This window comes from Diadema antillarum, unplaced genomic scaffold (genome assembly GCF_040938485.1).
Source record: "Diadema antillarum isolate AM-2024a unplaced genomic scaffold, OU_Dant_1.0 seq00000821_RagTag, whole genome shotgun sequence".
In the NCBI taxonomy this organism is placed as follows: domain Eukaryota; kingdom Metazoa; phylum Echinodermata; class Echinoidea; order Diadematoida; family Diadematidae; genus Diadema; species Diadema antillarum.
The window spans coordinates 627,481-692,712 of NW_027271698.1; the positions used below are offsets into that span (position 1 = coordinate 627,481).

Here is a 65,232-nt window from a genome sequence, read left to right on the forward strand (position 1 = left end):
AAAAGATATGACCCACTATACTTTACTTTGAAAGGCTGGGAAAGACTAGATGGCAATGTCTCACTTCAACATGCTCAACCATAATGATTCATTATGAATAAAACTTTAAACACACGGGAAATTTTGTCAAGGAGAAACACGAAGCGTCTTGTACAAGAGTAACGACGCCGTTGCGGAAACTTTTGACGATACTACGGCGCATGCGTAAAGTTCGCGAAACTGAATGGGCTGGATCTTGTCGATTGTGAGTACCTGTACTTCAATTCAGCAGTCTCCAGCAAGAGCATCAGTGGAATCGGAGGTACTGGAAAGAACTCGTCATCATCTTCAACATTGTACAGTCATCTATTAGTCATACAACCATGGGTTTTTCTTCTGAAGCAACATGCGTAATTTTATTAGTCACGATTATGACCAATGCCGTCGTTTCTGCCGTTTTTAGCGACCACTTGGCAGAAGAAGTCCAGAGAACTCAGAAAGAGCCCATTCCAGACTACTTGAGATCAGTCGTTGATTGTCACCTAGGCCGACCGCACCGGCGATTTCCCGAGTGTCGGTGCGGTGAATATGCCGTGGTCGTGCCCAAGTCTGAGATCCCGCTCGAAAACCTGAACGAGTACCACGTTATGACTGTCACAAGGCACAGGACCGTAAAACTAAGGTAAGTTTCGTTTGTTTATCATACCAATTTCTGCAAACTTCCACCCGAACTCGCTCTCCTCCTTTACCCTCGCGACAAGCTCTGGGAACTTTATACGCAAGCCATTATTTGAAAATAATATCGTTTTATTATGGCGAGCATTATCTGTGAGCGCTAATTAGCGATTTGACATGATCTTGCAAGAATAGCAGCGACAGCTACCTCAACGAAAATGCGAAACAAAACAAAGCAAAACAATAGATAAGATAACAAAGCAAACATATAGTTTATGGTATTGATTTCTTAATGTTTGTTTCATTCGGATTATAAACTTTGCGAATAAGATATATAGGCCCATGATTAGCCTGACAAAACCATTGCTTCGTATAGTTATCAAATATATATATATTTTTTCATTCAATGACCATGTGTTGTGGAATTGAAACATGTTATCTGCACAAGTAAATCTCACATTTTCATGTATTGACTTAATATACTGGTCGATTAGTAGGCCCCTAGATATGATACTCTTAAATAGATACGCAATGTGCTAAATATCTCCCATTACAGAATGTTCTAAACTTATAACCGCTATATATCATCGCACGATTTGTTTGATGTACTTGACGTCAATTGACGTCAATGTTGGTATCCTCGATCGTTCTTTTAGCCCCTCGCACTATCATAACAATAGAACTTCTCCCAAAAGAAGTTGCCTAAATCATGCCATGCTGTGTGAATAGTGTACAATGTATTTGCACTCTGATAAACCCCTCTTGTTAATGTGCATGACTGTCGCGGGCAAAGTTCATGTATATAGCACTGATTTGTGTGAACTGTAGTGAGTGTGCAGAGTAGAATATAGCTCCTGGTGACCGAGGAGTGTCTATGCGCACGTGAAAGGAAGGAAATGCGATATGAAATTATACTACTAAACAAAATCAAATAAAGCAACAGAGTCACAAAGTATTCACAGTGAATGTTGTGCCCATATACAAAGTACTGTAACGTGTGATCGTGTGAATCGTTATTTATCACTGTGTCATGCATTCATATGCCCATATGCCGTTGACTTCCAAAACTTTATATCAAACGAATTAAATGTCTATTCAAAGAAGGTCAAAAGGGCATCAAGTAAAATGACGCTGGATATTTAAAGGGATGGTTTAGTATTGGTGGAGATGAGAATTTGGCTTTTAACCTTTTCCAAATACCAGAGGAAACCACTTATGAAATAGTACAGAGGATATCATTCTAGGAGGAATTCAAAGTTTATTTGATGAAAATAGCTTTTGGTATGGCTGAGGCACCCAAAAACAAAGTACAACAAAGCGATCGTAACAAAAGCTGGGTCCCACCTTTTATTAGGATCGCTCTTTTTTGGATATCTCAGCCATTTCAAAACCAATTTTCATCAAATAAACGCTGAATTCCTCTTAAAAATACATGTTCTTTCATATTTCATAAAAAGTTTCTCATTACCTCACAAAAAAAAACATAACATAACTTTACTATTCTTTTTGTATGTATCTACTCTATCTCACGAATCATGTTAGAAAATGTAAACCTGGTGACAAAAAAGACTGAACAGTTCCTCGTCGATGTAGGGGCCTGCTGCAGATTGACAACATAATTTTTTTTTTTTTTTTGGAATGGTTGAGAGACCACATTGTGACGCGATTCTATTGGGACTCCACATATCACGCTCCCATGAATGGAAAAGTTTGAGGTGTTTTCCATTTGTTTTTTCCCACCAACCCTCCAAAACACTCTGACAAAACATATAGTACGGACCGATGAGCACCAAGTTAGCAAAATGCGCCAGAAGCCATTGTGCTGAAGACGTCATCAGTCATTGTGCCCAAGTTTTTGTTTTGTTTTTTTCATGGTCCACCCATGAATGAATAACGCCCTTCAGAGATTCGATAGCAGAATACATCAGTGACGTCAGAAAGTTTTGGTCGTGCGTAAACTCTTGCATTGATATCTAATATTCTGCATACAGTTTCAGCACTTCAGCCGGATGTTCCTTAGAAAATGCATGCGTGTGTGTGTGTGTGTGTGTTTATGTGTATAGGAAAGTTGTTACTTTTTACAACTTGAGTTTTCTTGTTGTTGCTGAGGCATACAGAGTTGCTATAGGGAATGATAATGTTTTATCACTGCCAGCAAACTTTATCTTATCTAATCTACTGCGTGCTTAGAGATGCGTCTTTCCCATTTTGATTTTGATTTTAAGCAATAGCTTCAGAAAGCAGAAACTTTTATTCGTGCAATTCACACTTGAAGTGTAAGTTAAAAGAAATTCAACTGTTTAAGTTAAGGTAAGAGAAAGATTATTTAGATAATAGCAAGTTTTTACATGGCGCATTTCAGACTTGAAAAGAATTTCAATGCGCTTTACAGAACAAATTATACCATGATACAAAACATACCAACAAACATTACACTCCCAAGTACAATATTTTACTCTGCAATGATCATCATATATAAAAGTACATAATAGATCAAAGTTGCTAATACATCTGGCATAATTGCATAAATAGATTCAAATTTAACAAACATATGCTATCTTATACAATTAATAAGTTTTGAAGTTTTGTTTGAAATTGTCGATAGGACCACTTTAAGAGGGGGGGGGGGAGAGTTGCGTATCCTTGGGAACCCAAGAATGATAACGCTCCTCCTGCCTGAAAGTATATAATCATTCCTATAAACTGCATAAAAGCTGTATATCATTTGTATCAATGTCAATATTTGGATTGCGCTGCTATAGGAATCATGCCTATATTTAAAAAGTAGTTTCCCACCCCGCCACCTCTCTTTCCACCCGCCTGTTCACCGACGATAATAGGGAGCTATGAGCACAGACAAATATTAGACTACCCTCAAAGACTCCTGAATGCTGGTGACGTCATTTCTCATTGTTAGAGTCGATGAATGAACTTGCATGCTCCAAAGATTCTCGTCAGAGTATTTTTAACAAAGATTGCTTTCTGTTTGTTTGAAATTGACGCACATTCGGCTGTCGTCACGGAAATCAGGTTGCTATGCAAATGAAAGTCTAAATCTTGCATCTGAGCACATGAGGCTAAAGAAATGTATGATTCGTTTTTTGTTGTTTATCACTGAGTATTTGTATGTTCCTTTGTTTTGTTCTTCTATTCCGTATATCGGACCCGTCCTAGTATGATATTGAAATACTGCAAGACCACATCCCTCGGCAGAAGCGATAGGTGGCGCCATTCCATTGATTGCTGAAGGGCAAACTGATCTTTGCTGATCTTGTTGCGTTTATTTATAACACGTCACAAGAGTATATTGTTCTTGATATTGGTGTTTTACATTTCTTTTTAAGGCGTTGTTTTTCGGTGCTTTCTACCCCTGCAGGTACTACTTCTGCAATTTTTGCAGCATGTGCCCCGATGGTATCGCCACAAAGACGAACTGTTCTCAAGTTCAGGACACACAGTGCTCGTCGCGTTGCAGCAACCCCCGACACATCTTTGACATGGGCCGAAAGGCCTGCATCGACCCAAATGCAGGCTCGGCCACTTCATCCCGACCAGCGACAGCTGAACGAAGTAAGTCTTCCTCTTTGATTATCTGACACACACACAAAAAAAATTGTTGCATCATAGCCAAATGTTGAAACGTCTTGTTTGGAGGATTAAATCTGACCCACGTCAAAGGTCAGAAGTCATTGACCTTTCACATAAAAACACTACTTGATAAATAACATTTATCTTTAATTAAGACTGTAATGATTATGTAAGATCACGATTAACTATTACACCCATTCATAAGCACATACATATATAATGTAATCACGCACCATTTTGTGTTTATTACTGTTGTGTGTGTGTGTGTGTGTGTGTGCAACATAATAAAGTATATTTGTCAAACTACTTTATACAAGAACATGGGACCAAAGTATAATGTGGGCGTATCATTTCATTTCCCATCGACCTCCTCATAGGTATTGTTTCTGCTGCCTGATTTCGCTCGTAGCAAAACTATTGTATGATGTTAATACGATAATACAAGGCCTATTCCATCCACTTTTGACTATGCAGATGGCGCTTCAGTGATTTCCAATGGCATGTCCCCGACGGAAAGGATACATGGGCGGCCATCAAAAGGTAAGCCATCTTCTGATACGGAGGCTTTCTGCATCTTTTGCGAGCATTGCCAACATTTGACCCATTTATGCCAATATGACCCCCCTCAAAATGTAAGCAAACGTATTGGAATTTTCGAAGGCGGATACCCAAGCTACGTCTATTTAGAATCCCTATTGACAACCTCACGCCAATTTCAAACTTAATCTTTATGCTGTTTTATAGTGATCTAGATAAAGTTTTGGGAGTTTTGGGTGTGAAGCAACTCCCGATCTCTTTCTTGTTGCTTGTTTGCATGTCTGTAAGTTTTTCTGATGTATTAGAATAAGGTACGAAAAGGGGGTCCTCTCCAAAGAAAAAAAACTGTATCGAGGATAATAATGGGTGAAATGTAGACAACACTGAACAATGATTTCATATTCATGTTTTCATGAAATTTGAAGCATTTGAAAGTTGTACAAGCGGAAGTCTCAAGGTGGTCCCCATTGTGGAATGGCTGCCGCACAAAAAAAAAAGAGAGTTGATTTTTACCTTGAATTGTGTTTATGAATGCATACTCAAACTCAAACGCAAGCTCAAAATCAGACTCAGACTGAGCTTCACACCAAAACTCAAAGTGCGAGAGTAAACCCAGATTCTCAGCGTCAGCTTCAATCTCAAAATCAGCCTACGACCAAGATTTAGACCCAAAATGAACATTAAATTCAAGCTCGGACTCAAAATCAGACTCAGACTCAAACTTAATCTAACACTAAGACTCATGCTCAGACCCAACTTCAAACGAAATCCCAAAGTCAGACTCAGACGTATAGGCATATACCTCAACGCTTGCCAAAACTAAGTTGGCGTTCATGTGAGGACATAATGTCTTGGACAATATTGAACAGAGCCGCAGAAGCAGTGCTTATGACAGGAGCGATGTGAGATAATGAATGCAATTTTTACAGATTGAATTAAAGACGACGAAATTCACGTCACAGACATAATTATCTGGTTGACAAAAAATCCTTTTTCATTCTACCGGTATGCCGGAAGAACACAGACGATGATACGAGACCCAATTATACTGATGTGTTGCAATTCTTTCAGTAAAAATTGTTGAGTGTCTTTACCCTTTTCATGACATGAATGTGACTATGATCATTACTCATAATATGTATTTTTCCCTTCTTCTTCTTTTTATCGGCTTCTAGAACCCGCCGTCGCCCAAACCGTGTTTCAACTCGAAACACTCATTATCATCCTGGCGGCCGTCCTCATCGTTGCTATGGTGATAGTCATTGTGATCAACCTAGTGGTCTGTTTCAAAATCCGATCGAGGGAATCGGCGGAGGAGGATCGGCTGAAACTATCGCAATCGCAGTCATCGTCACAGGCATCGATAACACAAGTGTGAAAAAAAAAAAGTATGTGCGCGTTTCCCGCGCCACATACAAGCACGGCAGGGACGAAAATAAGAACAAAAACAACAACAACATTTCTTGTGTGAGGACGGCAGCTGCCCATCCCAAGTGTCACCGTTCACCTTGGGATCTCCAAACACCAGTCGTGCAACTGACAAACGAAAGTGTCGTAATGGCTGCTTTTTGTTGTTGATTTGTGACATAAACTTGTTCATGACAATGACAAGACCTACGAAATATTGCTTGTGCCTTGCCTATCGGAGAGGTAGAACTATTCTTTGAACGAGTGTGGGGTGAATACATTATATTTTAACTACATTCTGGTAATACACTCGCCAGTTGTATTCAATGATGAATTGATTCCAAAGCGGAAACGAATCCGTTTCAACTTTTTTTTTAAGGAAAAACAGGTAAAGATATTATTTTCTTGTCGATTGCGTATTTTGATAAAGGAATATGACATAAACAGTACTAAGAGTAATTGCTGAAAGGTATTCTTGAGTAATATTCAACATTGTTAGGAGACTCACGTACGTGCTCCTATTCGAGTGATGCATTGCCAAAAAATCACGTTGGCAGGAAGCATGGTCTTAAAAGATTTACAGTACTAGATTATGTACAGTCTTAAAGGGATCGTATAGATTTGGTTGAGACCTTACTTCATGTTTCTAATATTTTTGGTGAGACAATGATAAACTTTTTATGAAATCTGAAAGAACATGTAATTCCAAGAGGAAATCAGCGTTTATTTAATGAAAATAGGTTTTGAAATGGCTGAGATATCCAAAACAGAGCAATCCTAATAAAAGGTGAGACCCACTTTTTATTACAATCACTTTGTTTTACTTTCTTTTTGGATGTCTCAGCCATCCCAAAACTGATTTCATCAAATAAAGTTTGAATTCCTCTTAAAATGGTATGCTTTGTACTATTTCAAAAATGGTTTCTTGGTATCTCACAAAAAGTTAAAAGCCCAATCCTCATCTCCACCAATACTATACCATCCAAGCTTGATACCATCCCTTTAAGATGACTCATGACAATGTAAAAACAGTAGTATAGACAGAAATGTACATGTAAAGAATGCAAACAATGGTGTGATATTAATCATAATTGATGCCGTGCTCTTTTGTCAAAGGAAATCAGAGAAACAAAGTCAAGTTGAACGCGGGAATCCTTGAATAGCTTAATTCAATCTAAAATGTCTGGTGTTGCTCACCGTTCGAAGCTGCTCATCTTCATATAATTATTATACCACGAGATGTCTTTGAACGCAGAGCTGTATTAGTTAACACAGGCGGGTTTCCAGATCGTGTTTAAAGGACTTAGAATCGAACTGTTGCTCATTTTCACATCATAGTTGTCGCACCTTTTACAACACTTCAAAGGTACAGTTTCAGATATTTACTGAACTAGTTATTGTACTAGTAATTTATATACAACCAAAAACTCTAAAACCACTCCTGTGTCTTCCTGAAATGAAAGGAATCGATACGTCGTGTCATATTCTGACCTGGAGTAACGAATCAAACGTAAATTATATGGAGTTGCTTTCGTGAAATATACGATTATATGAAATTATTAACATTAAATTAGCGGTAAATCGCTCCTACGAGAAAAACAAAATATCACCCTATATGAGATTAACCTTTAACCATTATAATGAATGCAGATTTCAGGGGGAAAAAAGTTATAATTTGCGAAATATAATCACCTGATCTTTCAGAAGTAGGCCTATAGGTAAATATATCATAATTGCCTACACATCGCCTTACGTTTTCAGTTTCAGTTTCAGTTTATCACCTTTAGTAACGATAAAACCGTGTTAACATACAACTACAATGTTGAGATTGTCCATTTTCAAGATAGAGCTACACATATTATGACCTCACATAATGGGTATTTAAATCAGGATTAACTGCTGCATTTATTTAGGTTATACAGGGTGGCCCAAAAAGAACGGAACGCCTAAGATTTTTAATTCTAGCAATATTGTTCCTCATTTGTCATTATTTTGTATACTATTGGAAAGGCCATTCTTTTTCCAAAAGAATGACACCAAGTTCTTTAATCTTGGTTAATGCATCATGGTTTTAGGACTATTTTTGTCAACCCTTGCAATTTTCAAAATGTTATCATTTTGCACTCTCAGAGACAACGAAATCAGCGAGAATTCGGCTTGCCATAGAAGCAGTAACGTTCACAATGTGTGGAATGTGGCTGTCATTGTCCGTTACCATTGTGAATGAGACGACCTGACGACAATAACACTGTCCGCCCCACATTCCGCACATCGCGAACGCTACTGGTTCTACGGTAAGCCGAATTCTCAATGGTTTCTGTATCTCTGAGAATGCAAAATGATCACATTTTGAAAATTGCAAGGGTTGACAAAAATGGGCCTAAAATCATAATGCATTAACTGAAATTAAAGAACTTGGTGTCATTCTATTGGAAAAAGAATGGCCTTTCTAATATTATGCAACATGATGACATATTTGAAACGATATTGCTGAAATGAAAGATCTTAGGCGTTCCGTTCTTTTTGGGCCACCCTGTATAATGTGTCCAAAACATGATTCCAGCCACACACTTTTTTTGTGTGTATTTTTGCATACAAATGTAGACTCCGAAAAGTTTATTGTGAATCTGCAGGCAGGTAACATTTTTTTTTTCATTACTGAAATATATTTAAAGTACACTTGTTCCTACTTTACCGTAAGGACCCTAAGTTTGCATTATAACGTAACACAATTTGTGTCTTAATTGAACCACTGATGCATTAACATCAGATGGTAAACTTTGCGTCTATATTGTACAGCACTAAGTGCATGTAAATATCTATAATTTAAATGTAAATACTTTCGTCAGAGTAACTGCCTATGTTATGTGTACATAATATATGTATATTTGATAATTTATAGTGCAATGCCGGTCATTGAACATGTACAGTAAAAAAAAAAGTAATATAAAAATGTAACACTATATCAGAATAAAGTCAACAAGGAAATGTGAAGAAATAAATTCAAAAAGTATGTGCTGCTTAATGATAACTACAGTTTTGCTTGAATATAAAGTTGAATGAGGTAAAGATATTGAGACTAGAGAAAATCGTCAGTCAAAATGAAGCAAATATGCAAATCATTGGTAAATACGATAATGTCACGTGGCCTTCAAAAGTTTTCCTTTAATTTACACTCAAATATTCACTGATACTTTAAGTTGTTCTTAATTATAAAGTTATAAACAGTGATGAAGTTTGCATAAAACAGCAGCCTTTAGAATGCTTAAATTATTTATGAACATCGCCATTTTCAAATCATTTAAGAAAGCAATGTGAGACAGATATAGATTTGCTTGAATTACTCACGTGCTTAGAACCGATACAGGCAACATTGTTTTGGGAGGAAATGCGCAACTTCTCTTTTTTCTGCAACTTTTTTTGTTACTTACAATGCGATTTATATGGATTTTTTATTGTTGCGTTTGTTAAGTCTTATACTTTTCATTGAAATCAAACTTAAATATTGAATTGCCACTATTTCGTCGTGTCACAGAGTTAGCGTTAAAGGACGAAGGAAGTAGAAAGAAATCTTAAGGCTTTTTACTTCGTTTTCCCAAGATTGCCATCTAAATCAGGCGACTGGGGGTCTCCTGTATTTTCAGTTATCATTTCCAAGAGATCAATATCACGATTTCATCAAAACGTTCTTGATTTTGTATCGGTATGTTATTTCGTCATTGTACTTTGCGTTCAGTTATGTGTCCAGTGAGTGTCATGTGTAATTTTGTTTGTATGTTTGTGTTGAAAAAAAAAAGCAGAATGAAAAAATAAACCAAACAAATCTTGTCTGACCAATCTGGTTCTGATTACCTTACGTTCATTTTTCTTTGTGAGGATTTATTAAATGCGACCACATCTGCCTTGTATACTGATAGTAGTCTGGAAAAGAAATAAATATAATGCATACACACCACTATATTGATAACATTTACACATTATGATATATAATTATACACGTATATACATATAATCATATGTACACACATAATATATATATATATATATATATATATATATATATATATATATATCTATATAATATTCATATAATGTATCAAAAACAGAATAGGACTCAAGCTCATGCTGTCAATACCAACAACTTATTTCTTGACACAAATTTTCGCGCTCCTCGCCCTTTATCATGTCGAGGAGCAAGAAAATTTGTGTGTCTATTTTTGTATTATTTTACCAACACGTAGACTACAAATTACCATATATATATATATGTATATATATATATATATATATATACATTAAACACATTTGTATATTATATACATACAGCCATCTGCATAATTGTAAAATGAATATTTTTGTTTTATTCAGTCATATATATTTAGGCCCCATTTATTGTTTCTACAAAGTAGAGCGACTCAAACGTTTTTTGACAAAGCAGCATAAGTTGTACTTGCAACGTATTTTGGTATTCACTTTATCGAAGTGTAGCAATGTTGTGCCTGGTGAACTTCAGCAAAAGATGTTGCAATTATTATCTGCAAGTGCTCCCTCTACGCTGAGGTACTAATACTGTTTCTTTTTCTTTTCCAATCCATTGCTGATCCTCAGAGGAAGTAGAGATCAGTTGTAAACAAGCTTTTAGCACTTTTAGCATTTTGGAATGCCGAGCCATTTAAGATGTACCGTGTGTAAAGATCCTCTTGCGGTAGACGGCACACAGAATCTTGGCGGCCGATGTACACCGTTGCAAACTGAACAGGATAATTATGCTTGTCGCATTGATCACTCAGTGCCTATGGTGAGAGGGCAATAATGTTGATAATGGTAATAATAATAATAATAATAATAATTATGATTATTATTGTTATTATCATATCACTACATTATCCTTATTATTATTATTATTATTATTATTATTATTATTATTATTATTATTATTATCATTATTACTACTACTACTACTATTAGGCCTACTATTATTACTTTTATTTTCATTAATATCATCATCATCATCATTATCATCCCCATCAGAAAATGCGCGCGCAAAGATGTTGTTCGAGTCTTGCTAGTCGTCACTTTCTTTGTTAAATTTTTCTACCTTTATGTCTTTTTGACTGCTATTTTCACACCATCCCTTGTGATTAATACATCACCAAACTAAAATACAAAACAAAGCAAATGTATATTGATACTCACTAGAGAAAATGAATGGTAGCAAGATACTACAGGAAGGCAATATTATGCCTGAATGCTGACGGCTTGAATGAAATAAATGCGAAATTAATGAAATCGAGACACTCCAAGTTGATATAGCTCTTCAACAGACCACTAGCAGGAATATCTGATGGTACAGTTCTGGTTGAAATGGGGGGTTCAGATTTTAACTTTTTGCGAGATAATTAGAAACCACTTATGAAATATTATGAAAGATCATACAATTCTAAGCGGTATTCCAAGTCTATGTGATGAAAATTGGCTTTGAAATGACTGAGATGAAAATAAACAAAACAAAACAAAGTGATCCTAATAAAAAGTAGCTCTCACCTTTTATCAGGACCTCTTTGGTTTTGTATGCTCTTTCATATTTCATAAGATGTTTCTCACTATCTCACAAAACAGTTGGACACTTGAAGTCCCATCTCCACCAAAACTACACCATTCCTTTAGTATGGATATTCTTACATAAGACAAACTCTGAGGTAGCCATTTTCCATGTTCCTTCTTCAGCAATCTTGAACGTCGACTGAGTATTGGAACGTTCCCTTTGCGATTCTCCGATTAGCAAAACAGAGTACGGAGAGATCAAAGTTCGTACAATTCGGTTGAGTTTAATTTGTGTGTCTGCGTGATATTTGAGCTGCGCACACGATTTGGAGTCGAGGGTGAGTACTTTGACCGTAAGCAGGCTTCCTAAATCATTCATTAGCGGAGATAAGAAGCGTAATGTCTTCAATTCTACAGCCTTGGTCTGTTGTTTCTTGCGTGTGGCATTAGCGTTTCTTTTCACGGATCGCGACGATCGTAAAAGACGATTGAAATGTTTACTTCCTTGATGCGATCAATTACATCGTCATTAATGTCTGTACACAAGCACGATTTCTGCCATGTGTGCAGGCGTATCAGGGGGTATAGTGTCTCGTGACATTTCGTCTCCACTGACTGTTTGAGACAGAAAACATTCAGGCGTAGCTGAGAAAACCATGTCATTTTTCAAAGACACACTGCTGGCGACTTCTTCTGTCTGTTTGTTTTTAATAACCACTGCCCAGGCGATTTCGCAACATCTCACCCACAAGTAGCTACTTCCCCATGACGAAGTGTGCTTTGTTAAAATCGAGGCTTGGACAGGCAATTGGTGCACTGACAAGGGGTGTATAGTTTGCAACGGTACTCAACTTCAGGTTCTTGACTAGCCTCCCGGACCTGCTCTACTTCTTTCTCAGCACAAGCGTGGATCGAAGACGCGGAGTAAATACTCAAGGGAACATGGCGACGTCTCACAGACGAGTATTCTTACTACTCCTACTTCTGGTAGGATTGAGCGTCGTGTTCACCGTGGCTCTCGTCTACAACATTGCGTACGTCGAGAGGCCGGCCATCCGACGAGGCGTTCACACGCTGCGCGAGTCGAGGCGATTTTCGAACGGATCCAGGCGATCGTCATTGGCCGTGGTTTCAGGTAGACTTCAGGTGTTCGAAAAAAGGACTTTCGAATGTATTCCATACGAACAAAATGTCTCACTATAGGCCGATACTTTATAACCCCTCCTCGTCCTCATCATCCTTCCCCTAATCTTCCCCTCTTTCTGCCCCTTTTTTAAATTCTACCACTGATAATAATGATAATATTAAACAATATAATGATAACGAGCTGTGATTGCAGTAATCACTACAGGTTTGATACTTTGTACGATGATGTCATGAAAATCACCATTTTCATCATCATCATCACCACCATCATCATCATCATCTTTGTCAATCAAATTTCCCTCTTTTATTGTGTCTCATCTGATGCTGCCACACATTTTGTTTAAACTGTAAATCTGTTCCCACATACTAATTCCCTTTCTAGAATTATCCTTACCACCACTCCTGGTGGTCTGTTTACAACATTTAACTCACCCACTACTTCTACTACCTCTACTTCTACTACCGCTCTATAGTCATGTTCTTCAAGTACATTGTTGCTGCTAATAATGCATGTACTATAATATACTGATATGACTTAAACAGATTTCTTTTCTTCTGATTTTGTCTTCTCTTCATCCTCGTCCACAATCATCATCATTTCCTTCTCAAACTACTAATATTGTCGTCTCTACTAGTACTGCTGCTGCTGATACTACTTCTACTACTACTGTTACTACTACTACTACTACTACTACTACTACTATTATCCTGCTACTACTATAGTACTACTACTACTATATACTACTACTACTACAACTACTACTACTACTACAACAACAACTACTACTACTACTACAACTACTACAACAACAACAACAACTACTACTACTACTACTACTGACTACTACTACTACTACTACTACTATAAACACACTACTACTACTACTATTACTACTACTATGGCTACAACTTCTTCTGTTTACTTTATTTCTTCTACTGTAGATATCAAAACTAAACCACTATCTTTATAGACCGATTCCCAATGTCATGTAGACTATAACTAGTTCCACTACTAATGTTACTACTTTTAATACTATTACTATTGCCTCCTATACTACTGGACTATTACTTCTTCTACTTCTCCTGTTCTTACTAATATTGCTTGTGTAACTACCTTTTCATGTTTTATCAACTTGCAAACATTCCTGCATGTTTTCTCTGTATGTTAGAGGGTAGTACCCACAAAGCAGGTAAGCTCACTTCAAATTGTAGGCCTATGTAAACTTTCCTTCAATATTTCCTCAACTTGTGTTCACAGGGGGTGATGCCGGTAACATTATGAATAGGTGTTTGGCTAAAATTTACACATGTTGTATTCAAACACTTCACCACTGTTCGCAGAATCAATGACTGTAGAGGTTTGTGCAAACAGTTAAGTTTGGTATAGCGAAGTTGTGAATCATTATGTATAATATGACGTTTCATGAGGCATTCATTCAGGTTGTGATATTTCTTGTTAATCGGCAAATAATTTCAGAAGATTGCCAGCCTTTTTTGCCGCCTCTTCAAAAATTGCCCACTCTCCCCCAAAACACAGACTAACACTGTCTTTTGAAAGCAAACAGGGTTGCAGTTTCGCAACAATAACAATAAATTAGGAAGAATAACAACAGAGCAATTTTCACAATAGACATGGGTAAATGGTCATTCTTCGAATTTTTGCGGCATTTTGATTAAGCGTGTTTTGCTGCTCATAATACCCACCTGGAGTTAAGCATTATCCCCATAATTTTTGATTGGTCTAATGAATATGCCTCCGTTTTTGGATCTCCCATGATGTATTCCATCTGTGTCTTTGATACCTGTACATACTTATATGATTATATGTATGTATACTCGCATATTTCTACAGACTTTTATAAAAAAAAAAAATTATGATTCTATATAATCAACAGTTATGAGACATACATGTCGAGTCATTCTCGACATGACCGAGAGGAGATTCTGAAGCTTATTGATATAGATCACATAATATTATAACTTGCCAATTATATCAAAAGATGTCATGTGATATCGTCGTAGTAGCCCACTTCTCCTTGTGGATGTGACGCCACAGACTTTTTATGTGCACACACACACTGACACACATACAAACAAACAAACACACACATACAGATAAACAAACAAAAACAATAACCCCTTGCATGGGTTATGTAAATGTTAAGACTGGTAAAAAACTAAGGAAGAAGACTAAAGAAAGGAAACAGAATAATTTTTAGATCAACTTACCAGTCTACGTGGCTTCATGTCACATAAAAAACAAAACAAAACAAAACAAAATAAAAAACTGCCCGTATATAGGGCCTTCTCCAAACATCAGAGTATCTTTGGCATAAAACTTTAACGTCAATGGTGTGTCAATCTGCAATGATGGCTCAGACATAAAACAACATTTTTTTTCTTTGCATGTAAACCATCTATTCTTTTTGGGAAAAGAAAGTGATTGATGATGTTATATCACTCAAACTACAATCAGAATCAGTAAACTCTTGGATGGCACAGAGAAATATACTTTGAGGTAGGGCGCATTTTTATTTGGTTTTTGAATAAAAAACTTATAACTTTCAAAAATTGAAATGTTAAACTTCAGTTTCTGATATCCTGAAGGCTCCAGCGGCGGACTGAACGTAGAAAGGTATAGATATAAAATTTTAGGTCACATCTGCTGTATGAATGGTATGCTGCAAATTACTGCGTTTTAATATCAGAGCAGTTTGCATTTCATGAGAACACCGTATGCCACTCACTGGCACGAAAATTTGTGATTATATTCACACATTTCAACCACATTTTCACTTCAACGTACACCTTCAACTATATACAACATTACTGCAGGCTTTGGCTGTACTTATCATTATTCTGTAATAATCTGGATAAGTCCAAACCGATAGATTTGGTCCCGATCAAAGAGTACGATAACTCGTGATACCGTGCTTGTCATAACTTAATGTGGTGACAAAGAGTCCGCATAGAAAAGGGAGGTCTTGAACATAGCCTACTGCAAATACGGATACATGTACGTACTCCGTCAAGTCTTCCAACACACTGATGCATGAAGAAGCCACTTGCTACTAAAAGCGAATAAGAAAGAAAGGTGAGAGGGGGAATTGGACGAGTATCTATTGTAAGTGACAATGGGCGCCGATGTCGTAACAATGGGAATGCTATGCGTGGCGGCTTCGGGAGAACGAATGAACACACGATTGTCATTTCCGTACACGTTGTATGCACACACGCAAATAAAGCAATACAGATGACCGGGGGGCTCCGACTCGGCGTGTAAGTAAACTTTCGCTACTTCCATCTCGGTGTTGAATGTCTTCTCTTGAGGGAGGAGCAGGGTTAGTTACATCCAATGCCTGACCCTGGTATCGGGACTCCTGGCAGATTGAGATTCATTTCATGGGGCGCCGTTGATGAGTTTGGTGATATTTTGGACGAGCAAAATATGAGGAGAATGCTCTCGCGTCGGTTCGGTCACCTCCTGATATGTCTGGCCGGCTTGCTGTGTGTCTTGTTCGTGGTGAGGGTGATGTACATCATGGGCTACAATGATGGAAGGTCGTCTGTAATCGTACATCAGGAGCGCGGACTTAACGCAGACATATTCCCGTTTAAACCACCCGCTTCTTCAGTCACGGAGAAAAGAGGCGATGTCATTTCTGGTGAGATCTCTAAACTCAACAATATCCCAAAGTCTTCTGTGGAGTAACATTATTTTAAGTGCTGTATCAACTAACTCGATGTACAAGTGGCTATTAAAGCACAAAACTTACATTTATTCTCCATATTATCGCAACTTACTTCACTCCCAACAACTGAGGTGACAATGTATCGAGAAAATTACTTGTTTTCTTTCTAAATTGGAATTCAAAATCTAGTATGTTTAATAATGCAATAAGACCAAGGAACAGCTAACTACGCTCACTGTCTTTCATATCATTTGTTACAGTTACATCCATTCTACATCTGTGTGTGTGTGTTTGTGTGCAAACACCACATGCATACCTACACACAGGTATATGCACTATTGTATTTTAGTTAAGTTTCCATATAACACATCTTTCGTTTAAAAAAAGAAACTTGAAAGAATCTTGAAAAATCATTGCCGGTTCTTGTTAATTTTGCAATTTCACCCATGAAACCTTTAGCATTATATAAAAGATAAGTACCAACAAAATGATTCTAACGGTCTCAATTTTTCTCGTACTATTTTGATTTCATATCTCAATTCTGAAGGCCAATATCCTCTTCTTAGCCCCCTCTTCCGCCTCTTCCGTCCATACTTTTGTTCATCTCCTAAGCCTTATGGTGTTAATGAGTGCATAGATGTCGCCATTTTCCGCACATCTTGTCTAATACACGCCCTGTTGAGCTTATTGGCCCGTCCTTCGTTTTACACTACAATCTTTGCCTCTTTCTGAAACCTCCCGGTGCCCCACCCCCTTCTACGTGTCGTCTCTGGACACTTACTACCACGATCTACCTCACTGCCTCTTCAATTCACTTCATCACACACACTGCACCAGTCATGGTTGATTATCTTTATAGCGATACAGAGTGGAGAGTAATGGCAATGTGTGTGTGTGTGTGTGTGTGTGTGTGTGTGTGCGTGTCTGTGTGTGTGAGTTTGTATGTATGTGTGTGTCTGTCTGTCTGTATCTCTCTCTCTCTCTCTCTCTCTGTGTTTGCAACTTAAAAACAAATGAAAACAGACACATATTGACTGGGACGTCTTAGCTATGTATAAGGAGAAATTTCAATTTTTGAAGTAACTTTCTTGTTAAATATAAGATAGATAGATAGATAGATAGATAGATGGATAGATAGATAGATAGATAGATATTGGTTTCATCAAAAGGAAAATACATAGCAGCCCAGAGGCTGAATTGCGTGTTCTTTATGTAAAAATACAAACGAAACAAAACAATACCATACAATAATCATTCACATTAAACAGTCTATCAAAAATAGCCTTATTACATATACATGATTATACTACAAATACGATTCTCTTTCATAATAAAACATTCCATGAACAACTAATTACACATAAATGATTACAGCAGAAAATAAAAACAATTGATTTGGAGTATCAAAAGATACATAGACCTGCAGTTGCATATGCACGTGTATATGAATATGAATAACATATGTGCCCCATTGACAATAATAATAACTCTTACCAGATTTCAAATCATATTATACTCAAACATTACATAAATTAACAATCCACTTATTTACCTTTTGTCTTACTATCAGCTAATAATTGGTAATCATTGATAATCTTTGAATGCACAGATCACTTGGCAATCTACAATCTTTAATGTTAGACAAGTTTTTAGTAGTTTAGTATTTTGGAACTGAACCACACTCTATAGTGACTAGAGGGACAAGCGGATCGCGTTTCTCCTGATCGACAAAAAAAAAGGTCATTGTGTGTTTGCCAACTATTTCACGTGAATAAAGCTCTTCAATTTGACATTTAAACTTGGTCCATTGTTTGCGGACTTAGAAACCATAGGATTGTCGGCCACCTTAACCTCACAGTTAGGCGTGACGTGGCATGCAGGAAAATGGTTCGTTAGATATACGTTATACGAAATGCACGTGCATTCATACTCGTCAGGACTGGTGTATGTATGTATGTATGGTTGCTTGTGTGTTTTTTGTTTGGGTTTTTGAAGGGAACTCTTCATATCAGCCACGACAAATAAGGCAGCAATTTGAGCACCTCAAAAAATTGGTGTATTCGCAAATTCTCGTTACAGAGCTACAGTATACACAGCCATAGGAGTTGCTGCCTGAAGACAAAATGTGAATAATGAATTATGCATAATGATTTACGATGATATTACGAGATTTCTGTACATACATGGATGAATAACAGGGCAAAGTATCCCATCTTTTGGACGTTGTATAATTCAGTGTCATATTCCTTGGATATACCCTTGCAAAATTGTTGATAATAGTTACGGAGTCACATACTAATGTCCGCTATATAGAGAAGTTTGACTGTACAAAATGCTTTCCGTACTCTATGGTTTATTGATGGACGATTAAATAATTTTGTATCAAAATCAAAATAATGTTATAATGAGATATGGACTTTGTCACTCTTGGAATTCAAGGGTTTTAAGGGAACTGCAATGTGCTGACATCGACACGAGGCCTGATGTTAAAAAAAAAAAACACATGTATTTTCTGGCATTACTAATTTGTTTCTCCTCTTCCGACACCTACAGCTCTTAACCAGCGCTGGATGACATGGCAGACACTGGAGAGCCCAGGCAAATACCGGGCCTGCGTCCCGTACCCGACGCCGGACCATGTGTTCGACCGCGAGCTGACGGGCGGGCTCGTGGACACCAGTGAAACCAATATGACGATATTACAGTGTCTCCATCACTGTATCAATTTGGTAGGTTGGATGAAAACTAGCAAAGAAAATTGGATTCCATCGGGGCTCGAATCCGAGATTTCCGGATTGCTGGACCTGTGCTCTTGTACCGACTGAGCTAAGGAAAACCCTAGTACGGTGTTCATCCCAAGTTGATTTCTTTCCTTCGAGTTTACCATACGAGTCTTGTCAGGTTTATAATAACTTCTGACCACACAAACAATGGAAATCAAGGGGTCTTATGGTTCTTAGCTCGGTCGGTAAGAACACCGGTCTAGCAATTCGGAGGTCTTGGGTTCGAATCCCGATAGATTTATTTCCTCGTTGTCATTTCATTCATATTCAATATATCTGGTCAGTTTCCCTATTTGATTGAAGTTAGTGGTTATTCCCTTCCTTTGTGTAACCCAAACAGCTAGAAAGTATCGGCAAATCTTAGACTGTGTGCTGAGAATGAACCCAACAAATAATGGATAAGGATTAATCATGATATTTGAGGTTTAAAAAGGAATACGCAGATCACTCTGCTGTCAAGTCTATTACGTAAAACGTATTTCATTATATATATTTACCTTGAAATAATTGGTTGTGATAATATTGGTGACTGAGATGACAATAATCATAATATTTGTGATAAAAGACTAATCATTGATAACCGTGGCGATGATTAACAGTCGAGAGTTTAGGGAGAATGGCAACCTGCTTGCAGTGCAACTCTCACTGAACTTCGTCTGAAAGGAAATTATTTTGAAATAATCAATTTGGCAACAAACAAAACAGAAGATGAACCTATCTTGACTTCTGTCGAGGAAGTCCCTTCCTTGATGCTATTGGGGAAGAGCAATACAGGCCCAAATGCTAAACTCCGATGGAATATCGAACCTGCGTTCTTGGAATAGAACGCCTGTGACTTAACCACTAGGCCTATTGGAGCACTGTTCTTGTGTGTGCGTGTGTGTGTGTGTGTGCGAGTGAGTGAGTGTGTGTGTGCGTGTGTTTGTCTCTCTTCTTTCTTAGTGCTCGAGTTCATTAAATCTGCGGAAAGTAATGACTAGAATTTAGCTGATGAGTCGGAATCACCTGTATCTGATATCGATTTCATAATATGTACCATTGTTTGTTTTGTGTTCTTTAAACACAACCTTTCCTTTTTTATTTTTATCGCTCTCATGTTAACTTGATTATTTTGACAGGGATCAAATGACTATCTATCTGGTGGCAACATGATGAGTATCATCATCATCATCGTTACTGGTCTTGTTACCATTTTTTAAAGATTGTTTTGAGCGTCACTCTTACCATTATTATCGTCATCCTTATTGTAATTATCAGATATTCGATTTCACTTTTTAAGCCTACTTCATTCATTCTGTCGGATTGATTAGTTTTTATCTGCCTCTTCCTCTCTGTAGGAATATACGTACGCTGCTCTCACGAAAGGCACGCAGTGTTATTGTACAAACGTCCACCGATCTACGAGTCTTTTGAGGTACGTGGACGGCGCATTGTGTGACGTGCCCTGCACGGGAGATCGGAATTACGACTGCGGTGGACGTGGGTACTTTTCACTCTATAGGACGTCAGTACCAGGTAAGTGAATAGGATTCTATTTGTTATTAGTGGTGAATGGCGTCAATCATTCTTCACTTTGATGATGAATACCACTTACATCCCATTGATCTTTCAGCACTTTGCCTATTAAGAACTGGTATTTTCCCCACGTTAGTTATTTTATTCGAACTCGTGGGCCGTATTACTCGAGGGTGTCGGGCTCGTGGAATCAAACCAACTAGACAGGGAAAGAATTGTTACAAAATCGAGAGGCTGACAGACCAGAATGTGATACGCTACACTGCACTATCAGACTACAAGGTTCTTCAAAATTCATGAATAAAGGTAATCAATTGTCATGTAAACATTTCCATGAAATTTGTTTTCGGACACTTACAAGTGCAGTGCGTGTGCATAGGTGAATACTAGCAGTACATTATAATAAGTCAGTCCACAAGACAATACACACAATGACATTCAGTACACAATAGTATTTGACGTTAGTGGATGTGTTGTGATGGGAAACGTTCACATTCTAAAATGTGGAATATACTGTCGGTGCCAAAATCTATGTACCTTTTCCCCTCTAGACTCCCAATAATGTTTATACAATTTCTATGAAAATACGAAATGTAGAGCTCTTTTCAAAAGTAGTGTCATGCAAACATCACGTGACCAAGACGTCATCGAGATGTCTGATTGCTATGACATACAAAACCGCACTGATTTGTGAAGATAAGTTTGTTTTTTTACATGCTTTTTCAGTTTTATTCGACTGTTTCATTGCTACATAGGTTATACGTGCTGTTCTCTCTAGCCTAGGCCTAATATTGCGTTTGTTCCCATTCTTTATTGGCAGACGTTCGCTGTAGCAGTAAATCAGTGGGCAAAGATGGCGCTTTTCCGATGACAGCTCTCGCCAGCTACCCTCGTTCGGGCAATACATGGACGAGGCAGCTGATTGAGGCGGCCACGGGTGTGTACACGGGTAGCATTTACTGGAAGGCGGAGCGCGAGTCGCCGATATCGCAGAAAGGTATGAACCCAACCCATGTCGTCTGCTAAAAACCGCGACATTCACAGAGCTTCATCACAGGGCCGGCCAGGGGTCAATTTTACAGAAGACTCACTGCAAGATTATTGTCGTTATATCTGGAGTTTACTATAAGAACAACTAAAACAATATTGCCTGCCAGTTGATTGTTGCACCCGCTGAAACCACAGTGGCTGCAGTGATCATTGTAAACTGTAATATCATCGCACAGCGTTTTTGGAGCGTACCCCAAAAGTGCTCGGAAACACTTAAAAGACTGTAAAAATGTGCAAACCACACGATATGTAAAAATTATTGTAATACCCAAAGCATATATTTCATGCGTGGTATCTCGCCCCATGGTAAAGATCATGACAGTGAATATCTGCTTTGTCAAAGGCCGACATTCTTGTAGGCCCAGACATTATGTGTTTGTTGCTAATTTTGGAAAAAAATAAATTTCTCTCAGACAAAAGATAATGCAAAATAAGTCTTCACAAAATACTGAAAATGATGGCAAGGTGTTCATTACTTCCATTTTTTTTTTCATTTCTACAAATTCAACCTGAGATTACCACCAAGAAGTCACCCCCCCCCCCATACTTGGTGATTGCAATATAAAAACATAAAAAGACTAATGTATATTGACCAAAGTCACTTTACTTAGGAAACGATCATGAGTGCCTATCCCGAAGAAAGACATCAAATTTGAAGTACTGTATAAGAAACTCTGTAACCACGATGTGTCTCGTAACCATAGCAACGCATCTTCCCCCGCCGCTCATCCTTCTGTCTTTCTCATCTCACCATTCTGTCTTTCTCATCTCACATCCTTGTGGTCAATGTTTTGACCAAAAAGTTTTCCTAGGTGGCAACGACGACTACCACAGGCTGCACACGATATGCGTCAAGACTCACAGGTCGGAGAAAAAACACATAAGTGACTTCAGCGATGCCGTTTTGCTGATCAGAAATCCCTACAGAACGATCGTAGCCGAGGTCTTCCGAAGATTCATGTTCGCCAAGTCGGGTTCGGTCGACGACAGCATGGAATATTTGAAATCAAAAGGTAACAAACTTGATAACATAATGTGCACTTGCATAGGAGAAGTGACAGCAACTAAACCCTTTGTGTGCTTAGAGTGACGGTTAGCTCAGAAAACCTCATAGCATTACATCCTGTCTAAGGTCCTTGGTATGCACAGAAAAGAGTTAACCCTTTTGTTTCTTTGAGCTTCGATTTGTACAGATAATTTCATAGCATTGTACACTGCAAAAACAGCGGTGTTAGATTTAAAGCCGAACACCGATCAAGTGTTAATAGAGGACCACACCCACAGGTGTAGAAAGTATGTTGTGATGGTGTTGAAAAGTGTTCACCTGTCACTTTTAATTTGACACTTGTACCTGGTGATATTTCTGACACTACGCTGGTGTTAATTCAAAATTGACACCGCATGGTGTTGATTTGATATTGCTGGTGTTAATTTCAATGTTATAACACCCGTCCAGCTTCAGTAGGAGACCACACCAACTCGTGTTACTGTGGTGTAAATGTGTTTACATTTTTTTTTAAGTAAAGTAGTTTATCGGAAAATTCTTTATCGTATTGTTGAAGTTCAAAATCAACAAGAAGAAAAGTAACTAAAAAACTATTCAAAACACAATTTTATATTTTGAAATGACACCCCGAGGTGTTGATCTAACATCATAAATGAGCGCTGGGAATTTAACACCAGCTCGCTGCTTCATTGTTAACACCAGACTTTTTGTAGTGTACACACTGTCCAAAGTCCCTGGCACAGAAAGGGTTAACTCTTTGGGTGTTTTGAGTGTCAGTTAACACAGAAAACCCCATAGCATTGTACACAGTGTCCAATGTCCATGGCACAGAAAGGGTTAACTCCTTGTGTGTTTTGAGTGTCAGTTTGCACAGAAAACCCCATAGCATTGTACACAGTGTCCAATGTCCATGGCACAGAAAGGGTTAACCCTTTGTGTGCTTTGAGTGTCAGTTAACACAGAAAACCCCATAGCATTGTACACAGTGTCCAATGTCCATGGCACAGAAAGGGTTAACTCCTTGTGTGTTTTGAGTGTCAGTTTGCACAGAAAACCCCATAGCATTGTACACAGTGTCCAATGTCCATGGCACAGAAAGGGTTAACTCCTTGTGTGTTTTGAGTGTCAGTTTGCACAGAAAACCCCATAGCATTGTACACAGTGTCCAATGTCCATGGCACAGAAAGGGTTAACTCCTTGTGTGTTTTGAGTGTCAGTTTGCACAGAAAACCCCATAGCATTGTACACAGTGTCCAATGTCCATGGCACAGAAAGGGTTAACTCCTTGTGTGTTTTGAGTGTCAGTTAACACAGAAAACCCCATAGCATTGTACACAGTGTCCAAAGTCCCTGGCACAGAAAGGGTTAACTCCTTGTGTGTTTTGAGTGTCAATTAACACAGAAAACCCCATAGCATTGTACACAGTGTCCAAAGTCCCTGGCACAGAAAGGGTTAACCCTTTGTGTGCTTTGAGTGTCAGTTAAACACAGAAAACCCCATAGCATTGTACACAGTGTCCAATGTCCCTAGCACAGAAAGGGTTAACCCTTCGTGTGCTTTGAGTGTCAGTTAAACACAGAAAACCCCATAGCATTGTACACAGTGTCCAAAGTCCCTGGCACAGAAAGGGTTAACCCTTTGTGTGCTTTGAGTGTCAGTTAAACACAGAAAACCCCATAGCATTGTACACAGTGTCCAATGTCCCTAGCACAGAAAGGGTTAACCCTTTGTGTGCTTTGAGTGTCAGTTAAACACAGAAAACCCCATAGCATTGTACACAGTGTCCAATGTCCCTAGCACAGAAAGGGTTAACCCTTTGTGTGCTTTGAGTGTCAGTTAAACACAGAAAACCCCATAGCATTGTACACAGTGTCCAATGTCCCTGGCACAGAAAGGGTTAACCCTTTGTGTGTTTTGAGTGTCAGTTAACACAGAAAACCCCATAGCATTGTACACAGTGTCCAATGTCCCTAGCACAGAAAGGGTTAACCCTTTGTGTGCTTTGAGTGTCAGTTAAACACAGAAAACCCCATAGCATTGTACACAGTGTCCAATGTCCCTGGCACAGAAAGGGTTAACCCTTCGTGTGTTTTGAGTGTCAGTTAACACAGAAAACCCCATAGCATTGTACACAGTGTCCAATGTCCCTAGCACAGAAAGGGTTAACCCTTTGTGTGCTTTGAGTGTCAGTTAAACACAGAAAACCCCATAGCATTGTACACAGTGTCCAATGTCCATGGCACAGAAAGGGTTAACTCTTTGGGTGTTTTGAGTGTCAGTTAACACAGAAAACCCCATAGCATTGTACACAGTGTCCAAAGTCCCTGGCACAGAAAGGGTTAACCCTTTGTGTGCTTTGAGTGACGGTTGGCTCAGAAAGCACCGTAGCATTAGACACACTGTCTAATGTCCCTGGCAAAAAAAAAAAAAGGTTAACTCGTTTTGTGCTTTGAGTGACAATTAATTGGCTTAGAAAGCACCATAGCACTCACTGTGCACGCTGTCCAAAAGTCAGTGGCAAAGATATAGTTTCATAGTTACATAATGACAAAGAAACTCTGCCAATACATGCAAAATATATTTTCCACTGACATTGCGTAGCTAGTGTACAAATATATTATGTATACGTTGTAAGCAAGGGAAGTATTGCTTATAATACAGTACTAAATAGGCCTTATTTCATTGCAAGAAACTGACAAATAAATCGTCCTACAGCGACGTAAACAAGCGCAAAGTAATTAATGTTTCAGTACTAGCCAGGACTATAAAAAAAAATCATGGGCATACATACTCGGGTTGACTTTGAGTCAATGATCTGCGGATCATCATCGCCTTATTCTGATTGCGAAAATGATATCAAAGTATGTGACCCACTTTTTACTTCTTACCCGTATGGCAGCAGTGGGAAATAGACGATATTTCTTGTTACCAGTTGACGAGGACGATGTTGTGCATGAATACGATTTCTCGGACGGATTATGAAGTTAAGCGGCGAAAAATAATTATTATGTCTTCAAGGAAAAGTGGAAATGTAGAAATTAGTGAAAAATCAAACGCAAAGCAGAAAAACAAGTCAAGCGATAATGAAGTGACCGGAAAGATGAATAAAGGAATTCCTGTGCAAGGTTCACATCATCATTAGATGTAAAGCTGCGTAAGCCTACATCCGAGTTTGTATGTTGTTGGGTTTTTTTTTCTCGCAGCTTCAATATTTCTTTAGACAAGCTCTACTGTAAATGCGATAAGTCATCTGGTTTTCATTGCCCTTACATCTTGATTTGTCAAGGAAACAATTTTGTCTTGTATGCTGATCTTCAAAAAGACTTACATTGTATTTCGATATTCGTCGGAGTTATTTCCACTAACAATTTGTGTTGTTTCAACGACTTTATTTGAACTATCGTTTCTGGGGGATACATGTACTTGTTCGACTTTGACGAAGTGCAATTATGAATTAAAGGCAGGGTGAATGGTTCAAAATTCTTACCACTTCCGCTGTTTTGTTGTTCTAATAAGCAATACATGCACTTTCAATGAGATCTATCGTAGAACCTAATTTCGAGGATTAACTTCGTGTTCGCTTACTTCACATTTTTTCCTTCTCCAGATTGGCAGAAGTTTGTAGATAAAGAGGGCCAGAGGTGGCATGATATGAATCTAAACTGGATCAAATATTCCAAGCGATTACTGGTCATACACTACGAGCAGCTCGAGACTCACACCGAGGACCAGCTGACTAGGATAGTCCAGTTCCTGCGCAAGAGTCCGGACCAGGAGCGAATCGCCTGCTCCGTGCAGGACAATCCGTCCTCCTCCTCCACCGGGGTGTCGCTAGGCAACCACGGCGTGAAGACGCGCGCCTATCTCACCACGGACCCCTTCACACCGAGCATGCACACGATCATTGACTCCTTTATACTCAGTGTGAATGAATCGCTGATAGCCAAAGGCCAGGATCCGTTGCCTAGCGACTACAGCAATATTCGTGTCTTCTGAAGACGTCCGTTACTGCATGTGTGCTTGGCGATCACACGTGGCGCCATTTACATTCGGAACGCTGTGAGACACGCTTTATCCAAAACTGTAAAAATATCATGGAGCAATATTTTGATGATCAGTGACCATGCTGACTCAAACAAAGAATACTCGTAGGTCTTTATAATGTGTATATTACGCTGAAACAACTCACATAGCCTATACACCTACGAAGAGCCATTAACATCACTTGCTCGCTCACATCTTTTTCTTTTTCTTCTTCTTCTTCTTCTTCTTCTTCTTTTTTTTTTTGAGGGGGGTGTTTTATAATGTGTGTGCAAATAATCATGGTAGTGCGGAGCAGGGTTATCAGGGGTAGTTGCTCCTAGAGATAGCGGTTTTTAGCTCACCTGAGCCAAAGGCTCAAGTGAGCTATTGCGATCGCCCTTCGTCCGGCGTCCGTCGTGCGTCGTGCGTCGTGCGTCGTGCGTCGTCCGTCGTCCGTCGTCCGTCGTCCGTCGTGCGTCGTGCGTAAACTTTTTACATTTTCATCTTCTTCTTGAAAACCCCAAGACCGATTTTCATCAAACTTGGCAGGTAGCATCCCTAGGGGGTTAGGAACTCAATTTGTTAAAATGGGCACCATGCCCCACCCAGGGGGCCCCCAGGGGGGCCCAAACCCCCCAAAATTAAGGAATCTGTAAAGATCTTCTTCTCTAGAACCAGAAGTGATAGAGCTAAGTTAATACTATGAGTTAGTACATTGATGACTGTAGTTTCAAGTTTGTTCATGGCAGAATCAGGGGTGCCCCCCTTGGGACCCAGGGGAGGGGGGTGGGGAAGGGTTCTAATGGGGCCTAAATTGTACATTTTCATCTTCTTCTTGAGAACCCCATGACCCATTTTCACCAAACTTGGCAGGTAGCATCCCTAGGGGGTTAGGAACTCAATTTGTTAAAATGGGCACCATGCCCCTCCTAGGGGGCCCCCAGGGGGCCCAAACCCCCCAAAGTTAAGGAATCCGCAAAAATCTTCTTCTCTAGAACCAGAAGTGATAGAGCTAAGTTAATACTATGAGTTAGTACATTGATGACTGTAGTTTCAAGTTTGTTCATGGCAGAATCAGGGGTGCCCCCCTTGGGACCCAGGGGAGGGGGTGAGGAGGGGTCCTAATGGGGCCTAAATTGTACATTTTTATCTTCTTCTTGAAAACCCCATGACCCATTTTCACCAAACTTGGCAGGTAGCATCCCTAGGGGGTTAGGATCTCAATTTGTTAAAATGGGCACCATGCCCAACCCAGGGGGCCCCCAGGGGTCCCAAACCCCCCAAATGAAGGAATCTTTATAAATCTCTAGAATCAGAAGTTATAGAGCTGAGATAATATCATGAGTGAGTACATTAATGACTGTAGTTTCAAGTTTGTTCATAGGAGATCCAGGGGTGCCCCTCTTGGGTAGGGGGGGGGTGGTTGGAAGGGTCCAAATGGGGGCCTGAATTGTACATTTTCATCTTCTTCCTGAAAACCTCATGATGGATTTTTGTCAAACTTGGCAGGTAGCATCCCTAGGGGGTCAGGATCTCAATTTATCAAAATGGGCACCATGCCCCACCCAGAGGGCCCCAGGGGGCCCCAATCCCCCCAAATTAAGGAATCTTAAAAAAATTGGGCCCTTATTGTACATTTTCATCTTCTACTTGAGAATGCCTGGTCAAATTTTAATTTAGATTAGTGACTGCGTGAAAGGTGAACTTGCGATACTCAGGTGAGCGCTAGACCCGCGGGTCTCTTGTTTTTTTCATGGAACAAATACTAAACAACTTTATATGTAAAAAGAAATGTTATAGAACAATAAATAAGAATAAGAAGATTGTAAATTGAGTCTCAAACTGTGAGTCTGCAAATACCCAGGGAATGTGTACATGTCTGGTGTCCTGATAACAACAACCAAGCTAACAAACAGCAAACAAAAATTTCTGCATGCAGCCTTGAATGTTTCATGATAGAATTACTTTTTATTTATCCAATTAGGAATCATATCTAACATTACTTCATTTTAACATGGTATTGCTGGGCTCTTCTTTGTATATTACGGAGGAAACAAAAATAAAGATTATAAAAATGTATTTCCTAAATTTTGACTTCCTTTTTATGTCGTGAGCTCTAATGAGATGAATGTTTAGAATTATATACCTCAGGCATATCTCAATTTTATATTTTTGCCGCAAATGTAGCAATAAAGTTATCTCCTAGAGTTGTCCAAATAATATCACCACATCCCTGCAATAAAAAAAGGCCAAACTATCCATAAAATAAAAGAAATAAAGGACTGAATTAGATGAAGTAGATTTAGTAGGAGTTTATCACAACGTTATCAAAAACGCAATGGTATTGTGTTGAAAAGTAATTACAGGTAATAAAAAAAAAAACTCTTGTCAATAAATTGCCGTGTACCATAGTATTCAAAGTCGCCCATCAGAATGGATATCATCTTCCCTAGTATAACACGATATACAGGCCGGCCTGTGTGTGTGTGTGTGTGTTTTTTTTTTTTGTGTGTGTGTTGTGTGTGTGTGTGTGTGTGTGGGGGGGGGGGGGTGTGCATGTTTGTGGAAACTTGCACTTTCACCGGTAGTTGGATATTATGATGCAAATGGGGGAAAGAAATGAATAAGATTTGAATGAGTTATAGTTGTTTGTTTATTTTGTGTGTATAAATTATGTGGGTGTGACCCTATCAGTTAATAAGATTGTGTCCGCGTGCTCCAGGTCCGTGAAAGGCTTTTTTTTTTGGGGGGGGGGGGGCAAAATTGAAAAGTTCATTTTTTGTATAAGTGTAAGTTATAAAATGTATCTGATCTGTTTCGTGCATATACTGACTTGCCCTAACCTATTTCATACAAAAAGTTCAGCATCACTCTTCTTGGATTTGTGTCCGAGATGTCAACCCTCTCTTTCAAGGCTTATCACTTACAGGTATTGAATGTGATGGAGTTCAAGTCCAAGTTCAACATTTTCTCGATCGTCTCTTACATAATCAATAGCAGATGCGTACAATGTAAATAAAGAGAAAGAGACGTTTACTTATGTAATAATTTAAAAAAATCAGAGAACATCAATTTTTATGTGAAGCCAAAGAAGTGAAATAATTTAGTGATAAACAGTTTGATGGACGGAGATTATAAAGCTTGTAGATTACGGGTCCCACTAGCTATATACAGCTGTACTCTCTAAAGAAAAGTGAAAATATTCACTCTTGAAGGAGTGAATGCTAAAAAAGAGTGAATTTGAAGATTGAAAATTTACGAGTGATCCCTGAGGTCACTGTAAACGAGTGAAAAGGAACATTTTCACTCAAAATTCACTCAAAATTCAATCTCTTTTGTATTCACTCCTTCAAGAGTAAATCCTGAGGTCACTGTAAACGAGTGAAAAGGAACATTTTCACTCAAAATTCACTCAAAATTCAATCTCTTTTGTATTCACTCCTTCAAGAGTAAATATTTTCACCCAAATTTTATAGAGAGTACAATTAACATAAAAAACTCACACAAATGGTCACCAAATGCAGTATATATTACTAACTGAAATGGTCAAATCAAACACACACACACACACACACACACACACACACACACTTTAAAACCACTACAAACATAACAATCCAAAAAAGAAGTCGGGAGCGAACTTGAAAGAATGAAGAAGAATGGGAGAAAGGACTGAAATGATTTAATAATTGGAACATAGACATATGGTTACAGATTATCCATCTTTGGAATAATTATTACTCATATTACATGTATTATGTATATCTCTTGTTTATAAGATTTCAATAATATCAATTTCAATTTACTTGTACTTACCTCCGCCAAGGGAGGAGGTTATGATTTCGTTACCGTTGGTTTGTTTGTTACCCACGCCGATGAAAATCGGCAGGGGGTTATGTAAAGGGTTCCGTATGTTTGTTTGTTTGTTTGTTTGTTTGTTTGTTTGTTTGTTTGTTTGTTTGTTTGTTTGTATGTTTGTTTGTTTGTTTGTTTGTGTACAAGATAACAAGAGAACGGGTAAACGGATTTGCACGAAATGTTCAGGGAATGTTTGGATAATGACAGGAAAGAATCGATTAGATTTTGGTGATAATCGGTTGACCCTTGCAAATTCTGTGTGACCTTGAAGTTTTGACCCCATGGTATAGTGACCATTCCGAAAATTTCCCGTTTCTCACTTTGCGATTTTCCGCTACCATACGAAAACATGAACTCCCCAACGATCCGACTTCGCTGCTCAAATGTTCGTAAGAATTCCGAAATTTACGTTTAGGCCTATTTGAGGGACTATGTCCTTCTAGATTTATGAAAGTTCGTTTTCCGTCATCACAAAGTGGCCCGTATTTTGATGATTTTTCAAATTGGGCCATTCTCCACAAAAGGGCACCAACAGGGTTGGACAAACTATAAAATTTCGACATTAAAAAAGTCACGAAACTCATTTGAATTCAGAAACTTTAATACTTTGAGAACACATAACAACCAACGGGTGATTTTTGACACAAACACATTTTTCAAGAAATAGCATTGAACTTGAACACATTTTTTCATAGTTTTTACCACGTGTCAGATACGTTACCATTAGGCTTTAGACAAGAAAATGGCAGTGGATGTATCATTTGTGGACCATTAATGTAAATATATATTTCAATGTAAACGTAACTATATGCGCACATGACTAAATAGTAATTCTTGAACTTTGATCTGTCCAGATGTTAAAAAAAAAAGGTTTGACGTTTGAAGCCTGTAAGTTAAAATCAGCGCCAAAATTATATATTTTCGTATAAGACACACAACCCTTTATCGCAATTATTATCTCTAATACACTTTGATCTTATATTGCTTTGACACAGTAATAAAAGTCATACATAAGTACTGAAATTATCAAAGAAAGCTAATTGCAAGCGCCCTTTACAACAGATTTCATACATTTCGAGTTACAAGGAAAGAAAAAAATGGTAACGTATCTGACATACTTCTTTCACAAAATTTCGTTACCTAGATTTGTATCTCAAGATGACGATAAACTCAATCTTGCTTTATATCTTACATCCAAATGAATTACTAACCATAAACATTCATATTTATAACCCTAGTTAATCGCCTTGACACTGCTCAGTAATACAAAGTCATACATTCATCATGATATCATTATGTGCATGCATTAACAACATTTACGCAATAACATAATTATGTTCTGTTTGAAATGCATGACTGAAACTTGATTTAAAATGTACAATATAGTCCATTTTCTTCTGTTATCTTATTGATTAGATATCTGGCATTATTAAGGTGGAACAATATCAACAATAAAAATCAAATCTATATTACCTATACGAGTGCAAGGAAGATATACGGTCATGTCGATACGGTAACGTATCTGACAGACATCTATACTACAAAATGTTGTTACTGTGAATTATAAAGTAACATGACGATAGACTCGCCCTTGCATATTGTCTACATCAAAATGTTATAGCCACCTAGAACATATTATAACCTCGGATAATCGATTTGACATATTTCAGTTAGTAAAATTATTAATCGATAACATACACAAAAAAGTTAACCCGAGACGTAACTATAATTCTGTTTCAAATATAATGACTGAAACTTTTGATATCTAATGGACAATGTACAGCCTATTATGTAGTTCTGTCCCTCTGTTAACGCATATAGATATGCAACATTATTCAGTTTGGAACAACATGATGAAGTTGAATAGCTCCAAGTGAACAGACAAATATTTCACTTCCAACGTATAAAGGTAACGTATTTGACTGCTGACAGTTTAATCTTATAAAGACAATGTTCACTTGGGCTACATGTGTTTCGGCTCTGCTCCTAACAAAAAGACCCAAAAGAACCTTCTAAAATAGTATAAAAGATTTCATTCCCAGCAAGTAGTCACGTTGCATATAGGTGTCAGAAGCTTTGTATAATGTATCAATATATTTCCACATGTCCTGTCATGAAATTTGTTTTAAAAAAGCCACGGAGTAATACGTTAGATAATGGTGGAAATAACGTAACCGACACAACCCTCAAGTAACTAAAACTTCTTTGCATTAACACATCTGATTCATCATCCACTCAAACATTTCGGTATCTTAAAACTTACACTATATTGACGTATTCCACATCTTCATATTTTTTTTTTTTACATTCATAGAGAGCCAAGACAAAAAAAAAAAACTAGATTAAGGAATCATAAATATTCTCCTTCCACGTATCAGTTGACAATAAACATTACGTTGCCCCTGTACATAATGTGGCAAGTTTTAAAGGGAAAATCCGGGTCGAAATTAATAAAATTAAGAAGGAAGAGAAGCAAAAAATACAATCTGAGTATACCAAGTAAGGAAGATAATACATTTCTAAATTTCACATCTTCAGAAAACATTTCTTGACCAGTCTTTATGACGATTCTAATGAGCAAGTCGTTGATGTCATCCGCTCATAATTTGTCATTATGTTATGCATGACATTTTTGAAATTCTTTTTTTGCAGAATACCTGTACTGGCAAAAAGCATACCCTGATATTAAGATATGTCAGAACAAATATCATCTGTCATTCATTCTGGATTAATAGAGGGAAAGCTTTATACTAAATCATATATGATATATTACATTTTGAGGATGTCTGAAAATAAAATGTGTAGAAAATTGTGAGGGGATTACATCATTAATTTGCCCATTTCAAAAAAGAAATGTTTTCCGAAAAAAAAATGAAATATAAACACGTCATTATTTTCCTTTTTCAAGAGTCGACATGTCTTGATCAGAAACAGGAACGCGATAATGGATTTGTCTTTTCCGCTCCTTCGCTAGAAACGTGGGGTCCCTCTTTTTCTTTCTCTCTCTGCATCCATAGGCCTTTTGTATCTCAGCAAGCATTTTACCCATGTCTTTTTCTTTCTAAAATACACGAGAGACAAACAGAGAGGGGAAATATCAGCATGGGAGTTTTATATGCACATTATTTAATAAAAAATAACACATAAATATAATATATATAGTCGTCGTGTACGTAAGAACAGGATATTATCATCCAATAAGATTCCTTACCAGTCGGGTAAGATACGTTACCGTGCCAATGCAGGGTAATATTCTAACGTACATGCGAGCTATCACACACACGAGACAATATCATGCGTACGCAAGATGTCTTTAAGCCGTATAACTGTTCCATCAACATTAAATAACTCTCAAATGTGTCATACTAGTCATATAAATAAATGAACTATACTCTGCCGATATTCAAAAATGAAATTCTTACCAACCACGTAGCCGGGACGAATAACAAACGGCGAGAAGCCTTACATCTCCCTCAAACTCTCGGTACTAAACGTAATGCAACATCACGCTCAAAGTGGCCGCCATGCTTTGAAGAGCAGAGAACCATTAGGTTATGCAAAATTAGAGAATTAGCGCAAAGTGCGATGCGCCTATTTTATGCACTTTATGCGGTAACGTATTTGACGGTAACGTATTTGACGGTAACGTATTTGACGGCCTTAATGTTCAACATTGTGTTTTCACAAAATAACAACTTTTTCTTTCGTAACTCCCATGTATGAATACAAGCAATGTAAAGTGCTTTAAAGAAAAATGCATTATAACTCTATCAACAAAGTACTTTTTCTGTAATAGAGCAAAGTTTCAGTAACGTATCTTATTTCAGCTTATCGTAACATACACAAGTGCAAACTTTGTATCTGAATATATTTATCATTATAGAGTTTCAGAATACACTATTTGTATTTATATAATCTTGAAATGGACTTCATTCACTAGACCGACATACAGATCACTGCTTTATTGTCTTCATATTTTTTAGGGCGTCATACAAAAAGTAACGTATCTTATGGAGATTTGGAGACACCATCGCTAAGATCGCAGAAAAAAATATACAAACCTTTTTTCGCTAAGCATTATGCTTTTTTATTTAGGCACCGAAGGCACTATAAATTAGTGAACAAAACATAGATTTCTGATATTACGGTAAAGAGCGAGAGCGTGAAATATAATCACAGAGTAGGCTGGAGACATGGGTAAAATCAACAAATATATATTTCATGTTGTCGTATATAATTTTTTCATGAGGTGCTGTGACCTCAGTTGATTTTGATTTTACTCATTATATTCTCTAGTATAAATAAAAGTAAAAAAAATGGTTTCCTGATGAAAAAATCGTGTTTTATGGCCTAGAGAAGGTTGGAGACACAAAAATGCCCTTTGGTGCCCCTTTTCGGAGAATGGCCCAATTAACATTGATTGTTTTTTTCGTTGGAGGAGCATTTTGCTCGGTCGCAGTCACACTGCACGATATGCGTGCTCAATGTCAATGCGTGTGCAAGGCCGCTGAAAATGCATCGCGCTCTACACTGTTGGTGCAAAATTGCACCGGGGACGTTGCGGCGCTCGTTGGTGGCCGAATACTGGTGCAGTAGACATTTGCATTCAACCCTTAGAACCTTGCATTGAATAATTCCCGTAGACACTAATCATAGGGGTAATTGCCTAGGGGGTACGTAAATTTTGTTTTTCTTTTTTGCTTTTGTGGATACCATCAAAGATCGTACACTCATACGACCTTTGATATTTGATGATTTTTCAAATTAACATTGATTGTTTTTTTCGTTGGAGGAGCATTTTGCTCGGTCGCAGTCACACTGCACGATATGCGTGCTCAATGTCAATGCGTGTGCAAGGCCGCTGAAAATGCATCGCGCTCTACACTGTTGGTGCAAAATTGCACCGGGGACGTTGCGGCGCTCGTTGGTGGCCGAATACTGGTGCAGTAGACATTTGCATTCAACCCTTAGAACCTTGCATTGAATAATTCCCGTAGACACTAATCATAGGGGTAATTGCCTAGGGGGTACGTAAATTTTGTTTTTCTTTTTTGCTTTTGTGGATACCATCAAAGATCGTACACTCATACGACCTTTGATATTTGATGATTTTTCAAATTAACATTGATTGTTTTTTTCGTTGGAGGAGCATTTTGCTCGGTCGCAGTCACACTGCACGATATGCGTGCTCAATGTCAATGCGTGTGCAAGGCCGCTGAAAATGCATCGCGCTCTACACTGTTGGTGCAAAATTGCACCGGGGACGTTGCGGCGCTCGTTGGTGGCCGAATACTGGTGCAGTAGACATTTGCATTCAACCCTTGCATTGAATAATTCCCGTAGACACTAATCATAGGGGTAATTGCCTAGGGGGTACGTAAATTTTGTTTTTCTTTTTTGCTTTTGTGGATACCATCAAAGATCGTACACTCATACGACCTTTGATATCATCACACTCTCGGCTTGCTATAATCAAAATATCCCGCAAGAAAACGGCGTATTTCTCGATTTTTAGCGCTTTTTCCGCGACCCGTCGCGTAGACAATACTCTTAGAACTGGACTTAATTCGCGCGCGCTTGGAAAAGTTCCGATTCTGCACTTTTGATGGTGGAATTTGGGATTTTCGATGGATTTTTGGAGGAGACTTGAGGACTTTCCTGTACGTGAATGAGTGTAAATACCGTATGTGTAATGATGTGATTTGCGTGTGATGTGACTGTATAGAACCAAAGATCGTACACTTCAGTGTACGATCTTTGGTAGAACTCACTGGCTGGTGATAAAGCACACTGGCAATTAAGTGGCCGAATTCTGGTAGATGACCGAATGCACATTATGTTTACCCCGACTTTGTACTTAGGCGTGGGTCTGCCGCCTTTGACGGCCCCTCTCTAGTTAGTTAGTTGGTTAGTTCGTTCGTTTGTCCGTGTGCAAAATAACTCAAAAAGTAGTTCACGGATTGGGATGAAACTTGCAGGAAAGGTTAAGAATGACACAAGTAACAAACGATTAACTTTTGGTAGTGATCCGAGAATTTTGGGGGAATTTATGAGGGATTTTTGATATTTTGGTAGGTAGGGTCATTGAACTTGGAAGTTCAGGCTGCTCGTATTTGAGGGAGGTGCGCCGTGCAACTGAGGGTTTATGACGTAACAAAGGCTTCTATTTATTGGGAAATGGGGCGACTTTCAGCACACAAGTACTTATGGGTGGAAATCACTGATATCTCTATGGAAGAACAAGATCAGTGGTGGAAATGAACTGCATGCTTGGCGGAGGTCTGTGCTCTCAGGGTGCTTTTCTAGTTACTGCAAGTGACGTTGAAATCTTAGAATCATCACTCAGTGCGTTCAGTTCATTTTAGTTCAGATTGTTTTATATCTCCGCTTGTACCAAAGAATTCAGTACAGTGCACTCCCGTTATAACGAAATGCTCGGGACCGGCAGTTTTCTTTCGTTATAACGAAATTTCGTCATAACCGAACAAATGCAATATATAACGAAAACAAGGAAGCCACGCATATATGATAATCTGTTTGTTAAATACTCGTCATACTAAAGCTATATGTGAACAATAAAACAAATTGTTAATCAATTTCAGATTATTGTTTATACAATAACGCATGTTCCCCTCGGAAACTCTGCGTGACACACCAAGCGAACACACAGTGATGTGACGCGTTCGCGCACGCAGAGACGCTGTAAATGCCTTGTTCCGCTATACGTATTTTCGAAAGCGATTCGCATTTCGTTATAACGGAGCACATTTCTTTTGTTTTTCTTTGTCAGTGGTGCTCGGAAAAGACTTCGTTATAACAAAAATTTCGCTATAACCGTGTTCGTTATAAGAGAATTTTGTACCATAGACTTTTATAGCGATAATTTTGGGACCAGAAGTTTTACTTCGTTATAACGAAATTTCGTTATAACCGTGTTCGTTGTAACGGGAGTGCACTGTATTACAAATTAAAAAAAAAATGTTTACATAGAAATATAAACAACAGTACTCATAAGAAATGAACAACAGTACTCATAAGAAATGGGTAATTCCGTGAATAAGATACGTAAATTGAGGTATAACTTAATATAGAATATACAGGTGAAAAGACCGCTACAGACAAGAAGTTCGCCCTACATGGATAACGGCTTCTGGGCATTGTTGTTACCTAGTTGAAAATACATGTAACATAAACATTTTATTTGTAGCCATTATATGATTGGACTGTGTGAGATCGGAAAGAACTCGGATTGAGTTGAATATGCACGTGAAATTCGGAGTTTCTTTTTTTTTTTCAAAAGGAGCAAAATTAATGTTGTTTAGCAGTGTTTGATGAATGTTGCCCCAAGCCAACAACACGTCATGTAAATAGGGCAGTATAAAGGAAGAAAAAAGCATAAGTAGGAAAATAATTAGTAAGCGAAATCTACCTTCTAACTCCAGTAATCAGAGTGAATTATACTTGTGATGTGAACCAAAGAACTGAAACAATTAAGTGATAAACAGTTTGAGGGATGAAGATTATGGGTCCCACCAGCTATACACAATACAATGTATACATACAAGACTCACATAAATGGTCACCAAATGCAGTAGGCCTGTGCATTATTGATTATTACTATTACCACCCCCTCCGCACAAAGGGCCTACATTGCATTTCAGGTGATATGCTATCAGCAATCTGATGCACACTTTTTGTCTTATGAGATACAAACAATATTACTTGTATCACCCAGCTGTGCACGGGCAAAGTCATACTCTGGCTCGTTCCATTCCACTCGTTTCCTCCTGCGACGATATTGCTCCCATGAAATATCTGTACACTAAGCCAAACATAATGCTGCCAACAAACACAACACTTACCCGTATCCTAATCCTCACATCAAACTGAACCTAAACCCATATCACAGTCCTAACCTTAACCATGCGTCCTCGGAGAAAATAAGGCCTGAGCAATATATTGTCGTTGGAGCAAATGTCGTATCACTCTTAATAATCAATAACCATTATTTTGCTCAGCAATTCACTCGATGTCATGATTTTCAACCACAAATGTCTACGAAGCCAGAGTAGGAGACGGAGGGGTTATCTCAAGGAGCTTTGTATAGAAACCCTAAAACACACACACACACACACACACACACACATTGGTAAAGCATCGCACGATGTAAGTTCAGGTCCAGTTTCGGATTTATAAGAATTTGGACATTCTTTCCATGTTTTGAATTGAAAGCATTAGCAAACCTGACATATGCTCGGTTTGCGGTTCAGCATGTGTGAGTCCTGAAAATGACTGTTGGTATGAAAGGAGGAATGAGAAGATAGGAGAGGAAAAAGCGAGAAAGTGAGCGAGAGTATTTTTTCTAGAGTGTGTGTAGTCCTGAAAAGGACTGAACCAGAGAGGAGTATGGACCATACCAAGTGAAAATCTTAGTTACCCCAGCGAGAAACTAAGTTTATCGGGATAAACATGCTAAACTTTTACCATGTTTAGAGTCCCCCAAAACTCTGCAGAACCTCCGACGGATGTGCTGTGTTCACCAAGACGATGGGGACTCGAAACGGTCACGACACAAAACATCAAGCATGGCCGGCGGAACCGGGGTTGGGGGGGGGGGGGGGGAGGGGGCTAGCCCCCCCCCCCCCCCACACACACACACACTTTTTGTGCACCATACAAAGGAACACATGAGGTGTCATCACTTTGGGCCCCCAGGGTAAGTGTGAGCGCTGTAAGGTTATGTTTTTGCCCTAAAGCCCCCCCCCCCCCCCCTTTTTTTTTTTTTTTTTTTTTTGCTTGTTAGCTCATGAAACCCGGAAGTGCCTCCCTCCCACTTTTGAAAACGCTCCGCCGGCCCTGTAAAGCACAAAGTCTGGAGTGAGTCCTGAGGCTGTCTAGCTTGACTATGCAAATACCTACAAGAAAAATCTAATCCACCTTGGCAAAACTTGAAATCACCATTCACGTCATATGCTATACATGTATCTACAAATCACCGAGCTCACTTTCCCCAATTTCTGTACAATATATTGATGACAAGCAGGTCTATATGATATCGTGTATAGGCCCTATATACGATATGTGTCTAATGGAGATTACCACCATGTATTGTCAGTCATTCCTAAGATGAGAATGTAATACAATATAATTCGCTTTCTATACGTGGTTGTATCGTGGCATAACATTGTAAAAAGACCTTGTTCTAGAATACTTCCTGTGATACATGCATATCAAACGTATGATATTTTACTATCCAAGGTGCAGTTTGATTTATTTACAATGCATGTGGAGATTCATCAAGACAATGATGGGATATGTATCCCTCATATGGAGTGTATTTAGAACGTCGGTAGTTTTCATACGGCACGGGATTCCCCCGGGGATTCCCCGTGGGAATACTTATGAATTTTAGTCCACGATGATACACAATACCGCAGAGAATACCTGGTACATTGTACATGCCAATATGTAGGCTGTAGCCAATGCAATCGAACACACTGATCCTTCGAGTACATGTAGGCTACATGTTATACACTTCATGATCTCGAATGCACTGTGCTATAAACTGTATGCACAAGAAATGTATGGGTATACTGTCCAAGCACTTTCAGTGCTGCCTCCTTGTTTGGCCCGATGCCAGGTTACAATAACATACGCCACAGATCGATGAACAATTACGCTTTCATGGTCTCTGTGAGGAAAAAAATCACCATTCTGATAAACCGTTTCTGAATTATTGATTCTAACATTACTGTTAGGTAGAGAAAAAATAGAATGGTACACAGCATTTCGCCACTTCTATCATATTTTTACTCGTGTGAAGCATTCAACGATCATTTTAACCGCTATCTGTTCACATGCACCTCCGTTTTTTACGCATCATCAGAAACACTGGTTTGACCATGCAGCTCATTATTTTCGAACTGTAAACATTATGAGACAATGCCTTACACGTTGAGCAACAGCAACATGCAAATGTATGTCATTTTTTTTTCTGAGTACATATACGAGACTGTCACAAACTTCAGCACAAAGTAAGAAAAGTATAGTATACCAGTATACAGTCTGACAGTAGTAATGTACTAGCCAAGCTGAATGTTCATTAAATCATCATTGAAACTGGTGAAATTTTATCCTCTGATTTACAGCTTTGACATTAATTCATACATTGAAGTGTGAATTTTGGTCCCTCGAACAATAATAGGAAAGGGGATTACTGACCCTAATTCTAAATTCTTATCACGCCGGATCGATTTTATCACATCGCCAAAATCTGTAAATCTATCATGCAAATGTCAGGAACTTCCAGGTTACACTTGTACAAAGGTTTATTCAAACTGTCACTCTCATCTTTCTCCTTTTCAAAATCATTACTCTCCTGTCTATCACGTTCTACATGCATTCTGGTGATCACGATAATCTCGAGTCAAATTACACAGTGTACCTTCTCCCATACAATAATACATGTAGAGATTAGAGAGTCATCAGTGAGGTGCATGAATATCCCAATAAATGGTGCAATGAATGAATACTAGTCTACGGCGTAAAAAAAAAAAAAATGTATATAGAGTTTTTACCTAGAATATGTAGGCCTGCACGAATTAAATAATTTTTATACATGACATTGCAAAATGATAAATCAAATCGGACTTGAAACGATTTCAGAGACGCATAGTTTTCGCAAGTTTTACGTATCGCAATGAGATATTGTAATCTTCCCATCCACACCCGTTGCCGTCACGACAGCGGCCGAAAACATTCCCGATGGAGACACAGCCAACATGAGGTCTGTTAAGTCGTGAGTTTCCTTTTCGAATAGAGTGTCGACCTTCTCTCCTTGAAAGGTGAACCTCTGCAGCGTCTTTTGGCCGTTTTCGTCGGCCCACAGCACACAGACACGCCCGTGGACATCGCAACCTACCATCGCCTTCTTCCATTCGTCATCATGGATGGAAGCGAGGACGTTTCCGTTGAAGTCGAGAACGCTCGCAGTGGCGGGTTCGTGCGATATGACAATGCAAGTCGGCTTCTTGTAGGATACAGCTACCCCAGCCGGTGACAGATCACCTGTTTGAATTGTACGCTGCAGGCTACCGTCAGTTCGAAGGACGTAAACTCGTCGATGATCGCAGTCCGACGCGTAGATAGTATCCTCACCATCCGTAGCAAGACCGGATATGCTCCTCTCCTCCGGAAATGCTCCCGATATTTCCGTCAGGTTCTCTGTTAGGAGATGTAACTTGGCGTCAGTTGTCGCAAGAACGAATCGGTGGCCGGAGAGAGGGGAGAAACACCTGATGCTGTCGTACTGCAATGTGGGCAACCAGCGATTCCAAGCGAAGGTGCTACATCCAGGAACGTCCGTTGCGGTTAACTTGATGGATGCACACGAAGTGGAAGGTTTCACATATTTCGAAGTATAAGTGTCACACGAGACAGGACTGTAATATGTATGATTGAGATAATGTATTTTTGTACCGCTTTTAACATACACAAGCTCCGATTTGAGGCCGACGCATTCGTCCTGTACCACGACAGCAAGGCGTCCGTCTCGCGTGAATTGTAAGTCCTTTGGACCACTCTTACACGAAATACCTACAGTTCCTCTTTCTCTGCAGCTACATTCCTCAATGACCTTGCCAACGTTGGCCTCCAAAGGTTTTACGTGGAAATGCAATCGTTCCACCGACTGCTCGATATTCTTCAGCACCTGTTCGTCCGGTTCCTCCGCTATCGCCCTGTCCATAGCTTCAAGTAAACTCTTGTACATGGAGGCAATTCCTACAAGATCATGCTTGTTGTCCAGCACTTGCTGAGTCATCAATATGCTCTTCTCGACCAACGCCTTCATGTTCTCAGTTTTCCGTCGCAACTCAACGAGCTGCTTGTTCTTTTCTTCCAGGTATTCACGCCCTTCCCGTTCTAACCGATGGTGAAACTCTTCGACTCGTGTTTTGTACTCCTCAACGGCACATTGTATGCTATTTCTTGTTTTCTTACTGTGGTCGGTGATATGCGATTCTAGCTGGTCAAGCAAGCTGAGGAATTCTGCGAATTTATCGGACTTTGCGGCAACGTCTTCACGTCTCGTGTTCAGCTCTTCTCGAATTGTTGGAACAAAGTCTTTTAGGAACTGCAGCTTGTGTCCCTGCTCTCGGCTGTGGTCGATAAGTGTACAGTCATGGCATATAGGTTCAAGGCAAGTCACGCAGAATATCTTCAGCTTTTCATCAGTGTGCTTTGGACACATAACGGACTGGTCTTTACTCTGAAAGGTGACCTTTCCCTCCAGCAAATCTGAGATGCTGGCTACGGTATGATTCTGCGTTATCCGAAGGCCCGCATGGGCAGAAGAGCATCGCTGACAGAGAATCTGACAACATTCGCGACAGTAGGTAAATGGGTTGCCTTCTTCGACGTCCTCGGACGGGTGAGCGTAGCCACAGGCTTCACACTTGTTGGCCGAGTTCGCCAGCTTCCTTTCTCGCACCTCTTTCTCTATGAGAGCCTCGACAAGCCGTGTAGCTCTGAAATCAAGCCGTAATCCACGCACACCATTCTCCGGCATCTCAGTTTGATCTTTACACAGAGCGCACTCCAGTGACACTTTTCCCGAATCGTCCTTTTGGCTTCGTGCAAACTGCCTCTCCAAACACTTCTCACAGAAACTATGGAGACACGCCAGAATACGAGGAGTATCTAATCTTTCCAGGCAAATAGCACACTCCACCTCGTTGGAAACAACTGAATCTAAGTTCATGATGGACGCCATGACTGCTGCTTTTAATTCACAAGGTAACTGAGCGCTTTACCGAAATAAAATACAGATGTGATACCAGCGCTTGCCGCATGCATTTATGTTGATACAAACGTCAGCTAGATAAAAGAACCAAAGATACATGCTGCGTAAGATGATGGAAACGGAAGTGGAAGCGGTATTTTAATACATGGAGTCTGCCGCCCGCTCGCGTTGAGCGGTATAATCGAACAAGCGTCAGAAGCTTAGACTACTGGCTGTATCAACCTGGGAATTTCTTTAATCATATTCAGCACTCTTCCTTTCAAAACATTTCTACTTACAGGCCTAATGTGAATAAAAGTATACATTTTGGAATGAAAACTAATGAAAAAAAAAATCATTTTCATACTGTAATTTACTGAAATGCAAGGTCTTATTTCTTTGAAAAAAATGGTAAGAAATTTTGGTCAACTTCACTTCATTTCAAGTAAAAAAAAAACCCAAGTAGATTAACAAAATGTATACACAGACAGAGGATTTTTGCTTGTTTTTAACTATTATAAACTTCTAGAAATTAACTTTATTTAAGTGACCGGTCGTGAAGGAAACAAAAGAAACAATTGGAACTCTATAACATACACTGAAGGAAATAGGCTAAACAATCATTTTTTTTTCTATCTTCGATATATTCTGAAAATGAAATATTCAACTCTTTTGTAAATTACTTATATTATTTCACTTACTGATGCCGATAACAGAAACAAAAATTGTGCAAATTCTGAGATGACAAAGAATATTATCTCTGAGGTACACTCAAGTGACTAATATACGTGAAACTTATGCATGAAGTAGTCTACAGACAATGGAAGCAGTAAATAAAGTTATAAATAGCACTTATTACTACAAATCATAGGTGTAGGTAAACCTACTTTAGACTAAACTAGTCCCATGCTTATACTTTACCTTTTTTATACTATACTTTTCCACATTTATACCTGCCCCTTTTCACATTGCTTATTCCACACAACACTTTTAAAAAAAATGATTAGATCAATATTAGATGACCATACAGCATAATCATGTATTAAATTGCTGTCTGAGAATATAATTTGTTACAACCGTACCCCCTCCATTCCGTCTGAGCTTTTGTAGAAACATGTCAGTTAAGCGTCCATTTTAGTGGAATATTTTCGATGTTAGAGTACGAAGAAAAAATAATGTTCAGAGACAATGTGATTGCCTAGGATCGAAGAATCTGTCACCTCTTGATCCGCGTGTCCGTCTTCACGGTGTATTGAGTTTGGAGGTCGACCGAAGGGGGCGGGAGGGGGTGTCTCCCTCTCACACGAAGAAGCTTTTCATCCTCAGAATTAAAATCATACGATTTGGTGCACAATTTTGGTGAATATCTGCAGTCTTTCAATTATATGTGATGTGAGCGTGTGAGATGTGATGTGAGCGTGCGCCTCACAGGCAGCCCTCCAAGTCTGCTCCAGTAGTTGTGTCTCTTTACTTGGATATTTTTACTGATTACGTTCTACTGGACCCACTAGTGTATTTGTGGCATTGCATGGATTTGACTAGACCCTTTTTGACGAACATCTTGACGTGGTTTGCTAGCATTTCCAGAATCAAGTTTTGGCTCTACATGACATGGAGTGGTGCATAGTGGTGTACGAGGTGACATCTTGCCTGTAGGTAGAGACCATGTTGCTTTCATGTCCACCCAACCTTGAACTCTATTGACTTCCATGTCCTGTGCTCCGTGAATCTTCAGTGGGACAATGGAGTTTCTCATGCACCTCACTCTAGTCCTTATTGTCCTGTACTGTGGACACAATAGCGGTGGAATCTGCAGTGACCTAGATGGCTATCACGGTATTCTCAACCCCACACTACACAACTTTCTGCATTCAAGTCGCAAGATCTGTGGATCTCGTATTTTGTACTACGCCAACGCAGAATCAACGTTTCAACTTATCTTACAATGTGGTGACATTGAGCAAAACCCGGGTCCTGCCAACTCAGCTGAGAAACGCGACATCAAAAGGAATGCTTTGCTGGTCAGTACACAATGTGGACAGAGTATTTTTTTCCTGTACGTCTCTGCATGACCAGAATTACCTTTTGAAATGCCGCCTTTCTGTCAATGATGTCAGCTTCTGGACACATAATGGAATGAATGCACATATTCCATATGGACCACTACCCGAAAAGGCATGGAATGTTGTATGTGAACTGGGAATAAATGCAAATAAACGTACACATCGAGGTAAGCGAGCAGGTAAGAGGAAGCAAAGGAAGATAAGTGTCATTATTACCCCTGAACATGATAGAAAGTTACACTTTGGCAGACAGGGAGTCAATATGCATAATTTACGTCAACCTAAACCAGAAACGATACAGGCACCGGTGTCGCCATCACTGATTGTCTTCAATGCCAGGTCACTCAATAACAAGATCGATGACCTTGAAGCTACGTTGCGATCTCAGCACAAGGATGTTCCGTTAATAGCTGTTACTGAGACATGGTTTTCTATGGACAAATCTGCATCTGCATGTGAACTCCCTGGATACAACCTGTTTCATCGAGATCGCCCCGATCGTCCTGGTGGGGGAGTTTGTTTATATGTCCGCAATGATCTATCTGCAACAGAAGTTTTCATTGATTGTGTCCCTGTCTACCTCGAAGTACTATGGATGAAACTACAATCCTCCAGTCAGTTCCGGTTGCGCAATCACATCTACGTTGCTGTTGTGTACTCACCGCCGCGATCGGAACATAGAGAGGAGCTCTGTAACCACCTGATTGACACTGTTGATTCTATCAGAGCAATGTCAGACAGTGCTTCGTTACTCATTACCGGTGATTTCAACGATCTCGATGCGTCACCCTTGGAGCAACATACCGCACTGGTCCAGATTGTCACGAACCCAACAAGGGGAACTGCAATACTGGACAAGATCTTCACTGACATTGCCTGTGAGTACCACGAACCAGTTATATGTGCTCCTATTGCCAACAGTGACCACTCACTTATTTCTCTCAAGTCTATTCATGATCATGCCTGCCGCCAATCTGTTCAATTTACCTATCGACCTTACCGAGATTCCGCTGTCAGATCCTTCGGGCAGTGGGTAACTGAGATGGACTGGTCAGTTATCAATACCCTACCTGATGTCGACACCAAAGTTGACTTTTTCCGACAACTTCTTTCTGACCAGTATAGATCCCATTTCCACAGAGTGACTGTCAAACGTAGAGTAGCTGATAAAGCATGGATGACCAACACCATTCGTTCCCTCATTTCAGCTCGTAATTCTGCCTTCAAGTGTGGGGACATGTCACTCTACAAGAACTTGAGAAACGATGTCCAAAGGAAAATCAAAATAGCTAAACGGCTTTTCTACTGCAAAAAAGTCCAACAATTAAAAGAGACCGAACCAGGGAAATGGCATAAACAGATCAGAAGTCTTTCTGGCCTTAAAAAGCGACCTCAGTTTGAAATAGATCCTGATATCTCTCGTCTTATAACTGCCAATCGTTTGAACACTTACTTTGCCGACATCTGTAGACAGCTTCCCAGTTGCAACTTCTCGGAGCTACCGGCCTATCTCCCAGCTTGGCCTCCCCCAACCATAGAGCGACGAGATGTCTACAACCGACTTCGGCGTCTGAATGCATCCAAGGCTGGCCATCCATCTGACTTGCCCATACGCCTGCTGAAGGAATTTGCCTACGAATTATCAATTCCTTTGACAAATCTGTTCAACGAATGCCTTACTTCTGGATATTTTCCTGATACCTGGAAAACAGCATCCGTATGCCCGGTGCCTAAGACAACTCCAGTTGTTGAGTTCAGTCAACTTCGTCCTATCTCGATCACTCCGATAATAGCTCGCATCTTTGAGGGTTTCCTCGCGCAATGGGTTATGTCTGATATCGCGCATGTAATCGATCCTCGTCAGTTTGGAAACATGAAAGGCAGCTCAGTATGCCATTACCTGATAAGCATGCTTGATACAATCTACAAAGGCCTTGACAAACCAGGTCACTACGCCGATCTTTGTGCCATTGATTTTACAAAAGCTTTCGACTTAGTTGACCATACGACAGCTGTTAGAAAGATGATCGATCTTGAAGTGAACCCATCGATTATTCCTACAATCTGCAGCTTCCTGTCCAATCGCTCGCAGACGGTGCTCTACAAGGGAACTACGTCATCTTCGGAATCACTAACGTGCGGAGTCCCCCAAGGGACAAAACTTGGCCCGATTATCTTTCTGATCATGGTCAATGACCTCGCCCTGACAGCGGACAGTAGATGGAAGTATGTCGACGACCTGAGCATAGTCGAAATCTCTCACAAAGCCGGCCACAACAATTTGCAATCTCATATTGAATCTGTTTGTGAATGGAGCAATGCTAATTACATGAAACCCAAGCCTGAAAAATGCAAATTGATGCACTTCACCTTCTTGCGTAATCATGTCCCCCCTCCGGTCATTACTATTGGAAACAACCCGATTGAAGTCGTATCCTCCATGCGCATTCTTGGCGTTACCATCCGATCAGACCTGAGATGGGATAGTCAAGTACGGGAAATGATCTCGCGCGCCTCTCGGAGACTTTACATTTTGTGCTCACTCAGGAGAAACGGAGTTACCCATAATGATCTGTTGTTTGTGTACACCGTGTATATCCGCCCCCTTCTTGAATTTGCTGCCCCAGTGTGGTGCACCAACCTGACTCATGAGCAGTCACAAGCGTTGGAAAAGGTGCAGAGGAGAGCTCTCCGCCTCATCAGTTACCCCTTATATCTCCCCTATAATGATGCTCTCCGCGATATGAACATCGAGTCATTGTCTGAAAGAAGGAGTTCCCTTCTCACTAGTTTTGGAAAATCCCTCCTTCGCTCTACCCGTCACCGTGACATGCTTCCTCCTCAGCGTTCCCAACTCATAACTCGTAGCCTTAGGAACTCGTTAAATATCGACACCCCCCGAACCAGAACACAACGTTTCAGAAACTCAACTATCCCCTGCTTAGTGAGGCTACTCAATGGCTTGTAGACTTTTCTACTCATCAATGTGCAATATTCCTGACCTTTTGTAAAGTATTCTCTTTGTGTTTTTGATAGTAAATTTCATGCGTATTTTGTTCATGTCCAAAAGGTCAATGTCAATTTGAAGTGCATATCCCTGCCCATCAATGATCCTCTTGAGAGTTTTGAGGGCGTGGGGTCAAAGGTCAAGGGTCAAGGGTCAGGCTGGATGCTATAAGTTTGTTGTTTGGTGCTGATTTTTTTCTCTCTTTTATGTTTTGATGCATGGATTTGTGATAGGTTCGGTGTAAGTTGAAACTTTTTGGATTTTTAGATATTTTATGTTTTATTTAATAATTTGGATGTTCATTGATTTGGACTTGGTGGGTGGGGGATGGGAAGCACTCAATACCTTTGTGATAAATACACTGTTTTTGTTTTAATGTTTTGTCAATTGTGTTGAAATATTGTTTTATATTTGAGATGTGCTTTAGACTTGCTTTGAGAACCACATGTTGTGCCATAACGGCGCCTTGAGTTTGTTTACATTCATATGATTGTGTTTATGATGCGTATCGATAATTAAGCTCAATTATTTTATTGTTCAGAAATTTAATTACTCCCTGCTCAGTTCAGTTACTCAATGATTTTTACAATCATTTGTTTCTTTACATGTGCAATATTTTTCAGTATTCGTACTCCATTATTGATGATTTTAATACATGCATTTTTATTGAGGGTTAAGAGGTCAAAGGTTTTAATCAACGAAAAAGAAAATATTTATGCATGTACTGTTTGTTGATAATCTCCATGGGAATTTTAGGGTCTTGGTTCAAAATTCAGGGATTTGAGGCCGGGTTAAAATATCAATTTTTTATCTTTGTGTATAGTGTTTCCGTCATATCGTTTGTACAGTGTTTCCGTCATTTCGATTCATATCGATAGCCAATTTCACAAATATATCTACTTATTTTGTACAATGTTGTTTTTCTGTTTTAATTGTAAAATGAACAATTTCAGCTAATGAGCTGCATGTTCTTTTTTATTGTCAATAAACCTCCATTGAATTGAATTGAATTGAGTACATCTATATAAGCTAGACACAAATTCTATCAAAACTGCTTAAAAAGGAAAAAAATAAGAATATTTAAGTTTAAAAATCGAGAGGAGTGACCCCCGAAAAATTCCAAAGGTCATGTCCCTCCCCCCCCCCCCCCGATCGTCGCCTCTGATGTACAGCCAAAAGAGCCAGACAAGAGAGAGAGAAAGAGAGGGGGAGAGAAAAGGCCATCATGAACCTGCCTTTCATTGTAACTTTCAATAAATAACTCGAACTTTGAGGGACTACAGACTGGAAAATAAAGGGTTTTTTTTAATCTATTTGATGTTTAGGCAAAATTAGTCTTTCGAATGGCTTTATGAGGTCCTAAATACATATGTAATGCTATTTACCCCCTTAAAATGAGCAATGAAAGGGAGGCAGAATTCATTCCGCAGGGTCATATATTAAGCACCCGCGGTTATCCCACCTATTTGCTTCCTAAAATGGCCGCCGTTGGCCTCCATTACATACCACAACTGGGCTATATACCACTACTGGGCTCACACCTGTAAATAAAATGGAATGTCCTAGACCCCTTCACAAATTCGTACCAAAGATACCAAATTAAATGAAGGAAAAAATTAATTAAAAATCAATAATGCAGTTTGGCATAAAACTGAATAGCGCAGATATTGAGTATGAATTCCTCTATAAACTACATTTTGGTTTGAAGATGAAAGCTTTTCTCATGGAATTTGAACGGACTATGGTGCATGTACGGAAAATATGTGATTTTTTTAGTGAAAAGAACTCGTAGTCTGGCTTTGCGGACCCTTGGACAGAGTTTGAGCCGAAGAACCTGCCTTGGAAATTTGATGGATGACAGGGTATAGCTCACTTATCCAGGTTAGTGAAGATCAAACACCTCATTTCTCCCAGTTATTTTACAGAAATTTTTGAATTGTGAATTTTAACACACGTGTCAATGGGGAATTATTTACCCGTGTGAGCCCTACAGAGAATGCACGCAATGCACACAAGTCAAATAGAAATATTCATCCCATACAAGCTCTGCTGGTTTATGTTGATCTACTCAGTATTCTGTCAAACACCTCCCCCCTCCCTCCCCTCCCCTTCCCCTCCTCTCCCACCCCCCCCCCCCCCCTACCCCCAACTCACTTAGCTCACTTATCCAGGTTAGTAAAGATCAAACACCTCATTTCTCCCAGCTATTTTACAGAATTTTTTGAATTTTATATTTAAACACACGTCTCTATAGGGAATTATTTACCCGTGTGAGGCCTACTACATACTACGCCGCCCGCCTACATGTAAAATCGAGAGGGGGAGCCCTCTCAGCGCACTGCGTGCCCTTACGTTACTCTTTGCAAAATTATGAAGAACACTATAGATTATAGTGTATAGATATCCCATTTTCTTCTCACATCCGACTTTCGTATCGACATAACTATAATCATATGACACGCGCTGCATGCAGGAGGTATCGCTTATTTTTCGGCAGAGAGTAATTTTGTTAAAACATCAGTCATGGCGTCAATCATGAACCTAGATTCAGATGTTTCCGACGAGGTGGAGTGTGCTATTTGCCTCCAAAGGTTAGATACTCCTCGTATTCTTGCGTGTCTCCATAGTTTTTGTGAGAATTGTTTGGAGACGTGTGCACGAAGTCAAAAGGACGACTCGGGGAAAGTGTCACTGGAGTGCGCTCTGTGCAAAGATCATACTGAACTGCCGGAGAATGGTGTGCGTGGATTACGGCTTGATTTCAGAGCTACACGGCTCGTCGAGGATTTCATAGAGAAAGAGGTGCGAGAAAGGAAGCTGGCGAACTCGGCGAACAAGTGTGAAGCTTGTGGTTACGCTCACCCGTCTGAGGACATCGCCGAAGGAAACCCATATACCTACTGCCGCGAATGTTGTCAGATTCTCTGTCAGCGGTGCTCTTCTGCCCACGCGGGACTTCGGATGACGCAGAATCACGCCGTAGCCAGCATCTCAGATTTGCTGGAGGGAAAGGTCACCTTTCAGAGTAAAGACCATTCCGTTTTGTGCCCAAAGCACACTGATGAGAAGCTGAAGCTATTCTGCGTGACTTGCCTTGAACCTATATGCCATGACTGTACACTTATCGACCACAGCCGAGAGCAGGGACACAAGCTGCAGTTCCTGAAAGACTTCGTTCCAACAATTAGAGAGAAGCTGAGCTCGAGATGTAAAGACGTTGCCGCAAAGTCAGAGAAATTCGCAAAGTTTCTCAACTTGATTGACCTGCTAGAACCACATTTCACCGACCACTTTAAGAAAACAAGCAAGAGTATGCAATGTGCCGTTGAGGAGTACAAAACACGAGTTAAAGAGTTTCACAATCGGTTAGAACGGGAAGGGTATGACCATCTGGAACAAAAGAACAAGCAACTCAGTCAATTACGACAGAAAACTGAGAACATGAAGGCGTTGGTCGAGAAGAGCATATTGATGACAAAGCAAGTACTGGACAACAAACATGATCTCGTGGGAATTGCTTCCATGTACAAGAGCTTGCTTGAAGCTATGGACAGGGCGATAGCGGAGGAACCGGACGAACAGGTGCTGAAGAATATCGAGCAGTCAATGGTACGATTACATTTCCACGTAACACCCATGGAGGCTAAAGTTGGCAAGTTCATTGAGGAGTGTAGCTGCAGAGAAAGAGGAACTGTAAGTATTTCGTGTAAGAATGGTCCAAAGGACTTGCAATTCACGCGAGACGGACGCCTTGCTTCCGTGGTACAGGACGAATGCGTCGGCCTTACATCGGAGCTTGTTTATGTTAAAAGCGGCTCGCAAGCACATTATCTCGGTCCAGGATACTGTTATACCCCTGTTTCATGTGACACTTATACCTCGAAATTTGTAAAAACCTCCTCTTTGTGTACGTTCATGAAGGTAACCGCAGTGGGAATTCCAGGATGTGGCACCTTTGCTTGGAATCGCTTGCTGCCCACATTGCAGTACGACAGCATCATGTGTTTCTGCAATCTCGCCGACCACCGATTCGTTCTTGCTACCACTGACGCCAAGTTGCATCTCCTAGCAGAAAACCTGACGGAAATATCGGGAGCACTTCCGGAGGAGAGGAGCATATCCGGTCTGGCTACGGACGGTGAGGATACTATCTACGCATCGGACGGAGATCATCGACGAGTTTTCGTCCTTCGAGCTGACGGTAGCCTGCAGCGTACAATTCAAACAGGTGATCTGTCACCGACTGGGGTAGCTGTATCCTACAAGAAGCCGACTTGCATTGTCATATCGCACGAACCCGCCTCTGCGAGCATCCTCGACTTCAACGGAAACGTCCTCACGTCCATCCATGATGATGCATGGAAAAAGGCGGTGGTAGGCTGCGATGTCCACGGGCTTGCCTGCGTGCTCTGGGCCGACGAAACCGGCCAAAAGACGCTGCAGAGGTTCACCTTTCAAGGAGAGGAGTTCGACACGCTATTCGAAAAGGAAATCCACGACTTAAGTGACCTCGTGTTGGCTGTGTCTCCATCTGGAATGTTTTCGGCCGCTGTCTTGACGGCAACGGGTGTGGATGGGAAGGTTACAACAGTTTCTCATTGCGATACGTAAAACTTGCGAAAACTACAGTCTCTGAAATCGTTTCAAGTCCGATTTTATTTATCATTTTGCAAGGTTAAAAAGTAGTGATATAATTCATTCATATATTACTGGTTAAATCAATAACGTATTTATTCCATATAAACTAGAACTATCCATGACACCATATTATTGCAATGATTATGCACCTTGTTTATGGCTCTCAAATCAGTTACATGTATTATTGTAAAGACGAAAGTACCCACAGAGTGTAATTTGACTCGAGTTTATCTTGATCGTCAGAATGCGTGTAAAACATGATGGAGTAGAGTGGAAAAGAATAATTTGCAAATACCGAGATCAGAGTGACGGTATGATTAAAACCTTTGTAACCTAAGAAGTTTCACTGTCTTTAACAGATTTAGAGTACTATGTACTGGAATTATTCATTCAATGTATATCAAACTTCGTCGCAATAAAATGAGGATACCCTCAGTGTTACAAAATACTGTATTCTTTGACTAAAGGTACTGCAATTTAACAGGCCAATTTTTCTTTATTCTTCCCGCAATTATAATCCCCGATCTAGATAAAGAAAGAGACTTCATAAGTGTGTCTAAAAAGTAGAACAACACACACACACACACAAAATGATATAAAAACATGTTCCTGATAATAGGCAATTTGAAGTGTATATCTTTTTTTTCGGGGGGAAGGGGGAACTTGTGTAGGTATGCTCCATATAATTCCTTTTCTCTTTGATGAAAATAAGGAGAAAAGGGCCGATGCAAGCGCAGTATAGGATGAACATTGTACATGTCGTGTGGATTGAGTGTTGTCTTCCTACCGATTCAACATACTGAAATAATGTTCAACAGCAACAGGAACAGACTAATAATGGAACAGCTCTTTTAGATATCCGTGAAGGAAACCGTCTGAATGATTCATCCTGTGCATTGTCGCTTGCAAGTCCTTGGACTTGATTTTCGATGCAAGTGCCAAAACAAGCTTTTGGCGATGTGATAAAAATCTATTTGAAGGTACGTGATAAAGAATGTAGAATTAGGGTCACTAAATCCTCATAGTTACTGTTTTTTGAGGGACCAAAGTTCATGCTTCACCTCAGTCCTGTATGAATTCATGTCAAAGTAAAGCTTTAAATCATAATGAGGTTAAAATCTCACCAGCTTCGATGTCGTCTTAATGAAACTTCAGCTTAGTATATTTTTTATCATAAGGCTTATTGTGCGATATATTTCGTACTTAGTGCTCAAGTTTGTGTGTAACATTTTGAGTCGAATACATTCCTTCACCTGTATTCGAAACAAAAGACAATGTATTTACATGTTGTTATTCCTTAACGCCTAAGTCACTGACTGAAATGTTTCCAGTTCGGAAATCATGAGCTGCATGCGTGCACACCAATGTCATTGGTGCTGCGTAAAAACGAAGATGCATGAGAACAAATGGCGGTTACAATGATCGTTGAATGATCGTTGGAAATCTAATATTAGGGGTGAAACGCTGTATACTATCTCTAGAATTTTCTCTGTTAACAGTAACTTTTGAATTGATAACTCAGAAACTGTTTATCAGAATTGTGTTGTTGTTTTTTTCCTCACAGTTTTGATCGTGACAGCGTGATTGTTCATCGATCTTGGCGTATATTGTACAGTAGCCTTGCATCGCGCCAAACAAGAAAGCTGCACTTCGGCTGAGACGGTACTCATGCATTTCTTGTGCATACAGTCTATGAAAGCACAGTGCATTTGAGCGAGATCATGGACTGTATAAACAAACATAATTTTGGTTATACATATATTCATAGTATGATTGTTGCTAGTTGTATTGGTCCTATAATAAAAGGTGGGACCAAGATTTTATTCGGACCAAAACCAAAAATATGCCACCCCTTTAGAATCACTTTAGTACAGTGTATTGTTTCTCAGTGGCCATTGCGTGGATCGATTGATAGGTGTATTGTGTATAAGCTGGTAGGTATAGGGCTACATCATTCTCATCATACTGTATATTCGACTTCTCAAAGTGCTAAATGAACAGTATATTTCATTGTTGGTTACATTACGTATGATTATCATCCATGCATGCAGATTAAAAGGTTATCGAATGTATATGAAAAAGAAGCACATAATTAACTAAGATACGATAACAAGTATAATGATTGTAGTATCTACAGTAATATGAATGATGATGACATTGTTTTGGATGATGACTAGTTAACCGTGCTTTTTTTCACTTTCTGATCATACTATATAGGCGTGGTAAAGATGATTCAGTTAAGCCTTATAACGCTATACATGCACGGGTGCGTATCAGTGAGGTAATCGGGAAGAAAGGTAAACAAGGATAGATGTATAATACTACAGTAATAATAAGAACAATTAGTATGACCGTTAGCAATAAAATAATGGTGATGAAGAGGTCTTCGGTGATAAGTAGATAATTGTGTTTTTATGGACTACACAGTATCATACTACTAAACCTTGGCGCGTCATTGACGCTCCCAAGGGGCTCCCGTGTGTGTAGCTAAAAGTACACAATACATAAGCATGATGAGGGAGCACGAAAGCCATATTATAGGACCGAATTTAGATGATTCCTGAATAATTTGATTTTTCCTCATCTATATAGAATACCATACATCATTCCGATTCATCTGTCACCGTCACATTTGCAGGATGACGATACATGACTTGAATCGGTCATGTGTTCATTTTATATTCTATTCTAGTCTTCCTACCTGTGCATGGCCTATCTCGCTGGTATAAAAGCTCGGGTTTGCCTGGCATGAAACTCTCATGGTTTCAATGTGTGTGTGTGTGTGTGTGTGTGTGCGTGCGTGCGTGTCTGTGTGCGTATGTGAGAGATTGTTTACCGACGACGTTCGTTTAGCGAAAATTAATGAGGATAAGTTTCTTCAATAGATTTATACATGTATTGCGTTGCGGAATATAACGTTCTATTCATTCCTCGATTCTGGGGGGGGGCAATAATCTGATTCCAATGTATTGTCACGTTCGGCGGGGGGGGGGGGGGGAATGGCGCACTTGGTGAAGTTTTATGCCAGCGTTTTTGAGCAGGTACGACTTACCTGGCAAAACTGTTAAACTGTAGGCCTGCATTCAAAGATATTAAACATGAATAACATTTTATGAAATTGCAAATAGAGTTTCGCCCCATTCATTTTATTCCCGACCTCACGGAATAGATTTGTGCAACATAAAACGGGAAGAATGCAACTCTCCTTTCTATTTCAAAAACTTACCGAAACCACCGAACATTCCTGATATTTGTAACTTCACTGAATGGACTCGGCAAGAAAAAGCAGACTATGTCATATAGGCTCAACACAATGCGCAGATTTAAAGATGTAGCTGTTTTCCTAGGTGAGCGTTGAATCGATGTTTAGCCAGCATAAATGTACCAATGTAAAGTGAATTTAACGCTTTTTCGTGCCATTTGAATTATCTGCTTTAAAAACATCAAACAGCAACGATAATCTATTAATATTGATAAAAGGTAAAAGTCCACGCCACTCATGCACTTGCCCGCCCCGAACACTTTGGCCAAAGTCATTGTCGGCATCGCGCTTGGCCTTATGCAGCGCTGCCACAACGGATGGTTTGCTGTTCATTCACATTCACCATTGTTAGGCGAGCTTTTCAAACTAAAAAAATGCGATGCCCCTTGCCTTCTAAAAACTTATTTGGATGTACCCTTCCGGTGTTAGTTTCTAAACTTTGCACTGGTATAGCAGTGTTTTGTGCCACCTTTTCTTTCGAAAAATATCACAATCAGCCTAATTCGAAGAAGTTTAAGCTCTTCTTCAGGGGCAATAAATTATCTTATTGTTTTAGCTATGACACATCGTCTGCTGCTCTTAGATTGATCAATTCTATTACGTCAGTAAAAATTGTGTCGAATTTTCCCGAATTCATCCGAAGCGCTTTCATATAAAAGTAAAGTAGACATTGGGTGGTTTATGGTAAGAGCAGATATTAAAGTTTTGTTTTGCTGTTGTTAGGATTCATGTTCAGCTCCCCGAAATAGGAATATAGCACACACACACACACACACAAACACACACACACACACACACACACACACACACACACACACAACTCTTCAGAAAATAGTAAGAAAAATCAGAACTGGCCGTAGAGCCTATACAAGTGCTATAAGCCGAGATAAACCACAGAGTTCGGTCTACTTCTACATTTGCGTTAATGTATCATGCAACTTCGTTGGTACATTAGTGGGCGCTGTTCATTTATACATTAATTATTGTGGTTGAAATTTTCATTTGTGAGCGATTTCTACTTTTGTGGCTGATGTATTTCTACATTCGTGGGCGTTTCTACGTGGGTTCAATACACCTCCACAGACAGATTTTCCAAAATCGAGCCCGAACCCATGCAGGGTTGCTAGTGGGTGTGACTTACCCACTTTACCCAATCAGAGAATTTCCATGGTGTTATTGTTGGAGGTGTAGGAATCCGCTTTCCTGATTGGTTTGTAATGACGGCTCATGAACAATAGTCGCTTCCCCTATATCTGGGTTCGCGCCTGGGGATTGAACAATTCACGTTCTCTGTATAGTCGACCCAAAATTCAAAAGAGCATCTATCATTATTGACCAACAAGAGCTATGGTGACACATTGTCCTAGACTTTCTAATGCACTTGGGCAATCTTTATTCTCATGGTCGGACATCCGGGTATTTTGCGTGTCACGGGGTCATGGATAGCGGTGGAGTGAAAACAAACAGTCGCGTGAGCCTGGAGGGGTAACGCTGTACGTGTTTTCTGCCGGGGCGCCCCGCGAGCACAAGCTGTACTACTGTAGCTGTGCGGGCAGCAGGATTAGGCCCTAGACTAGGCATACCCCAAATTAGGCCCTACCTTAAGCCTACTACAGTACTAACGTTATATAGGCATATAGACCTACCTGAAGTTTCTATGAGGTACTAAGTAAACGTAGATATCGGGGTAGGGCCTACTCAATGAGGTTCTACAGCACATCTGGCCATTTTCGGGTCGTTGATCCAGAGTCCTGCCGCGATTTCATACGGGCACAGGTCCAGTCCGGCTGCCTTCAACTTGGCAAAATACCGGGATCCGACCGATCGATCGACAGGATCCAGATTTTTAGAATATTGCTGGCAAGACATGATGTATGTATCTCATGAATAAATGACAAAATGAATACTAGTAATGAAAAACAGTCCCCATGTCTGCGTAGAGTTGCACATAAAACGCGTCGCACATGCAGGCACAGCATGCAGTATGCGCATTATGCATAGCATATGCAGGCTTAGCGCGTGCAAGCTGTTTGTTTTCACTCCAGTCAACCGGAAGTGACGTGTAGCCGACCGCAAGAATTGACACTATAATCCGTTGGCCCGAAGCCTTCACAGTCAGTCTTTCGATGAAAAGCGATTTCGATCGAGTATTGTATACAGCCTTGCATGTTTCAATTTACACGACCAAAAGACGTGGCGAGTAAATCTCGTATTGTGGCGATATCAATAGCACAACAACCCGCCCTTGACTCTCAATTGTTCACAAAATTCCTTAGTACCATAACTGGTCAAGGAATATTGCAAACAATGAAATAAAGTTCATTCATTGTATACTATAGATACAACGTACGTATGGCCGTGACACCGGGATCATCCCACTAGACCGACACCCACGAATCGTACAGCCCACGAGTTCGACATTGAAAACGGGTCCATGAGTCAAAAAGCTCACTAGTCATATAGCCCATGAGTTCGACACTATAGGCAAATAAAGCCCATGACTTCGACACTAGGTAAAGACAACCCACGAGTTCGACAGATACAACACGGCGCTTAATGTGTCGGTGTCGTGGGCCTTGTAAGCTTAGTTTTGAATTAATGGGCTGTATGATTCGTGAGCTTTATAACTCGTGGGCGGTATGACTCGTGGGTGTCGGTCTCGTGACGTGCACTTGTGACACCTGGCTTGTCCGTACTTGTGTTCGAGTACGAAGCTCGCGTGCCTAATTGTGTAACATACTCACACATGAGGTAAATCATCAACGGCGATCTAATGCTAGAATTGATGATATTGTATTATCAAAGGCATATGAAAGTCGAGTTTCACAGACGCGACATTCCACTTAGTCCGTTTCTTGTTTTTGTTTTTAAACATTTTCATACGTTGACAAGAGTCTGAGATGTTCAATATTTAAATAAATCGATGCATCTTTCTAGGTATCCCTGACGACTAATTATGACTAAATTTGCATAAAACACGCGATTGCAATACCTGCCAGCAATACTGAGGTTTTCTTTGTAAGAAGATAGCTCTCTCAAATTATTTATCATTACTGTCTATAGATTTTGACCGTGTGACATATGTTTCCATGGGATGCATAAAAGAGCGGAGCAATCTGATGATTCAATTTGAACTCTAATGTAAAGTTGGGCAAATTTTGTTCGCTATTTATGAGTTCCACGAGTGCATTTGTGATTTCATTGGGGTTAGAGGCCGCCATCTTTCTGAGCAATCTGATGATTCAATTTGAACTCTAACGTAAAGTCGGGCAAATTTTGTTCACTATTTATGAAATAAAATATGTGATTTCATTGGGGTTAGAGGCCGCCATCTTTCTGAGCAATCTGATGATTCAATTTGAACTGTAACGTAAAGTCGGGCAAATTTTGTTCACTATTTATGAAATAAAAATGGTAAATTTCACCCAATAATATAACTTACAAGATAAAAAGTCATCACCAACCAAAATGATTATCACCATTCTTTTTTCAAATACCGAAATAAAGAATGAAACAAGTGTTCGAGTTAGTTGATACGATATGTATAAGCTCTTCATACGAAACAGGGGAATCTATATGAGAAATAAAGGGAGAAAAAAGCTGCTCATCTAACTTTTGTTTAATACAAGATCATCCGAACAGACTTTTGCAAACGAAATGTATGAAATTATGCTCAATCAGGTTTTGTGTTTAATCTACGTTTTGGTAATAACTTTCTAGATAATGAATGGTGCTAAAAAAAAATTTATAAACGAACAAAGTTTCTTGGAGAAGTAATCACCACCACCAATGATAATATTCAAGCTGACGTAACGTTTGTATACATGGGAATAAAGAAGTGGATAGATGGAAAAGAAGTTTAAGGAGATGTAAATAAGATAAACTGAAGGAGTGAAAATGTGCCACAAAGGAGAAGCAAAAAGGCTAACTGTAGTGTACAACATTATGCAAAAGATTTTGCAGTCATTTTCGTACGTTTGTCATTCAATTAAAAAAAAGGGAGATAGCGCCATAAAGATATTCATTCAACATCGTTTTCCTTTCGCTAAGTCCTTTCGCTTCAAACAATTTAGCATTTACATAATTTAAATAAGAATACCCATCGAAATACAAAATCCCCTCAATGCGAGAGAACGGGGTTTTTTTTTGTTTGTTTTATGTTTTTTTAAATGTTTTTGAGCAGGAGGTACGTTTGCAGGTGAGCATTCGAGTTCGGAGTAGAAATTCATTCAATTTAGCAACGAAAGGTTGGCAACCTGGAAGCTGCAGAAGAAGATTCATAACATCACTCAATCGCTTCAGAAAAACAAAATATGCTGTTGGAACACACACAATGTAACATATCTCAGGAGATTCCAAACCACTTGTATAATTAGATGAAATGATCTTTCCTTATGTCAAAACTGTAAATCAATGATTATCTTATTTTGCATACCACCCGCAACGGTTTCCCGATTAAGACAGGAAAAAAATGAAGTAGGCCTACTTTTCTCATACAACAAGCATAATGTATAAGGTACTGTTCTTAGATAACAAGCATAATGTATATGAAGGAATTGAGCATTTGTTGTAAAAATGCTGCAACGCGATTTCATGAAGTCTATAAGAAAGAATGCATGTACCTATATAATAAAAAAAGATAGGTAGTCCAGATAAGCCCATGGTATAACACAATTGACCGACAGACTTAGCCGAAAGAGGAATATGAGCATATATAATTTTCACACAAAATTCGAACCAAAAAGACAGAGCAATTGACATCACCATTGTCGTTGTCAACGTGATATGGGGTGCATTTTATCTGCTTCTTTGAAATACTGCAAACTTCAAAGACCGATCATCACTTCATTAACGATTTCTGGCGAATGCTATATCATACGTATTTTTATTTATTTTTTTTTTAAATCAGCGTTATGAAAATGGAGATATTTACAGTGCATTGGCCTACATTTGTCATTAATGAATTTTATGAAATAACCTTAGGTTCTTAATGAGATAGCGGGTGTGAACGAATCAACTATTACTGTTACAAAAGGTATTAATACAATATACACTTTATATACCGTGTGGATAATTGTGCACACTGCCAAGTCACCCACTATAGCACACGTCCAAAATGTTTTGACCATTCATGTTAGTTTCGTTTACAATCTCCCTACAACAAGACTTGTCCCTGTTCATGTATGATAAGCCCAGTGCTGTTTGTGCTTGTTTGTTTGTTTCATTTCCATCTGAGAAGATGGCTGCATGGCCCATATTAAGCTGCAACAGCCTGTGGAGTCCAGTTATAGAAGTTAGTTTCTGACGTCTTTGCGATAAATAAAATAATGAAGCGTTTTACGTGCATAAGTCGTGACTCTCTCTCACACACATGACCTCCATTTTATGCCGGTCGTATCTGAGGGACAGAGCGTTTTGCCTCTATAGATTAGTAGAGCTAGGGACGGTATGATTACACCCGCCCTACACGCGATATTGCTCAGAGGGACTCGCGAATTGGACGCGGGTCCTAGCTGTGGATCATGAGGCAGACACGCTACCGACTGAGCTAACCGACAGCTTCATTCACGCCTGCAGTATATGGGAATGAATACTACTGTAGAGATACGCGCGGGGAGGGCATCACCCAATTGCACCCCTGCAGTGGCGGAGCCAGAGGGGGGCGCAACCGGCGCACGCCCCCTTTATTTTTCGTAAAAAACGAAAGAAATAAAAAGAAAAACAATGAAATGAAACCCGGAAGAGGCACCAGAAATATACTGTAAGTCACGCCCCCCCCCCCTTTACAGAATTCCTGGATCCGCCCCTGCCCCTGTGGGCTTTTTCTCACAGTCCCATTGTTGTGACTGTCATCATATCATCATTGCGACACATATACCGTACTCAAACATAGGGAGATTCAACCATTGGTATATATTTGTAATCCGACCTCGGCGGCTTTATTTCTGTAACCAAAGTTACATATTCACCAGATCAAGCAATGTGTCACAAGATATTTCAGACTTTGAAGATGATACGCTCGGACTGACTGATGATGAGCACCAGCTCATCATCATTTTCAGACACTTTCTTCCCCTACATACTGTAGGTCTGTGCTTGGCAAGATCTAAAGTCGAACTCCTCTCCCACTCTCTAAAAAAAATCGAGTGAAAATTTTCACTCTGAAAAGAGTGAATACAAAAAAGAGTGAATTTCGAGTGAAATTGGAGTGAATTTTGAGTGAAAATGCTCATTTTCACTCATTTTGGAGTGACGTCAGGGATCACTCGAAGATTTTGGAGTGATCCCTGACGTCACTCCAAAATGAGTGAAAATGAGCATTTTCACTCAAAATTCACTCCAATTTCACTCGAAATTCACTCTTTTTTGTATTCACTCTTTTTAGATTGAAAATTTTCACTCGATTTTTTTATAGAGAAAAAGCTAACCTCCACAACTAAAAACAAAGGAACACAATTTCCCAAGTTAAACACAGACCCAATTAACAACTCATCCAAGGTGACCAACTTAATTCCCTAACAAGACATTTTATACTGCTATTAAGTTCCTTAGCTGTGGATACAGAGAAGGCACAATGCACAAAGAGCTATACACCCTTCCCTGTTATCTACCACAGGTAATCCTTCCATAGTCCCAACTCAATCGCCCACCAAAATAAAACCCAAACAAAGTGCAGCTCAGTCAACACTAACAACAATACCTGCACTTTAACTGCAATCTCCAGTTTCCTGTACTGGTTTACACCTAATTAAAAATTCCAACTAACAGCAACATCTAACACTACATGTATATCCCTCACAAAGTGTGAATTACTTCACTACAAATGTGTTTGCATACTAGTATGTACTGTTACTAGTACTAGCAGTGTATGAAACCGTTGCCAATAATGATTTCTTCTTCATCTTTTTTTCGTTTGAAATGCAATAAAGAAACGGATTGGTATAAACAATGATGCAAGATATAAATCCATCATACTGTATATCTCGCTGTACAGTCTGCATACAATAATAATAATTCGGATTCTAAATTCACTTTGAGCGTACGTGTTAAAAGAAAACGCTGCCACTCGTAACTACGAAATCATCGGGGCCACTACAGAGAGATTACGTAATACATGCGAAACGCAATGCATTCTATGGACCTGTGAGGAAAAATTAAACGACAGTCAGTAGATCCCAAATCCACACTTGACGTTCTCCATTATGCTCATAACCTCCTGACTTTTTAGACGGCGTTCATACGAGCGCGCCTATTTAGGAAGTTTTTTGTACATCTATAGCTGTCTCTTCATGGAGGTACAGTGTAAATCGACAGTGGACTATTCAAAATATTCACGCCCATAACACGCGCACCTCAAAAGCTGTGTTTCGCCAGAATGAATAGGGAGTTTTCGCAAGCAAGCACGACGCGGCCGGGAGTTGAGCGTGCCGTGTGCAAAATTTGCTTCTGCGCATGATCAAATCCGAAAACGAGTACGGTAGGCCTACTTGGCAAATTAACATTCGGTCCCGATGCTGGGCAGGAGTGAGCCAGCTAGCCAGCGATCTTGTCCCCACGCCTCCGTCCCAACTGGAAAGCGAAACTGCTTGGATATGGCGACGGGAGTCCGAGTATGGGGACTGTCACAGCTGATTGCTTCCGTGTATTCTCGGTCTTCCCGTTGTGTAGCGAAAACTCCCTAATATTATGACCTCAATACAGTGACACTACCGGGTATTAACTCTTGCGTTTTATGCATGCAATATCCTCTAGTCGTTTGTTCTTGTCCAAATAAGTTTGTTTGCTTATGAACGATTTTATAATATAATCTGAGTGTTATTTGGACTAGGCATAGCAATGATTCAATATCGGTGTAATAATCACACACATGCACACACACACACATACAGGCACACATAACACGCGCGCGCGCACACACACACACACACACACACACACTCATGCAAAAGATGTAATTCTGAATTTGCTTCCAGTTGCCGATTTTTGGTGAACCCCGGTGACTCAGCGGCGAAAGAAAATCGACCAAACTTCGATGTCATGATAATGGTCCGCAAGTCGCCACGCCGAGACCCATTTCAAAGAAAATCTAGAAGTCAGTACATCATAAACGGACCAGTAGGCCTATTTCACAATTATTACAAGTCATGTACAACCAAGTAAGGAAAGTTCGTGCAAGCTACGGTCGTGCTCGCCGCACGCACGATTTTACCTGAATGTCTGTGGTGATTTACATACCCATGCAAATGAGATCGCTAGAGCGTGCGGATTCGGTAATGGTCGGTCGTCATGGGTCAGTTTCCCAACTGTTGCTGAGGTATGAGTACCGTTACAATTTCTGCCAGTATTTAGCTTGTTTACAGACGCAAAATAGAAGCAATCATGACAGGTTTATTGTACACAGATGACAACTTTGATGTATATAGTCGCAAAATAAATAATTCATTTACCTACATTTTCGTTGGTGAAATTCTAGTAATAATTAAAAAAATCTTGTTCATATATATCTTTCTCAGCCCGGGTATATTCGGGACTAGTCCACAGCCTGGAAAATGTCAGCCGAGTATACTCGGGACACGTCCTACCGGGAGAGTAGCAGTTAGTCGAGGGATTGTGTACTTAAAAAAAAAACGGTGAAATTCTCCTTACATTTTCTTTGTATCGTTGTCCTGCGGTGTCG

General features: G+C 39.6%; 5 protein-coding genes across 5 annotated transcripts; 4 read left to right on the plus strand and 1 right to left on the minus strand.

Moving 5' to 3' along the window:
* The first annotated feature begins 326 nt into the window (after positions 1–326).
* LOC139739915 (uncharacterized) lies at positions 327–6,157 on the plus strand. Its single transcript, XM_071650515.1, has 4 exons — positions 327–661; positions 4,031–4,224; positions 4,717–4,782; positions 5,955–6,157. The coding sequence occupies exons 1-4, from the start codon at positions 363–365 to the stop codon at positions 6,155–6,157; spliced, it is 762 nt and encodes a 253-aa protein (XP_071506616.1). The 5' UTR covers positions 327–362.
* A 6,003-nt stretch (positions 6,158–12,160) lies between these two features.
* On the plus strand, positions 12,161–27,117 carry LOC139739862 (sialate:O-sulfotransferase 1-like). The gene is made up of 6 exons (XM_071650463.1): positions 12,161–12,865; positions 19,122–19,297; positions 20,689–20,866; positions 21,687–21,863; positions 22,720–22,929; positions 26,531–27,117. Exons 1-6 carry the CDS (start codon positions 12,673–12,675, stop codon positions 26,917–26,919), a joined length of 1,323 nt encoding a protein of 440 aa, XP_071506564.1. The 5' UTR covers positions 12,161–12,672; the 3' UTR covers positions 26,920–27,117.
* A 14,374-nt stretch (positions 27,118–41,491) lies between these two features.
* LOC139739916 (uncharacterized) lies at positions 41,492–43,576 on the minus strand. The gene has a single exon (XM_071650517.1). It carries the CDS (start codon positions 43,574–43,576, stop codon positions 41,492–41,494), a length of 2,085 nt encoding a protein of 694 aa, XP_071506618.1.
* Positions 43,577–45,910: 2,334 nt separating this feature from the next.
* LOC139739917 (uncharacterized) lies at positions 45,911–48,826 on the plus strand. The gene is made up of 2 exons (XM_071650518.1): positions 45,911–48,139; positions 48,719–48,826. The coding sequence occupies exons 1-2, from the start codon at positions 45,911–45,913 to the stop codon at positions 48,824–48,826; spliced, it is 2,337 nt and encodes a 778-aa protein (XP_071506619.1).
* A 2,352-nt stretch (positions 48,827–51,178) lies between these two features.
* LOC139739918 (uncharacterized) lies at positions 51,179–53,266 on the plus strand. Its single transcript, XM_071650519.1, has one exon. It carries the CDS (start codon positions 51,179–51,181, stop codon positions 53,264–53,266), a length of 2,088 nt encoding a protein of 695 aa, XP_071506620.1.
* The last annotated feature ends 11,966 nt before the right edge of the window (positions 53,267–65,232 follow it).

What these genes read in the sequence shown, in the direction of transcription:
- LOC139739918 (XM_071650519.1), top strand. Translation starts at nt 51,179, where the DNA reads ATGGCGTCAATCATGAACCTAGATTCAGATGTTTCCGACGAGGTGGAG.
- LOC139739917 (XM_071650518.1), top strand. Translation starts at nt 45,911, where the DNA reads ATGCATAATTTACGTCAACCTAAACCAGAAACGATACAGGCACCGGTG. An exon ending in ACCTGAGATGGGATAGTCAA is followed by an intron (nt 48,140 to 48,718) that starts GTACGGGAAATG and finishes CATGTCCAAAAG; the next exon opens with GTCAATGTCAATTTGAAGTG.
- LOC139739916 (XM_071650517.1), bottom strand. Translation starts at nt 43,576, where the DNA reads ATGGCGTCCATCATGAACTTAGATTCAGTTGTTTCCAACGAGGTGGAG.
- LOC139739862 (XM_071650463.1), top strand. Translation starts at nt 12,673, where the DNA reads ATGGCGACGTCTCACAGACGAGTATTCTTACTACTCCTACTTCTGGTA. An exon ending in GTCATTGGCCGTGGTTTCAG is followed by an intron (nt 12,866 to 19,121) that starts GTAGACTTCAGG and finishes CGACACCTACAG; the next exon opens with CTCTTAACCAGCGCTGGATG. An exon ending in CTATAGGACGTCAGTACCAG is followed by an intron (nt 20,867 to 21,686) that starts GTAAGTGAATAG and finishes CTTTATTGGCAG; the next exon opens with ACGTTCGCTGTAGCAGTAAA.
- LOC139739915 (XM_071650515.1), top strand. Translation starts at nt 363, where the DNA reads ATGGGTTTTTCTTCTGAAGCAACATGCGTAATTTTATTAGTCACGATT. An exon ending in CACAGGACCGTAAAACTAAG is followed by an intron (nt 662 to 4,030) that starts GTAAGTTTCGTT and finishes CTACCCCTGCAG; the next exon opens with GTACTACTTCTGCAATTTTT. An exon ending in ACCAGCGACAGCTGAACGAA is followed by an intron (nt 4,225 to 4,716) that starts GTAAGTCTTCCT and finishes TTGACTATGCAG; the next exon opens with ATGGCGCTTCAGTGATTTCC.